Raw genomic sequence first — 72089 nt, forward strand, 5'->3', positions numbered from 1 at the left:
TCACGCTTACCACATTCGTTCTTGCCAATTTTCTTACTTCCAGTCGTCAGTAACTCAGTTGTATGCCATAAACACGTAAGCACTATAAAATGCTTTGGGAGTTAAAAAGCGTTTCAAACGAGCTGTTTAATGCCTAGAGCGTTGAGGCGTTTTTAATTGATTCTGGAAACTTGTGGACTTGTGAATATTTAACGCCCTAAAGTTGGTGTTCATAAGGCTGTTTGGTTGGCTCCCTACAAAACTAAACTGTCGGTAAGTTAGGGGTAGGTCAAGCTGTTATACCCGAGAAGCGCATTATTTGGTCAAGGACGAGGACAGTTTAGAGCAAACATGACCTACTTGACCATTCAGAAATATTCTTAGAATTGTGACAAATGGACAACATAGAGTCATCGATGCAGGTCAAGGGTAGGTGTCATAGGGGTAGGTCAAGCTGTTATACCCGAGAAGCGCATTATTTGGTCAAGGACGAGGACAGTTTAGAGCAAACATGATCTACTTGACCATTCAGAAATATTCTTAGAATTGTGACAAATGGACAACATACTAGAGTCATCGATGTAGGTGAAGCTGTTATACCAGAGAAGCGCATTATTTGGTCAAGGACGAGGACAGTTTAGAGCAAACATGATCTACTTGACCATTCAGAAATATTCTTAGAATTGTGACAAATGGACAACATAGAGTCATCGATGCAGGTCAAGGGTAGGTGTCATAGGGGTAGGTCAAGCTGTTATACCAGAGAAGCGCATTATTTGGTCAAGGACGAGGACAGTTTAGAGCAAACATGATCTACTTGACCATTCAGAAATATTCTTAGAATTGTGACAAATGGACAACATAGAGTCATCGATGCAGGTCAAGGGTAGGTGTCATAGGGGTAGGTCAAGCTGTTATACCAGAGAAGCGCATTATTTGGTCAAGGACGAGGACAGTTTAGAGCAAACATGATCTACTTGACCATTCAGAAATATTCTTAGAATTGTGACAAATGGACAACATACTAGAGTCATCGATGTAGGTGAAGCTGTTATACCAGAGAAGCGCATTATTTGGTCAAGGACGAGGACAGTTTAGAGCAAACATGATCTACTTGACCATTCAGAAATATTTTTAGAATTGTGACAAATGGACAACATAGAGTCATCGATGCAGGTCAAGGGTAGGTGTCATAGGGGTAGGTGAAGCTGTTATACCCGAGAAGCGCATTATTTGGTCAAGGACGAGGACAGTTTAGAGCAAACATGATCTACTTGACCATTCAGAAATATTCTTAGAATTGTGACAAATGGACAACATAGAGTCATCGATGTAGGTCAAGGGTAGGTGTCATAGGGGTAGGTCAAGCTGTTATACCCGAGAAGCGCATTATTTGGTCAAGGACGAGGACAGTTTAGAGCAAACATGATCTACTTGACCATTCAGAAATATTCTTAGAATTGTGAAAAATGGACAACATAGAGTCATCGATCAAGACAGCTGGTCTCCTCGTTGTAAAGCGCAAGTGAGGACGTATGATTTATAGTAAAATACTTTTATATTAATGCTGTTAATGTTATATACACAGTTGCTTTGGTCAACAAAATTTCGCTGTTCCAGAATTAATCATTAATTTCAGAACGTGTATATAGCATTTAAAAGGATATTTCTATGAAGTCCCTGTTATTGTATAGGAAGTTGCGCACAGTGCCGCGAGTAACTGAATCATAAAATTATATCGTTTTTCACCACACCCAAGTAAAATTCAAACAAAATTAAAAATACACATTTTATTCGTTAGTAGCTGATCTTATAGCACGTACAGCGTAAAGTTTTGAATTTGACAAAAATTTCGAGATTCCGGGGTGAAAGCGGAATAGAGTTTTTGCTATTGTGTCGCGTCGACGAAACATACGAGCAGAGGCCTGTGCGGTTTGAGCAGAAACATACAAGCAGAGACCTGTGCGGTTTGAGAAGAAACATACGAGCAGAGAGGCGTGTATGGTTTGAGCAGAAACAGACGTATTGCTCCCCTGTTATTGACGGAAGAAAATCGGTGTTATTGAGCCAATATTGAAATACAATCATAAATAAATGTTCGATTTGGGAACTCAACATTTCCGTTAAATTCAGTTTTTTGAAATAGCTACAGATATTAAAAATTAATATTTTCACTGAACCGGTTTTTTTCCTTTAAAAGCCCGTACTCGTGGGTCACTGTGGCGTGTGCGATGGTGAACTTCTCTAACACAATAATAGGGGGTGGGGGTTGGTTCAGAGTAAGGTCGTTGGTACTGATATACAGTGCTACAGCCAGACAGGATTTATAGCTGCGTTATCACTAACTCAGATATCAATTGTTACACGAAACATACAATACGACGGCTTTTGTTGGGCGGAAGGGAACTATGTACCGAGTATAAGCTCTTTCTGTCAACGTGTTTCGCGCAGATAGACACACAATAAAGCTATTAAGACAACTGATACAAATATGTACTTGGTACTCTTACACGAAACATACAATACGACGGCTTTTGTTGGGCGGAAGGGAACTATGTACCGAGTATAAGCTCTTTCTATCAACGTGTTTCGCGCAGATAGACACACAATAAAGCTATTAAGACAACTGATACAAATATGTACTTGGTACTCTTACACGAAACATACAATACGACGGCTTTTGTTGGGCGGAAGGGAACTATGTACCGAGTATAAGCTCTTTCTATCAACGTGTTTCGCGCAGATAGACACACAATAAAGCTATTAAGACAACTGATACAAATATGTACTTGGTACTCTTACACGAAACATACAATACGACGGCTTTTGTTGGGCGGAAGGGAACTATGTACCGAGTATAAGCTCTTTCTATCAACGTGTTTCGCGCAGATAGACACACAATAAAGCTATTAAGACAACTGATACAAATATGTACTTGGTACTCTTACACGAAACATACAATACGACGGCTTTTGTTGGGCGGAAGGGAACTATGTACCGAGTATAAGCTCTTTCTATCAACGTGTTTCGCGCAGATAGACACACAATAAAGCTATTAAGACAACTGATACAAATATGTACTTGGTACTCTTACACGAAACATACAATACGACGGCTTTTGTTGGGCGGAAGGGAACTATGTACCGAGTATAAGCTCTTTCTATCAACGTGTTTCGCGCAGATAGACACACAATAAAGCTATTAAGACAACTGATACAAATATGTACTTGGTACTCTTACACGAAACATACAATACGACGGCTTTTGTTGGGCGGAAGGGAACTATGTACCGAGTATAAGCTCTTTCTATCAACGTGTTTCGCGCAGATAGACACACAATAAAGCTATTAAGACAACTGATACAAATATGTACTTGGTACTCTTACACGAAACATACAATACGACGGCTTTTGTTGGGCGGAAGGGAACTATGTACCGAGTATAAGCTCTTTCTATCAACGTGTTTCGCGCAGATAGACACACAATAAAGCTATTAAGACAACTGATACAAATATGTACTTGGTACTCTTACACGAAACATACAATACGACGGCTTTTGTTGGGCGGAAGGGAACTATGTACCGAGTATAAGCTCTTTCTGTCAACGTGTTTCGCGCAGATAGACACACAATAAAGCTATTAAGACAACTGATACAAATATGTACTTGGTACTCTTACACGAAACATACAATACGACGGCTTTTGTTGGGCGGAAGGGAACTATGTACCGAGTATAAGCTCTTTCTATCAACGTGTTTCGCGCAGATAGACACACAATAAAGCTATTAAGACAACTGATACAAATATGTACTTGGTACTCTTACACGAAACATACAATACGACGGCTTTTGTTGGGCGGAAGGGAACTATGTACCGAGTATAAGCTCTTTCTATCAACGTGTTTCGCGCAGATAGACACACAATAAAGCTATTAAGACAACTGATACAAATATGTACTTGGTACTCTTACACGAAACATACAATACGACGGCTTTTGTTGGGCGGAAGGGAACTATGTACCGAGTATAAGCTCTTTCTATCAACGTGTTTCGCGCAGATAGACACACAATAAAGCTATTAAGACAACTGATACAAATATGTACTTGGTACTCTTACACGAAACATACAATACGACGGCTTTTGTTGGGCGGAAGGGAACTATGTACCGAGTATAAGCTCTTTCTATCAACGTGTTTCGCGCAGATAGACACACAATAAAGCTATTAAGACAACTGATACAAATATGTACTTGGTACTCTTACACGAAACATACAATACGACGGCTTTTGTTGGGCGGAAGGGAACTATGTACCGAGTATAAGCTCTTTCTATCAACGTGTTTCGCGCAGATAGACACACAATAAAGCTATTAAGACAACTGATACAAATATGTACTTGGTACTCTTACACGAAACATACAATACGACGGCTTTTGTTGGGCGGAAGGGAACTATGTACCGAGTATAAGCTCTTTCTATCAACGTGTTTCGCGCAGATAGACACACAATAAAGCTATTAAGACAACTGATACAAATATGTACTTGGTACTCTTACACGAAACATACAATACGACGGCTTTTGTTGGGCGGAAGGGAACTATGTACCGAGTATAAGCTCTTTCTATCAACGTGTTTCGCGCAGATAGACACACAATAAAGCTATTAAGACAACTGATACAAATATGTACTTGGTACTCTTACACGAAACATACAATACGACGGCTTTTGTTGGGCGGAAGGGAACTATGTACCGAGTATAAGCTCTTTCTATCAACGTGTTTCGCGCAGATAGACACACAATAAAGCTATTAAGACAACTGATACAAATATCTACTTGGTACTCTTACACGAAACATACAATACGACGGCTTTTGTTGGGCGGAAGGGAACTATGTACCGGGTATAAGCTCTTTCTGTCAACGTGTTTCGCGCAGATAGACACACAATAAAGCTATTAAGACAACTGATACAAATATCTACTTGGTACTCTTACACGAAACATACAATACGACGGCTTTTGTTGGGCGGAAGGGAACTATGTACCGAGTATAAGCTCTTTCTATCAACGTGTTTCGCGCAGATAGACACACAATAAAGCTATTAAGACAACTGATACAAATATGTACTTGGTACTCTTACACGAAACATACAATACGACGGCTTTTGTTGGGCGGAAGGGAACTATGTACCGAGTATAAGCTCTTTCTATCAACGTGTTTCGCGCAGATAGACACACAATAAAGCTATTAAGACAACTGATACAAATATGTACTTGGTACTCTTACACGAAACATACAATACGACGGCTTTTGTTGGGCGGAAGGGAACTATGTACCGAGTATAAGCTCTTTCTATCAACGTGTTTCGCGCAGATAGACACACAATAAAGCTATTAAGACAACTGATACAAATATGTACTTGGTACTCTTACACGAAACATACAATACGACGGCTTTTGTTGGGCGGAAGGGAACTATGTACCGAGTATAAGCTCTTTCTATCAACGTGTTTCGCGCAGATAGACACACAATAAAGCTATTAAGACAACTGATACAAATATGTACTTGGTACTCTTACACGAAACATACAATACGACGGCTTTTGTTGGGCGGAAGGGAACTATGTACCGAGTATAAGCTCTTTCTATCAACGTGTTTCGCGCAGATAGACACACAATAAAGCTATTAAGACAACTGATACAAATATGTACTTGGTACTCTTACACGAAACATACAATTGGAGCGCATGCGCGGCTTTGAGTGACAGCACTTGAACGTCGCTCTATCATTTATTTCAAAACAAGAAAAAATTTATTTAATTAGCTAAGCCCGTGCTCAGGTTAAAATCGTTTGTGAAGCTCTGACGGAACGAACGAGACATCAGAGGAGACGTTTGGACACTTAGATTTCAGTGAGTACAGTGAACGGTTTCGCCAGTGTGCACATAACCCTACTTGCTGACTAACCTGAACCTAGCGAGAAAGCACACTGGAACAGGTTGTTCATTGCTTACGTGAGACTGGAGAGCGATCTACAAGCTCTACTCCAATGCTTATGACTACTGTGTGGCGGTATCGGTAACGTCATGGACTGCCCAATCTGAATGACGCGGGTTCGGTTACTCCCGATGCAAATCATTTTTGCTTCTTCATTGAGATCCCTTTACTAGAAACTTATTATTTTTCTCTCTGTTTCTGTACATAGTTTTAACGTCATTATTTGTTGAAATTTTAACTTTATTGTTTTCCTCTTTGTTGTAATTTTAACTTATTGTCCTGTCTTTGTGTAGTTTTTAACTGTTTATATTGTTGATTTTCTATTTATTTAGGTTTTTTAATATTTTGTTTATATATAATGGTATTAAAACTTTAAATTATTTGTATATTTTTATATCATACATTATATTTTACTATTCTTACTGCATTTATTTTAATCAAATTATTTTTATTTATTTACAATTTTTAACTAATTTAATATATTACTCTAAATGCCTTAGAAATTAAATTCTAAAATATTTATTTTACCAAATCAAAAAGGCATTGTATATTTATTTTATTGTATACGGTTGTTGTCCTTCTTAATACTGTACAACTTTTTTAAAATTGGACAAGAGAATGTTCTCTTTGGAATTATCCAAAAGTGGCAAGCCACATATCCTATATGATAACTTTAAGTATAGAGAAAGTTATTCCCTTAAAAATGGTGAAGTGGTCTGGAGATGTCTAGGCAAAACCTGCAGTGCTACAATTAAAACGGATGAAAGTAAGAAGGAACTAATTACAGTAAACGCTAAACATTACTGGACACCATCCTGTGACTATGCGCAGCCTCTCCACTCCACAACGCAACATCTCGCCGCCTTCCGCGTCACCCGCGGCTGAGCCCGGTACGTCCACCACCCGCGCGTTTCGTCACCCGCGGCTGAGCCCGGCAAGTCCACTCCACGCGCTCCGTCACCCGCGCCGGCCGCGCCCTGTGAGGTCGACCCTTCTTCACCTGCGGCAATTCCCTTGGTCGTGTCTGAGTGGGAAATTGAAAACTCCAAACTCAAAATAGAACTTGAGTTACTGAAGGAGGACCGGAAGAAAATTTTAAACCACTCAATAGAGTCGGATACACGGTTGCTTCAATTCACTGACCGGGTGTTTTGTCGCAGGGTCAAGGCAATGCCACCTAACAAGAGATCAGGCAGTTCAGTGCGAATCAATCGGCATGTCTTGACAGTCGATGCGCTGAAAATCGGAACTTGCTGGCTAGCCTTAGAACGACCATCGAAGTTCTTGAAGCGGAAGTTGCTGCACTAAGAGCTGAAAAGAAAACCTGTGAATGCTTCAAAGAAGGCGATGGCGAATGGGGACAATCCAGAAAAACAGGAAACTGCACATAAAACTGCAAAAATCGTTATCATTTACTTCCTGAAGAAAAAAATACAATCCCTTCGCGATCAAAAAAACTATAAACAAGAAAATAGAATAAAAAAACAAGAAGTCAACAAGAATATAAAATCCAATAGTAGAAATATTAAACAAAGCAAAGAAGAAAACAACATGCAAGACAAAAAAATAGCAATAGAGTGAAAACTAGCCAATTGCAATCAGACAACATGGGGTCACGAAAAACCTTGGATTTCAGCTCGGTGGTGATCGAGGGTGACCAGCCATGCGCGTGGTCTAGCAGCTCTTCTCCAACAACGAGTGGATCTGAGGACTTCAGTGACGGGTGTCTGCAAGCCTGGGGCCAAGCTGGGTGCTGTTACATCTGCATCTCCACCGCCATCGAGGAGCTGCTGCGTCATACTTGCCGGTACCAACGACATCGCAGCCGGAGAGTCTCAGACCATCTTTAGAGACCTCGAGCAGCACATCCTCACCCGCACAGGCCCGGCCAGTGTGTTACTGGCTACTGTCCCCCATAGGACACGACCTACCTGCCCCGCCACCCAGTGAAACCAAACAAACCCGCCTGGTGAACAAACTATATGGAAGAGTTGTGTGTCAGACACAAACGTCATACATCTACTCAACTTCAACTCCATCAGTAGGCGGTGGTTCACTGGGCATGGAATGCACCTTGGGCCTGAGGGCAAGTGTCTACTGGCCGAGCTTTATTCTGGACCATCTGGCGAGTCTCTCGGCACGTGCAGGGATAGGGCTACAGCCTGGAGTGCCCACCTACTCAACCGGCTCCCAGCTCCAACACTCTTCCAGCCACCCCAGCAGAGACCCCACCACCGCCGCCTCCGCTGGTCAGCTCACCTCCGCCCCGGGTCACCACCGGTTTCCAGCTCGATAGCTACGCGGATGTGGTGAGAATGGCTCCTCTTGCTACAGTGCCTGAAGGACAATATAGACCATCAACATCACACGTTGAATCTGTTTTTTTTAGGGACCCCGCTTCAAAAACTCATAGGACCAAATTGACAAACAAAAACAAACAAAATCGGAAAATCTCAAATAATCACCCAGAAATTGAAATAAGACTGCTTCACCAAAATGCACAATCAGCAACCAAACAAATTGGAAGAAATCCAACTCATGTGCGAGGATCAAAAAACTGATCTCCTTGTGATAACTGAAAACTGGTTTAACGAGGAAAATCTCGCACATTACAAAATTCCAAATTACAAATTGGCTTGCGCGTTTTGTCGACCTCACTCCAAAGGAGGGGGCGTTGCAAATTTTTCTGAAACAAAATTTCATGTTCTCCCCCTTTCGCGATCCAAGATTTTAGCCGAAAAAGACTTTGAAGCAGTAGGAATCAATTTGCAAACACAAAATCTAAATTGTTAGTGATCGGAAATTTACAGGTCTCCCAGCGGATGTGTAAGGACACTTTCTTCTTTTCAAAAATTCGAACAATTACTTACGAACGTATCAAGTAATTGTTTCTGACAAACCAACGTCAGAAATTCGTCGTAATGGGGGATTTAACATTGACGCGTTGGACGAAAATTTCATCAGTCCACATTCGACTAGTCGATTTATTGCAGTCATTCAACCTTGATTGCTTGAGGTCACACGGAGTTGCTAACGGCTACAACTAAATCGGCTAACAACGTCATCTCAACTATCACTCAAGTGTCGCAGTGTCTGTGGTAAACACAGCGATTTCCGACCACTATGGCCAGAGGTCATAATAAGTGGAAATTATAATTAGAAAGGGAGCCCAAATAAGTACACAAACAGTAAGAAGGTAAGGCCAGAAAACATCGCTCACCTCAACACTTCCCTGTCAAAGAGACATGGAATTTTCTTTCTAAATTCTAATGATCCTGTAGAGCAGCAATTCAAAACGTTTTACGACACTTAAATTTTCATTTTAACATTCTGCTGCCACCAGAAAAAATTTAGTGTTTGCGAAAAAAAATCAAACAACACAAATTGGATCACTAAAGGCATTTTGGTTTTCTAGAGAAAAATTAAAGTTTTTCTCTGAAATTTATAAAAAATACTTATAAAAAATGATAACTTCAAATGATCAAAATTTTTTTTAGGAAATTATAAAAGCATTTACAGAAAAGTGATCCAAGCTGCAAGCATAGCATATGTGTCTCCAAATCAATTCTCTTCTTCCAAAAAACATTTCAAAAACAATTGGGCATCATTAACAATAAATCACAAGTTCACAAGCAAATCAAAATTAAAAATTGGGGACAAACTTGAGGAAGATGCAACTGAGTGATTGCTAACCAGGTTTTAACGGGTTTTTCGCAACCGTTGTGGTGGGCTGGGGCTCCTCGAGTCCTCATCTGAACCTCAAGTACGCCCCTCGCGAAGACAGAGCCCCACACACTCCATGGTGTTGGCGCCTGTTGTTGAGGATGAGCTTAAACGAATTATTCAGCAGCTCCCAGCCAAAAAATCAAACGATCTAAATCTGATGGTCAACATGGCTCATTAAAAGTGTCTTCAAGCACTTAGTGAGGCCAATTAACCCAACTGATAAATTCTTCATTCCAAAGTGGAGTTTTCCCCTCCTCTGAAAGTCGCTAAAGTTGTTCCCATATAGAAAGACGATCCGCTGTCTATCATAATTATAGGCCTGTCTCAATTTTGCCAGTATTGAGCAAAATATATTTTAAAACATTTTCTCATAAGAATGCTTTCTTTTTTGGACAAATACAATCTCTGATGAACAATTCTGTTGAACAATTTGGGCAAATCGACAATGATTATGGGTAGAATACGACAACTATGACATGTGTGGTCCAAAAATGTCTGTCGACTAGCATTGCGTTTGACCCATAACACATGCTAGACAAAACTTGAATTCCAAAGTGGCAGTTTTCGAGGCGCATCCTAGACAATGCAAGTTGTCAATATTAGAGGACAACGCTTGTCTGTCCTTACAGATTCCTAAGCATATTCCAAATTTCGGCCATGAAAACTCAAGCAGTATTGTCCATATAAGTCTCTGTTTCACAGTGAAGTTTGAACAACAGGCTTTTGTTGCTTCGGCTCTATGTCAACGCAGAGATGTCAAACTCATCAAAATCAATGTTTCAAATATATTGTGCGGGGTGCTGATGTGATGAACCCTCTGTAGTTTCGATGGGCAAGCACACTGGTGAAGTTTTGGAAAACAGGCTTTTGTTGACATCACACAATGATCAATATTGAAATCGTTGTGCCAAAACTCATCAAAATCAAATGTGTTTGAATTTTTCTTTGCGGTGGGGAACCCGTACTATTTTTCTTGGGAATACGGCTTGATGGTTTATCCCCATTCCTGGTCGTTGTGTGGGACACCTTGATGTGGTGAGGGTTGAGGTTTTGTGCTAACTATCAGGACGTCTAGGTTGAGCAAAAATCATTACAGAGATCAGGGAGGGTTTTTTCTGGTTGAGGTCTTTCCAAGAAATTTGTGCTGTTGACTAAGGCCGTGTCGATTTTCACATTTTAAAAACAATTGTATTCGTGCAATACAGAGTCTGTGCAATTTTACAGACGTTCGGGCATTTAAATATTACAGTGGTGAAACGCGTTACGGAACACCATGTTGAGTATGTTGACGTGCCGTTGACATTTCCAAGAGTTTTTCAGACTTCACATGTATCTATAAAAAGCAATTACCCCAAATCGTGCGGCCGGCAAGAAAGCAGCTGTTACGTTTGGTGTCGCATGCATTTTATAATGTCAGATGTTTTTTGAATTCGACTGGGAAACACATATGAAACACATAAAAACTAAAAAACAATGTTTGTGAAGCTTGCCTTCGCAACAGGTGTTTTTAAAGATGATTGTTATGTTTGAAGTGTGTGGATAATGCTGGATTAAACAATGGAATGACTGACTTTTTGAATATGAATGGATATTGACTGTAGTTTGAATGTAATGTTTATGTTTACAATTTTAGAATAGACTCATACAATATTGACGTTTGCTATGCAACTCATACATGTTGTCCTTGCAATAAAAGAATTTGATTTGATTTGATTTGATTTGACAATACGACGGCTTTTGTTGGGCGGAAGGGAACTATGTACCGAGTATAAGCTCTTTCTGTCAACGTGTTTCGCGCAGATAGACACACAATAAAGCTATTAAGACAACTGATACAAATATATACTTGGTACTCTTACACGAAACATACAATACGACGGCTTTTGTTGGGCGGAAGGGAACTATGTACCGAGTATAAGCTCTTTCTGTCAACGTGTTTCGCGCAGATAGACACACAATAAAGCTATTAAGACAACTGATACAAATATCTACTTGGTATAGCAATGTTTTTCTGTAGGTAATATTGATCTTGTTATATCTGAGAATTGGAAGAAGCTAATAAGTAATGATTAATTATTAGGAGTTCTAATGTGCGCTATAATCTGAGAATAATCTCTTAGTTTGTTAATGTTTACTAAATGATATATACATTTAAATTGTTATAATTTGAAAATTAGGTTACATTTCACTGTATCCTAGCCTTAATGAGAGTTCCTTGTTTTTAGTTTTTGTTTAAGAATCTTGATAATATTGGACTTCAACCTTTTTTTAGTATTTAATTCCTTAAAATTTAAATTGTCATGTAAGTTAGACCACAATTACGCCTATGCGTGTTTATGTAACCGACATGTTCGATTAGACAGAGCTATTCTTACACCGCACAGCCTTGGCACATCCGATATTGTATTAATAATTTATATCTGAGGCTTGTACGTAATCCGTGAAATTACAGTGTGGCGAGTATCATAAGTGGCCCAATTACTTGTTGCAGTTTGACCGATCCTTCTACACTCTGTAGTCGAGTACTATTTGCTTATTGGAACAATAATTACCATATACAAAGCAAAATTACGTAATCATAAAGATTATTGAAATAAAACCAACTGTTACAACATAGGCAGTGTACTGCGTTTATTTTCTCGTTAGAGACAGGCGGACCTTCATGCCACTTTTATTAACTGAACTGCAATATATTTATCTCCTAGGAAAATAAAATACCATTCATTATTACTGTTAGGGTTAGATTCTTGTTCATTTCTCATGCTTTCGTTCAAAACCACTCAACATGTAGAAACTTTGAATATATTTTACTGATAACTACGTCGAACGACATCAGGGAGTTTAAGTTACACAAGGCGTTTTGTTTACATAAAATGTTTATTTCATTGTTGACATAACATCTCATAGTAATAATAAATTTTATTTTGTATTTTATATTAAATAAGAACTACATCTGAAATCACAGATATTCGTGCCTAATTTACGCCTAAGTAGAGTTTTGTGATGTACCTTTTAATAGGCGTTTCAGGATAACATTTGATTGAGCAGGTCCGTGGATAATAATAATTCTACGTGTCAATATATATGAGAGTTCAACAGTTATAAATTGGAACGGGGGAATTTTATAAGGCAATAATGGAGCAACCTAGTTTTCTACACATAACGTGGTTGGAAGGATTATTCAATGTGAATGTTGAGTTTAACTTCAGTTCATCTTCTCTTAGTGCAGCGTCTGGAGTCTGACGCTATCACAGTCTTGGTGAACTGGAGTTAAACTCAACACTCACATCCACAACATCAACCCTTCCCACCATAACTACGTTATTTGTAGAGAACTCGGTTGCTCCACTGTGGTTAGAGATCGTGTCTAAAACATCGTCGTGCACCTCATGAGACCATGATAATACCTTTTCATCTAGATTACACCAGATGTTCTAGTCTAGGTGTCTCTGATGTAGAAACGATGTAATGAATATATTTTGAGTTTCTTCGTCGCCTATTTCTTTAGATATCTTCAAACGAACATGACTCCAGATTCTATGAGTCAAGTCAGTTTCCATACGATGCACCAAGAGGTCAATCAACATTCACAATGCAATAGTACCTATCTCAACAAATATAACAACAAATCTGTATTGAGTAAACATGCAAGTTTTAATATATGAATGTCGGGCATTGGCATTTGGAGTGAGGTCTCCTTTAAATAAACATTTCGGAATTGCAATCCACCTTGTGACTCATTTAATCTCAGATTTTGGCGTGAACCGTATTTTTTTAGATATTTGAGATCGAAGATAGAATTTAACAAATCGTTCATAACTTTTTTCATCTGTATATATATATATATATATATATATATATATATATATATATATACATTAAATTGTATAAATGGCAATAGCCTTATATATATATATATATATATATATATATATATATATATATATATATATATATTAGAACACTCTAATGAATAACTTCAGTTTACCGATCTTATCAATTGATAGATATCGACTGATGTTAATAAAAGTATTCAGTTTTCTTTTTTGGACCTAAACTGTTCGATTCGCTATCACATAGTTTAAAGAAACTTGAAAATTTAAAACCTATTAAAAAACACGTCAAAAGCTACTTGGTCGAGAGAGAGCCTTCTGGACCTTCTGGTTACTTGCTACAGCCTTCTGGAGGCCCGAGCTGATCACCTGAAGTCGGTACATCTGAGGCCCCTTTAATACAAGTTAAAGAATTTTATCAGCCAGAATAAAAAAAAAGCTTATTTAACATTATTTATTTAACTTTATTTTAAAGCCCTGTTGTAACAAATGCATAAACGTTCAAGGAGATTTCTGTTAAAAAAAAATATATATATATATATATATATATATATATTGTTGTTTTGTGAAAATAAACGATTTCTTCCCCATACCAATTTGTCTCTTTAATTATTGAATGACACTCAAAGTTAACAGTTGGTTATTTGCAGGTGGACGAGCCCAAGGAGAGTTTCGACGACACGTCGGAGGGATTCAGCCAGCGCACGGAGCCAGAAGCCGGGTTCAAAGGTAACTAACGTGTTGTGTGCCCTCACATCGATTGCGCGCCGCAAGGTGCTGGAGAGCGGCGCGGCTCGGCGCTCCGTGTAATCGCTGCGATTGCTGTTTGTTTTTGTGGCAGTCATCATCGGCCGAGCTGACGTCACGAGATTCTGTCGTTACTGCCACCTTCCGGGTTCTGGTAGCCGAACGTATCTGTGACGGAGCTTTACGTGTAATGCGAGGATAAGTGACGCCACTTTGTGAATTGGGCAGGGCAGAGTGATCGATCAATGGCTCAGCTGGAGGTGGAGGCGATAAACCGGCGATAAAGGGTCTGCACCGATGTGCGTGTATCTTCTAGAATTGTACGTGTTTGCAGAACAATATTTTATCAAATAAAACATTTTTATACCTCCCTCTTTAAACGCTTGTGTTGTGATGTTTCAAATTGAGCTCCGGATGGGGGCTTATTAGACGTATTCTGCATTGAAACGAGCAGGACCCGAGCACCGAGCTCGGTAATTTAGCAAACTCGGCCTGAGCTTTGGATAGGGGCGTATTAGACGTATTTTGCATTGAAACGAGCAGGACCCAAGCACCCAGGTCGGTAATTTAGCAACCTCGGCCTGAGCTTCGGGTAGGGGCGTATTAGACATATTCTGCATTGAAACGAGCAGGACCCGAGCACCGAGCTCGGTAATTTAGCAAACTCGGCCTGAGCTTTGGATAGGGGCGTATTAGACGTATTTTGCATTGAAACGAGCAGGACCCAAGCACCCAGGTCGGTAATTTAGCAACCTCGGCCTGAGCTTCGGGTAGGGGCGTATTAGACGTATTCTGTATTGAAACGTGCAGGCACCGAGCACCGAGGTCGGTAATTTAGCAAACTCGGCCTGAGCTTCGTGTAGGGGCGTATTAGACGTATTCTGTATTGAAACGCGCAGGCACCGAGCACTGAGGTCGGTAATTTAGCAAACTCGGCCTGAGCTTCGGGTAGGGGCGTATTAGACGTATTCTGTATTGAAACGAGCAGGCATTGAACACCGAGGTCGGTAATTTAGCAAACTCGGCCTGAGCTTCGGATAGGGGCGTATTAGACGTATTCTGTATTGAAACGAGCAGAACCCGAGCACCGAGGTCGGTAATTTAGCAAACTCGATCTGAGCTTCGGATAGGGGGTATCAGACGTATTCTTTATTGAAACGAGCAGGACCCGAGCACCGAGGTCGGTAATTTAGTAAACTCGGCCTGAGCTTCGGATAGGGGGTATCAGACGTATTCTTTATTGAAACGAGCAGGACCCGAGCACCGAGGTCGGTAATTTAGCAAACTCGGCCTGAGCTTCGGATAGGGGGTATCAGACGTATTCTTTATTGAAACGAGCAGGACCCGAGCACCGAGGTCGGTAATTTAGTAAACTCGGTCTGAGCTTCGGGTAGGGGCGTATTAGACGTATTCTATATTGAAACGAGCAGGACCCGAGCACCGAGGTCGGTAATTTAGCAAACTCGGCCTGAGCTTCGGGTAGGGACGTATTAGACGTATTCTGTATTAAAACGAGCAGGCACCGAGCACCGAGGTCGGTAAATTAGAAAACTCGGCCTGAGCTTCGAATAGGGGCGTATTAGACGTACTCTGTATTAAAACGAGCAGGCAGCGAGCACCGAGGTCGGTAATTTAGCAAACTCAGCTCTAAGCTTCGGATAGGGGCGTATTAGACGTATTCTGTATTGAAACGAGCAGAACCCGAGCACCGAGGTCGGTAATTTAGCAAACTCGATCTGAGCTTCGGATAGGGGGTATCAGACGTATTCTTTATTGAAACGAGCAGGACCCGAGCACCGAGGTCGGTAATTTAGTAAACTCGGCCTGAGCTTCGGATAGGGGGTATCAGACGTATTCTTTATTGAAACGAGCAGGACCCGAGCACCGAGGTCGGTAATTTAGCAAACTCGGCCTGAGCTTCGGATAGGGGGTATCAGACGTATTCTTTATTGAAACGAGCAGGACCCGAGCACCGAGGTCGGTAATTTAGTAAACTCGGTCTGAGCTTCGGGTAGGGGCGTATTAGACGTATTCTATATTGAAACGAGCAGGACCCGAGCACCGAGGTCGGTAATTTAGCAAACTCGGCCTGAGCTTCGGGTAGGGACGTATTAGACGTATTCTGTATTAAAACGAGCAGGCACCGAGCACCGAGGTCGGTAAATTAGAAAACTCGGCCTGAGCTTCGAATAGGGGCGTATTAGACGTACTCTGTATTAAAACGAGCAGGCAGCGAGCACCGAGGTCGGTAATTTAGCAAACTCAGCTCTAAGCTTCGGATAGGGGCGTATTAGACGTATTCTGCATTGAAACGAGCAGGCACCCAGGAGTTTAGCCGTGGTCACCGGGATCCCGGTGACCATGTGTTGTAAATGAGGCACACCGCACGGTATGGACGATGTGTTGAGCAGAGCGCCCAGGAGTGTAGCGGCGCACGACTGGACGCGGTGTTTAGCCGTGGTCACCGGGATCCCGGTGTCCATGTGTTATAAGTCAGGCACACCGCACGGTATGGACGATGTGCTGAGCGGAGCGCCCAGCAGTGTAGCGGCGCACGACTGGACGCGGTGTTTAGCCGTGGTCACCGGGATCCCGGTGTCCATGTGTTGTAAGTCAGGCACACCGCACGGTATGGACGATGTACTGAGCGGAGCGCCCAGGAGTGTAGCGGCGCACGACTGGACGCGGTGTTTAGCCGTGGTCACCGGGATCCCGGTGTCCATGTGTTGTAAGTCAGGCACACCGCACGGTATGGACGATGTACTGAGCGGAGCGCCCAGGAGTGTAGCGGCGCACGACTGGACGCGGTGTTTAGCCGTGGTCACCGGGATCCCGGTGTCCATGTGTTGTAAGTCAGGCACACCGCACGGTATGGACGATGTACTGAGCGGAGCGCCCAGCAGTGTAGCGGCGCACGACTGGACGCGGTGTTTAGCCGTGGTCACCGGGATCCCGGTGTCCATGTGTTGTAAGTCAGGCACACCGCACGGTATGGACGATGTACTGAGCGGAGCGCCCAGGAGTGTAGCGGCGCACGACTGGACGCGGTGTTTAGCCGTGGTCACCGGGATCCCGGTGTCCATGTGTTGTAAGTCAGGCACACCGCACGGTATGGACGATGTACTGAGCGGAGCGCCCAGGAGTGTAGCGGCGCACGACTGGACGCGGTGTTTAGCCGTGGTCACCGGGATCCCGGTGTCCATGTGTTGTAAGTCAGGCACACCGCACGGTATGGACGATGTACTGAGCGGAGCGCCCAGGAGTGTAGCGGCGCACGACTGGACGCGGTGTTTAGCCGTGGTCACCGGGATCCCGGTGTCCATGTGTTGTAAGTCAGGCACACCGCACGGTATGGACGATGTACTGAGCGGAGCGCCCAAGAGTGTAGCGGCGCACGACTGGACGCGGTGTTTAGCCGTGGTCACCGGGATCCCGGTGTCCATGTGTTGTAAGTCAGGCACACCGCAATGTATGGACGATGTGTTGAGCAGAGCGCCCAGGAGTGTAGCGGCGCACGACTGGACGCGGTGTTTAGCCGTGGTCACCGGGATCCCGGTGTCCATGTGTTGTAAGTCAGGCACACCGCACGGTATGGACGATGTACTGAGCGGAGCGCCCAGGAGTGTAGCGGCGCACGACTGGACGCGGTGTTTAGCCGTGGTCACCGGGATCCCGGTGTCCATGTGTTGTAAGTCAGGCACACCGCACGGTATGGACGATGTACTGAGCGGAGCGCCCAGGAGTGTAGCGGCGCACGACTGGACGCGGTGTTTAGTCGTGGTCACCGGGAGCCCGCAGGCGTCCTGCCACGTAATTGGCGGACTCACCGGAAGTTACAACTACATCCGGCAACCGCAACCGCCCAACTACGTGTCAACACGCCCACTTATCCACCATGGCTACCCCGGCCGGTGTCGGTTGGGTGGCGATGTGAAATTGCTTTTTGGAATGCATTTTCCTGATCCAATTTTTGGGAGAAATATAAGATTACCAGAACGATTACCATATTGTATTGATATATTGAATGACCTTTGTGAAGAAACCAATCTAAACCGGTTTGATGGTGAAATTCGTATTATCTCATTGTGTGTCAAAATAACAAATAGTGATTTTTAAGATGTGTTCTTAGGCAGTGATATTTCATTTTAATATATCATAATTTATTTAATGTTCCATCATTTAATAATGTAAGTTAATGACCAAAACCCATCGAGTATGTATTATTAGATTCTTAACATTTTCCAGATATGTCCGTCCGCACTTTAGAATTACTTACTACAGTAATCATTCAGAAATGCAGTTGTGGGTTTATTCCTCAAAATGGTGGCTCTTTCTGCCTGCGACATTGTTCTCTGCTATTGTGTGTTTCAGAACTTTGCAAGATTAATAAAGGCTTTTCATCGAGTAGATCATACAATTCTACTTGATAAGCTGTATAATTATGTAATTAAACGAATCCATCTAAGTTGGCTGCAGTCCTATCTCTCTGGTCGCAGTCAGCAAGTACAGGTTTCGGGCGAATTGTCCCGGTTAGCCAAGTTAAAGTATGGGGTTCCACAAGGTTCAATTCTTGGACCTATTTTATTATATGCTATACGTAAATGACGTTAAAGATGTTGTACATACCGGTAATCTTGTGCAGTATGCCGTTGATACATGCCTCACCTTCAAGGCTAAATCAAAAGCCCTAGTAGAATTATCAGCCTACACGGAATTAAATAGTTGTATTCAGTATCTTTAAGAAATGAATTTAGTAACGAACGAATCCAAATCAACGTACATGGTATTTAATAGCCAGATAATTTTAAATAAATCCTCACCATCGATAATGATATGTGAAAAATCATTGATCTAAACATATACAACTAAATTCCTTGGTATTAACATATATTGCTGTCTGTCCTGGAGTAGGCAAATTAAAAATATTTGTAAATATATATAATAAATATATTTCGTCTAATATATATTTGCTAAGACATATTATCACATCATTGTCCTAAGCCCTTATTGAGAATTGCCTACTATGGACTAATTTTTCCACACATATCTTATCGAATTACACTGCGGGGTACTTGTCCAAATTCGTATTTTCAAAGATTATTTATATTTTAAAAAATCTGTTCGCATAATCAATAACTTAACTTCCCGAGAGTCGTATAGAGAATTCTTTACGGAGCCTTAAAATATGACATTGCCTGCGCTGTACGTGCTTGAGACGAGCGTGTCTGTCGTCTCAGGCGAACTTTGGTGCAAGGTAGGGATGTCCATGGTTATAATACAAGAGCTGGAGAAAACTATAAAGTTGCTCAACACAGGCTACAGCTTCAAGGGAATCGCCCATCTCAGATGGATAATAATAATAATAATAATAGAAAACACATTTTATTCCGTGGGCGAGTTCCTGGAACTCAGCAACCAACGTTGTCAGAGCTAAAAGATGTGGGAGCTGAAGGGTGTGCGACTGAGTTAATATGACAGATTTTATAATATGTGTATATGTGTAGTTATTTATTGGATGCATTTTTATTATTATTACTATTACATTGCTTATTTGAAGTGTTTATTTAATTTTAAATTTTTTATGCATGACGAAACTTATTGGCTGAAAATAGGATTAGTTACGCATGTCATACAATTTTGTATAATTGTTAAATAATGACAATAAAGAATTATTGAAAAGATGGCATATTTTTGCAAGACACTGCAATTTATTGCGGTTCATTGATTTCAGATCGATCTTTAATAGTACAGTTTCAAAATTAATATTTCCGGAGAGTCAGAATTTACGTCAAACGACGCGTGTGCGACTGTACGAGCCGAAAGTCGGTGGCAGGTGAGCTCGGTTATCAGGACCTACGTTACCTTGCGGTGCTTACTATTCCCCGCTTACAGATGGGTTACGGAGAGGCGGAATTTACGTCAAACGACGCGTGTGCGACTGTACGAGCCGAAAGTCAGTGGCAGGTGAGCTCGGTTATCAGGACCTACGTTACCTTGCGGTGCTTACTATTCCCCGCTTACAGATGGGTTACGGAGAGGCGGAATTTACGTCAAACGACGCGTGTGCGACTGTACGAGCCGAAAGTCGGTGGCAGGTGAGCTCGGTTATCAGGACCTACGTTACCTTGCGGTGCTTACTATTCCCCGCTTACAGATGGGTTACGGAGAGGCGGAATTTACGTCAAACGACGCGTGTGCGACTGTACGAGTCGAAAGTCGGTGGCAGGTGAGCTCGGTTATCAGGATCTACGTTACCTTGCGGTGCTTACTATTCCCCGCTTACAGATGGGTTACGGAGAGGCGGAATTTACGTCAAACGACGCGTGTGCGACTGTACGAGCCGAAAGTCGGTGGCAGGTGAGCTCGGTTATCAGGACCTACGTTACCTTGCGGTGCTTACTATTCCCCGCTTACAGATGGGTTACGGAGAGGCGGAATTTACGTCAAACGACGCGTGTGCGACTGTACGAGCCGAAAGTCGGTGGCAGGTGAGCTCGGTTATCAGGACCTACGTTACCTTGCGGTGCTTACTATTCCCCGCTTACAGATGGGTTACGGAGAGGCGGAATTTACGTCAAACGACGCGTGTGCGACTGTACGAGCCGAAAGTCGGTGGCAGGTGAGCTCGGTTATCAGGACCTACGTTACCTTGCGGTGCTTACTATTCCCCGCTTACAGATGGGTTACGGAGAGGCGGAATTTACGTCAAACGACGCGTGTGCGACTGTACGAGCCGAAAGTCGGTGGCAGGTGAGCTCGGTTATCAGGACCTACGTTACCTTGCGGTGCTTACTATTCCCCGCTTACAGATGGGTTACGGAGAGGCGGAATTTACGTCAAACGACGCGTGTGCGACTGTACGAGCCGAAAGTCGGTGGCAGATAAGCTCGGTTATCAGGACCTACGTTACCTTGCGGTGCTTACTATTTCCCGCTTACAGATGGGTTACGGAGAGGCGGAATTTACGTCAAACGACGCGTGTGCGACTGTACGAGCCGAAAGTCGGTGGCAGATAAGCTCGGTTATCAGGACCTACGTTACCTTGCGGTGCTTACTATTTCCCGCTTACAGATGGGTTACGGAGAGGCGGAATTTACGTCAAACGACGCGTGTGCGACTGTACGAGCCGAAAGTCGGTGGCAGGTGAGCTCGGTTATCAGGACCTACGTTACCTTGCGGTGCTTACTATTCCCCGCTTACAGATGGGTTACGGAGAGGCGGAATTTACGTCAAATGACGCGTGTGCGACTGTACGAGCCGAAAGTCGGTGGCAGGTGAGCTCGGTTATCAGGACCTACGTTACCTTGCGGTGCTTACTATTCCCCGCTTACAGATGGGTTACGGAGAGGCGGAATTTACGTCAAACGACGCGTGTGCGACTGTACGAGCCGAAAGTCGGTGGCAGATAAGCTCGGTTATCAGGACCTACGTTACCTTGCGGTGCTTACTATTTCCCGCTTACAGATGGGTTACGGAGAGGCGGAATTTACGTCAAACGACGCGTGTGCGACTGTACGAGCCGAACGTGCGTCGGCCAGTAACGGCTGCACCCCTGGCGGTTTTGAATTGAACCACGAGTCAAAACATAACAGATGGAAGGTTATTGTTGTTTTACCTTGTTTATTCGTAACTATGTCGGATACAGAGGACAGTTTATTGCGGAAGTGGGATCAAGTACATCGCAGTAAGATGTGAGCTGTAAGGAACATAATCGGCCATCACATCACACACATCATGCAGACAACTCAACACCCTCGTCCATTGTTGTACAAGATGGATGTCCCCGCATAGTTTGACTCGCCGACATTTGGCACAGATTAACAGCAGAACAAAATCGGAAACATGTTTTCGGTCCGGATAGTATTGCCTTACAAGTTTTGGTGTATCACTGGATCCAGTACGGAGAGAGTTCTTCATAGCTAGGGCGTACATACCTGGCAGTCGTCTATCGGTCCATTCGCTTCCAGTACTTTGCGTGGTGGAGCGTTGACACTTGACGGGGCTGAGTGGAGGTGCATGCTATACGCTATTAATGTATTAATGTAACATAACATAAATACGTGTACCGCATTAACTTACATAGAAATATGTTACGTGTTCAATTGTGGTAATAGAAGTTAATTTGATTTTACTTAAAAAACACTTTCTGGTTCAAAAGTTGTATAGTATTACTTTTTTGACTTTTGATGTCAGATTTTTGTAATTATATTTTCATTTTGATATTTCCCACCGATAAACGTGTTTTTTAACGAGCAATTAGATTCAGTTTTTGGGAGAAGGGGAGGGTGTTAGAAAATAACTGTGTAAGAACGTCATAGTTGTTTAGTGTTATTCCATTTTCAAAAACGCCATTAGAATGTATGTTGTACGTGCATTCTTACTGTTTCTGATGTTGAAGGTTCGGACGGATCGGAATACAGTATTGTTTGTGTCATCTGACCTGAGACAGTGAGACAGTGAGACAGTGAGACGCAGAGCTAGACCGGGACTGAGGAAACAAAAGCGATCAGGACGCGCCGGATCCGGTTGACAGGGAATGATGGGGCGGGGGGAGCGGAAGTGTATTCAGCAGAATTTGGCAGAGAGGCGGATTCGGAGAGGCCAATATAACAAATGAATGTAGGGGAAGACAAACTAGCAAACTGTGGCTGCGACATGACGACAGATTTTGTTCCTTGCGACAACGGCATTAGGACAGGGAGGAGAGACTGCGATTGTGGCGATTTGTGCGGACATGCGCTTATTGCTTTTTTTGTCTCCTCTCTCAGTGCAACGTTGAGACAAATCTATAATACAGTACATGACTCGTGTAATCTACTCGTACAATACTTACATTTCTAGCTCTTCATATCCAAAATAATCTCAACTGGGATTGGCATATAGGTAATGTGAAGTTGTTCAACTCGTGCACCGAGGCTCTGAATCTTGCGTGTTCCGGTATTTGTCCGTTCTTGATGTTGTGTGGAATTATACCTAGAGTTTAACCACCCAGTCGAACATGGGGGCTGGTACCTAGAGATAATTGTAGGCGGAACTTTCGAACACATTCACTTTAATAATAATTTATCGCACATTGAATTTAATTTTCAAAATTTATAAATATATAATACCATTAATTACCCTTAATAAAACAGAAATAAAGATCTTATAATTCTATAAAATCCCTTTTTGCTCTTATTCCTATCTTATTTAGCAATTTACCACCTGATATTACAAAAATTCCCAAAGCCCAAGAGAGGACTAAGACTTGAGAGTGCCTACTACAGTCTTGATGAAGCGATATGATTTCAATTTGTCTCTCCGATAATTAATAAAGAATATGAAAATTATCACTAAAATTATAATACTTATTTAATAGATAGTATTATTTTAATAATATGCCTTGCAAAATATTAAAATTCTCAATGGTTTCAATAAATGTAATTTGATTTGATCTAAAGAAAATTGCGCTTCTAGTTCGCCTTTTATATCCCTAGCGCAAAGTTAGCACCGAACAGAAGGCTGATGGCACTTGTAGGATATAATTTATAATGTTTATTATTGTACATTCTCATAAGGGAGAACAGTTATGTGGAGTTTACATCCTTAATAGCATTTTTGGAGTTTCACTGAGACATATTTGATTCCTTATAACTGTTATACGTAATTGTATAAACACACATTTGTGATTGATTTATATATTGATTGAGTTATAATATTAGAGGAACGCTTCTTAAGCCAATATTTGCAATCGACCTCGAGTTTACCCCATACAGGGTTACACTTTCACGCCTTTTTTATTGTACAATATTATGAACAATGTCTCATTTTAAATATATGATTAAAACGATAAATTACAGAAAAGTTAGATATTATTTTGTGATTTACCCATAACAATATTGGAAATAGCTTTAAAACATTTGAAAGCGTACTGATCCTATCTTGTAATTGAGACATCAACCATAATACAATGATATGAAAATATAGACATGCAAGTGTTTGAAGTGTAACATTGATATTGTAAGGCTAAAATAAATATAACCGCCGGGATAGGTGGGATAAATTAATTTAAAACCAACAAGTATGAATGTATTCGCTGAGCTACGCTTGTCACTGGATGGGTGGAACAAATTATATCATTTATACCTGTATGTCTGTCTGTCCGCTTTTCCGCAAGATATAATAGTCCATATGGACTTGGAATTTGACATTTCTATGTAAGTAATATTAAATTCGATACTAGTGCCAGTCGCTCCATGGTATTTGGTGGGGTCTTTACGTTGGTTTTATGGGTAACAGTGATGACAACGTGGAGATAAAATTGTATACAAACTTTGTATAATCAGTGGAGTATAATCACATCTGAAATCTTTATGCATAAAGTGATAGGGTGGGAAATCAGTGTTAAAAGTCGGTGACTACCCCATATCGTCTTTTAGTGACAACTTGTTGCTATGAAATCCAACTAGAAAAACACTCTGCATGAAACCTCATATCTTGATAGATAAGAATTAGTTCCGTGAGGCACCATTTTTCTGTGTGATTATCTACCTGACTGAACATCACGGCAATGAGCTATGAACCTCAACAGAGCTTGTTACAAGAACCATGGTGTGACCTTCCTACCTCGTTATGTACGCATTTTTCTGTGTGATTATCTACCTGACTGAACATCACGGCAATGAGCTATGAACCTCAACAGAGCTTGTTACAAGAACCATGGTGTGACCTTCCTACCTCGTTATGTACGCATTTTTCTGTGTGATTATCTACCTGACTGAACATCACGGCAATGAGCTATGAACCTCAACAGAGCTTGTTACAAGAACCATAGTGTGACCTTCCTACCTCGTTATGTACGCATTTTTCTGTGTGATTATCTACCTGACTGAACATCACGGCAATGAGCTACGAACCTCAACAGAGCTTGTTACAAGAACCATGGTGTGACCTTCCTACCTCGTTATGTACGCATTTTTCTGTGTGATTATCTACCTGACTGAACATCACGGCAATGAGCTATGAACCTCAACAGAGCTTGTTACAAGAACCATGGTGTGACCTTCCTACCTCGTTATGTACGCATTTTTCTGTGTGATTATCTACCTGACTGAACATCACGGCAATGAGCTATGAACCTCAACAGAGCTTGTTACAAGAACCATGGTGTGACCTATTCCTACCTCGTTTTGTACGCATTTTTCTGCGTGATTATCTACCTGACTGAACATCACGGCAATGAGCTATGAACCTCAACAGAGCTTGTTACAAGAACCATGGTGTGACCTTCCTACCTCGTTATGTACGCATTTTTCTGTGTGATTATCTACCTGACTGAACATCACGGCAATGAGCTATGAACCTCAACAGAGCTTGTTACAAGAACCATAGTGTGACCTTCCTACCTCGTTATGTACGCATTTTTCTGTGTGATTATCTACCTGACTGAACATCACGGCAATGAGCTACGAACCTCAACAGAGCTTGTTACAAGAACCATGGTGTGACCTTCCTACCTCGTTATGTACGCATTTTTCTGTGTGATTATCTACCTGACTGAACATCACGGCAATGAGCTATGAACCTCAACAGAGCTTGTTACAAGAACCATGGTGTGACCTTCCTACCTCGTTATGTACGCATTTTTCTAGTTTTCTTAAGCGCTCATGTTAACTGCATTCAACACGGATTATATATTCAAATAAAATTGATTTTGTTTTCTAAATTTGTTAGACTCTCATAGGATAGTTGCTGTACAAAGATTTAAAGATGAAATAATACCAAAAATATAAATAACATAAAATTAATAAAACAGAATACTCTCAATCCAATCCTTAATTTCAAACAATTGTACATGATAATGGCCATGTATGTTATTATAATATTATATACTTGGCCGTATATAATATTATATAACTGGCCGGCAACCAAATATTATATACTCCAAGTATATAATACTCCAATTAAAAAGTACAAAGCATATCCACATTACTAACACAATTTCTATCAATAATTATCAACTAAACCAAATTCACATGTTTAGAAAGTACATATGTCCTTATAACAATTCAAGGTTTTAAAATTGCTTTTATTTATGCCAGCCATTATAGAGTGATATACCCTCAGTATTGTACAAATCAAAGTACAAAGCGTATAATTTGTCTTCGATGTGATATTTCAAAATTACAATCTCACATGGAATCTACCTTTCTCGTGTCGCATTTAATCATTTTAGTTTTAGTTGCAACATCTTGTAGAATGGTGCATACATATTTCGGTTAATCGTAATTTTTTTTATATATCAACAATTTAAATTGTATAATTTATAATCTAAATTATGTAACATGGAGGAAACGTCAAGGTAAACTATCCAAGTGGACAGTAACGTTGTGAAAGTGTGCGTTTAATGTTCTATCAATGTTAAATTATAGGTTACACTTTTGAATTTTAATTTTCAATTACAAAACTCGTTTTGAACATATGCTAATAAATGCCGATTAATAATGTATTGAACAGGAATAAAGATCAGGCAAGAATTACAGCTGTTGCTTATTAGACAAAGCTACTTATAACATTGTCATAAGTTCTCTTAAAATATGCTTGTAAAAAGTGAATACAAATTTGTATAAAAAATATCAAGAGTGTAAGCAGTTGTGTATTAAAACGTGTAAACAAACGTGTAGGTAGGTAAACAAATAATGCCTCTTTAAACCCGAGAAACCCCCAATATCAAGAGTGTAAGCAGTTGTGTATTAAAACGTGTAAACAAACGTGTAGGTAAACAAATAATGCCTCTTTAAACCCGAGAAACCCCCAATATCAAGAGTGTAAGCAGTTGTGTATTAAAACGTGTAAACAAACGTGTAGGTAAACAAATAATGCCTCTTTAAACCCGAGAAACCCCCAATATCAAGAGTGTAAGCAGTTGTGTATTAAAACGTGTAAACAAACGTGTAGGTAAACAAATAATGCCTCTTTAAACCCGAGAAACCCCCAATATCAAGAGTGTAAGCAGTTGTGTATTAAAACGTGTAAACAAACGTGTAGGTAAACAAATAATGCCTCTTTAAACCCGAGAAACCCCCAATATCAAGAGTGTAAGCAGTTGTGTATTAAAACGTGTAAACAAACGTGTAGGTAAACAAATAATGCCTCTTTAAACCCGAGAATAATAATAATAATAATAATAATATTTTTATTGCGGTAACAATTATAAAATTGCATACAAACGTCATAAATAAATATTTAAATAGTAAAAAGGTAGGCCTAAACTTCATTCACTCACGCACACAGTCACATGGTTCTCTCATTCACTCTCATCTTCATTCTCACCAGACAATCCTGCCACTGCCACACCAGAACCAGAGGATTGATGGTGTTAGTTTTGAATTTCGTCCCAGCGGCTCTCCATAAACTCGTCAACCGAGTAAAACACCCCCGAGAGAAACCCCCAATATCAAGAGTGTAAGCAGTTGTGTATTAAAACGTGTAAACAAACGTGTAGGTAAACAAATAATGCCTCTTTAAACCCGAGAAACCCCCAATATCAAGAGTGTAAGCAGTTGTGTATTAAAACGTGTAAACAAACGTGTAGGTAAACAAATATAACCCGAGAAACCCCCAATCACACCTAAACAGATTAAACATGAAAACTCAAAACAAAGGAAGCATATTATATTCTACTAACAATTAAGTAATAAACGATGTACTATTAAAAATTGTATTGTAATTTAAAGGAATGGAATTTAGGACGCTTGAGAGTCATCATATACAGGTTATTTCGTGAAAAGTTGACACAAATTCACATAACACTATAGTAGACATAAAAACAAGGAAAGGTCAAATGATCACTTGCTTGATTTAGTGTCTGTCTTTACATATGTGTTTTCTATATAAAAATTAACATTTAATATGTGTTCATACGAATAACCCGAATGTTGGCATTCACGTGAAGTTAATTGAAGTTTTCAAAATTAGGTGACTAATCGTGCATCAAATTTGTAAGAATAAAGTTTTGACGGAAACAAATTCAACATATATATGAAATTGTAGTGCACCAGGTCTTTAAATGTAAAATAGTAGCATCCTTACAACAAAGTTGATATTCTTTCGTCTAATCTCGGATGTGCATTAAAATAAAGAAATCTTAAATCTATGGCACGATCAACATTTTAGTCATAGGAGATACTACAAACATGCTGTACAGCATATTTAATTTCTGAATTATTATTCCCATAAACATAGCCCTTTTCATTTGTTGTATAATGTTCTGGTCCAACAAACCATATGATGAGAAATTAACTTTTTAACCCTCCTATCTCTCAGTTTTCAATGTTTATCTGTATAATTCCATGGGCATTTGGAATTTTAGGGTACACTTCTTTGATTACTATCACAACTTTGTGCTTTACCTAATAAAAATCTGATATGTTGCAATTAACCTAAACTTTGACCTTCATATACTTCCAAATACTTTTTAATTGTAGATTTGTAAGATGTGACAGGTGTTTTTAAATTTTAAAGAGACAGTATTTCACTTCCAAAAAACTAATTATGGTAGCCCAAAGAAATATCACGCGTATACCAACATGTATTATTGTTTGCCATTCAAAAAATGTTTAAATTTCTTTTCCTCTTTTGGGGTTTTAGGGCATTTTTGAGTTTTTGACTATTTACAAAATTATGCTATTGCAAATGAAAGCAAAGTGTTTACCAACTCTTCTTACTTTAAAATTAGGAAATTTTGTTTCTCTTTTGGTTTATAGTAATTTTAAAATTAATTATTAACTTCACCATTTGTCCATTTATCGAATTTGTGACGTAAATATCATATGTTCTACTTTATGGACGTATGTGTAGGCCTACTTTTCTGTCAAGAGATTTGTTTATTTGTAGAATATTTGTATGTACGAGTATATTTATTGCCACGTCAAGTTTAATTCTTATCTTCAAGACCAACTAATCTCTGTAGGAGATGGAACAAGCAGTGCCTGTAGTTCAAGAATTATTTTCATAAAGTAAATTGCTGTTATACCGCTCAAATGTTAGAACGTAAAAAGCAGAAAAGGAGATGCTTCTCTACGGCAATTTTAGCGATACATGAATTCGGTGTGTCATTGACTAACCACATATATTTTTATGGCCTTTATATTGATATTACAACCGAATAATTGAAATCGTAAAAACAGCGGGAATCGAACTTGTGAACGTTAATAGCACAGTATGAAATGTTTATATGAATGGTTTAATTGTGTTGAAGTAAACACGGAAACAGTTATAGTTAAGTGATAGGACCACATACTCGTATGTAAGTATTTAGATATATTTCATAGTTCTATAAGTTTGGGTGGCACTAACTAGTAAATCTTCTGTGCAATTCAGATTGCCAATATACGAGTAGTATCCGTGTGTAGAGTAAAATATTGTATACTACTGGTGCTAAACAAAAATATATGTTGTCCTTGTATCTGCTGGGACTGTATACATTTCATAGTTCTATAAATGTGGGTGGCACTAACTTGTAAATCATCTGTGCACTACTTTAAATTACTGTTGTTTATTCTGAGGCCGGGCGCCAGGACTGCGCCACGTCTGTGAGTCTCTACTCCACACAGGCCAGTCGGACCTCTCACTGTTTCCCTCTTAGCCTCATTTAGCCTCTAGCATCGGATAAGGTATCTCTTTCGTAACTAATACAATCAAGGGTTTTATTTTCAAATATTCATTTTATTTTAAATGTTCAGATTTCATCCAAGGTCGGTTTCTCTGTTTCAGGGACGGGCTTGCTGCACGCCTACTAGCTACTGTATGGACCACCGGATTATACAATATATATATATATATATACATTATACTTTTATGTATATCCCTAGTACAATATTTTGACAGACCGATAAAAATTGTGTTTTATTGAGAGTATTTAAATATTGAGTCTGTACTAACGTTACAAAATGAGGGCTTGACAAATTTATTTTGGATTTCTACACATGTATCACTATGGGAAATCAAAAGTTATTGTTATATAATATTAGTTGCTAAGGGTAAAAGCAAATATTTTTGTTATATTAAAGTTTTATTTTTACCTTTTAATTGTTGGGCCATAGTTACAAATACATAGAATACCTTGAGGTGTGGATTAATATTTTTCGTACAGTTCAAATGGTTTTATTAATTTCCATATACTTCAGTTTTTCCTTTTTTGCGTTACAAATCTCCCCCAAAAACATTATTGTCCATAAATTGCTAACAGTCGATCAGCAATATTGATTATCTGGATGTAACAGGGATTAGGAAGCAATGTGTTCACGCTTGGACGTCGTTAACTGGCGCAATATTGTTTCTCCGAATTTCGTTTGTCGGGAATCTCAATTGTCCGTCTGCATTGAGGGATTAGGAAGCAATGTGTTCACGCTTGGACGTCGTTAACTGGCGCAATATTGTTTCTCCGAATTTCGTTTGTCGGGAATCTCAATTGTCCGTCTGCATTGAGGGATTAGGAAGCAATGTGTTCACGCTTGGACGTCGTTAACTGGCGCAATATTGTTTCTCCGAATTTCGTTTGTCGGGAATCTCAATTGTCCGTCTGCATTGAGGGATTAGGAAGCAATGTGTTCACGCTTGGACGTCGTTAACTGGCGCAATATTGTTTCTCCGAATTTCGTTTGTCGGGAATCTCAATTGTCCGTCTGCATTGAGGGATTAGGAAGCAATGTGTTCACGCTTGGACGTCGTTAACTGGCGCAATATTGTTTCTCCGAATTTCGTTTGTCGGGAATCTCAATTGTCCGTCTGCATTGAGGGATTAGGAAGCAATGTGTTCACGCTTGGACGTCGTTAACTGGCGCAATATTGTTTCTCCGAATTTCGTTTGTCGGGAATCTCAATTGTCCGTCTGCATTGAGGGATTAGGAAGCAATGTGTTCACGCTTGGACGTCGTTAACTGGCGCAATATTGTTTCTCCGAATTTCGTTTGTCGGGAATCTCAATTGTCCGTCTGCATTGAGGGATTAGGAAGCAATGTGTTCACGCTTGGACGTCGTTAACTGGCGCAATATTGTTTCTCCGAATTTCGTTTGTCGGGAATCTCAATTGTCCGTCTGCATTGAGGGATTAGGAAGCAATGTGTTCACGCTTGGACGTCGTTAACTGGCGCAATATTGTTTCTCCGAATTTCGTTTGTCGGGAATCTCAATTGTCCGTCTGGATTGAGGGATTAGGAAGCAATGTGTTCACGCTTGGACGTCGTTAACTGGCGCAATATTGTTTCTCCGAATTTCGTTTGTCGGGAATCTCAATTGTCCGTCTGGATTGAGGGATTAGGAAACAATGTGTTCACGCTTCGACGTCGTTGCCTGGCAACGAGTTCTTCACCTGCGACACTCACACAAAAAAGTAAGTAGTCACATTACCTTATAGCTCTTTTAAACTTTTTACATTTAAATTTTTTACGAATTTCCAAAAAAAGTCATGCAAAATAAATCGGAAATAATCTCGAAAATGTGTTTAGTTTATATACATTTAAAGATTGCTTAACAAATATATGTAGTTACTCACATTGGATTTATAATAAGTAAAATATCAAGGAGAACACAACATGTATTAATGTATGTACATCTACATAGATCAGGTATACTGTAGCTACCTGCTGGTAGGTCGCCCAATAGCATAGCTAGACAGACAAAGTATAAGTTGAGATTTCTTTGACAGATTGCAATCCTCATAGAAGACCAGTCCATCTAACTTTCTTTAGGTTATGTGAGTGTGTTTTGGGGAAATATTCTTGTCCAGGGCTAATAATAGAAAGAGCCACTTCAGAATCAGGTCACGTGAATAGTCAATGAGACTTCTCCCATAATTGTTTGGTTAAAACTAAGAGCCTTAAAACTGTGTGTAGCTTAACTTTGTTCCTATGGGGAAAACAAGGTGTTTTAACCACCGCCTGCTCCTAAATACATATTGCACTAATCACTATTAAAACCTTATTACTTTATAACAGTATAACGTTGGGGGGGGGGGATTTCAACTGTATATTAAACTTATTGATTTTACGAGTAAAGTTTTACTAATTACTGAATACTTGGACAGCATATGTGTGAAATAAATTGCTTGTTTACATATCTAAGATTAATGGGTTAAATCAATTTAAAATATGAAACATCTGATATTATTGTTATATTTTGTGTTTAGGATTAAAAAGTGAATTAATTTCATAAATTAATATGGCAATGCAAATTATATTCTATAATTATAACATTGTGAAGTTTATGTTACCAATTGTATAACACTGTGTTGTGTAGAGTTTATAACATGCATTATGTTGTAAAACAGATAGCACGGTTTTTCCATTTTAGAAGTATCGGCATGGTAATTTTAAAATTTTGTGTGAATAAATCTTTAAACCTCAAACTTGGCTCCCATAAGTTTACGTTGGCTTCTTTCACCAGAAATTCTCTATATTGAAAAAATTAAGACTATCCGCAATTTTATTAATTTATAACGTTAAATAATTAATAAGAAAAAACAAGTTTTATGTACTTTCAAAATAGTTATTGAAGACTCCATAACAGAATAATATCAATAAGTAACAGACCTCTGCAAAATTTCTTAGATTAATCTTATTACATTTATAAATACTTTATAATGTGTACAACGTTCAAAAAACAGGGAGGCATCTGTCCTCTCCCAAAAAAGTTAGCAGATACAGTAATAGTCACAATTTTTTAATTTTGTTAAAGAATTGTATTAAATTTATCGTATCCAGTTTGATAAGTTTTCAAGCATTCTAGTTTTTTCAGTTTGGCGCTTAGGCTAGGTTGACACCCTCTCCCATGTATTTAGATGAGAAAAGACAGACAATTAAACATCACAACTTTATGTAGTGTTCCTATTTCTTATTTTATTAATCCAGATGAAATATTATTTATTTTAATATATTGATAGTGGTGATGATATGTGGATACAATGACATCCAACTGATACTGTTATCTAGGAATGTATTTAGCATTGCACTATTTATGTTAGTACAATAACTTTGTATTACTGTACAAACTGCGTTGTGGAAAACTTAGGGATATGACAGGTATTTGATTTTGACATCCGTGAAAATTATTTTTATATGAAAAAGCTACGAATTAAACAGTGTTTGTTTATATGTGTTTTATTTCTACACACCCTTTGTTATTTACTGTGTTTGAAGTTTACAAATTTTCAATAGGCAAGCGATTTGGGGAAACAGTCATAAAAGTGACTCAATCAAATAGATAGGTATTCATAAATTTAGTTTATCTGTAAAACGAATTTTTATTTTTTTTAAAGATATATGCAACCTAAGTTGTATGTTTATTGTTTTTAGTAAATATTTTTGTATACAATAAGGATCGTTATATAAATTGTTTATAGAGTTTTCCCTAAATAAGCTCCTAATGGAACTAAAGGTACCAAAGTTTTTAGTAACTAGTCTATCTGAAGTTTTTAGTTTCAGTTGTCTAATCCTACAAAGACAAGACACGATTTTTATTTTTATATTAGCGTGTATGTTATTGCATTAATTATTCAATTGTGTGATTACTTTTATAAATTCCAATCAAAATTCCTTTTTTTAAACTACATGTAAAATTGTAATAACTCAACCCATTATGGTAGGTTTATTGATTAAACCTAATGATCTTGAAATTTCATAAATTTAGATTTATAACATTCAAGTTAGATTATGAATTATTCAAACAAATAAAACAACTACATGTTTTTAAACAACTTTGTTAATTTTATCCATGTTGATTAAACGTAATTAAATGAAAATATAACAATTGTAATGTGTTGGTAACGATCTCTTCACTTTATTCATTGAATCAGCACAGTGTGAGTTTTTGGATACTGAAGTGAGTGAGGTGAACTTGGCAGCGTGAATCAATCAGGTAAGAATTGATAATGCTGCTCAGATTATTTTACTAGTTAACTCAATTGTAATTGATTGAATTGATACCAATAAACAATTTGATCATGACACGCTTTTCATTTAAAAGATTGCTGACTGAAACAATAAAAGCCAACAATTGTCATATGTGAACAAATATTAGATTGTAACTTAACAACTAGTGTATGTTCTAATACAAAAGCCTAATTGTTTACTTAAATTCATAAACTATGACATTGTTGACCGTTTCAACCCTAACTTCATTGTTTACAAGTGATTACTCCGCTTCCATAAGTCGGGGAGTGGATACAATCCAGGAGTACTTCGGCAACTCTGTGGTCACGAAATTAACTTTTAACAGCTGGAATTTAGAACTCGGCAGAGCAAGAGACATGTGCTAATCTGCTCGCATTATAATCTGCCTCATCCAGAGTACATTAATTAGCGGATTGGCCACCGTACGAGACAGAAGGCAACCGCGAATTAACAAAATGGCCTAATCACTTTCCCATTACAAGCCCTTCTGCTAGCAATTGGAACTGACGTGACGTCTGCGGGCAGCGGCGATGAGCGGTTACAGTTGTACCCATTAGTGTATTACCTCCTTCGTCAACACACCTTAACACTGTAGAGTAACAAAGATTCGAAAAAAGTCCAAATTAAAATTGGGGACCGAATTGTGGATGATGAGATTGAGGTGGCAAATGAATTTAACAAATTTTTTGCAAATGTAGCCTGTGAGCAGGGCCCTCGTCCGTCATCACATCAAGTAAAACCCATTCAAAGACAAAGTCCAGTAACCTTAATGGTCTTGACACCTGTCGTTGAGGAAGAGGTGGATAGAATCATTCAGTAGCTTCCATCGAAAAAGTCCAATGATACTAATTTAATGTCAATGTGGCTCATCAAGCAATGCTCTAAGCATATTGTGAGGCCTTTGACTGTATTAGTTAATCTGTCATTTCGCACAGGAGTTTTCCCCTCGCTCCTAAAAATCTCAAAAGTAATCCCTATTTTCAAAAAAGACGATCCCACACTCATCAATAGTTATCGGCCTGTCTCGATTTTGCCTGTAATAAGCAAAATATTCGAAAAGCTCTTTTTATTACGAATGCTTCAGTTTCTTAACAAATACAATCAGCTCTCAAATGAACAATTTGGATTCAGAAAGGGCAAATCAACTATAGACGCAATTGTGAGTCTTGTTGAGACGATTGTAGAGGGGCTAGAGAGTCGAAATCACAAGTGTGTTTCTCGATCTATCTAAAGCATTCGATTGTGTTGACCATCTTACGCTGCTTGACAAATTGGGGTCCCATGGCATTCGAGGCGTGCCGCTCTTGTGGCTTCGTTCATTTTTAAGCCACAGATCTCAAGTTGTCCAAATTTCAAACCATGTTTCTAATTCAATGAAAATTATTTATAGAGTCCCTCAAGGATCAATTCTCAGCCCTATTCTGTTCCTGCTCTATGTCAATGACATAGAATCATCACTACCACACGGAAGAATCGTGCAGTATGCGGATGATACGACACTATGTTTTAATGAAACAACAAAATCAGTTTTAGAACAAAACACCTTTGTTGCAGTAAACAGTTATGTGCAACATTTTCATAGCCTCAATCTAAAAACAAATTCTTCTAAATCCAATGTTATAAATTTTTCTTTGCGCTCGATAGACTGCAAATATGGCCCGGCCATCGTGTTGGATGAGGCCATATTAGAAGAGGTCTGTTCCTCGAAATTCCTTGGAATTTACCTTGATCAAAGTTTGACATGGAATTTTCATATCGATTACGTTTGCTCCAAATTAGCCTCAGGAATTTATGTGCTGAGGTCTCTAGCTAAATACTGCCCTATTCAGGTTATGATGACGGCTTATTATGGCTTGATCTACCCACATCTCACCTATGGACTAGAGCTGTGGGGTGCATGTGCAAGTAACCAATTTGTAAGAGCGTTCAAGCTTCAAAAACGAACGATACGTATCATTGCAAAATTAAAATTAAGAGAGTCGTGCAGGCCAGTTTTCAAAAGATTGCAACTGTTGACTCTGCCAAGTCTCTACATTTTAGAAACAACGTCATATTGTATGCTTAAATGCACCTTGACCAACGGACGGGGTGTTCACTCGTACGAGACAAGAGGCAGAGAAAACTACCGAACCAGGAGACACAGGACGGTAGTTCATGAACGTTTGCCCTCACAGGCAGGAGTTCATCTCATCAACAGCTTGCCAGATGAAATTAAAAATTCGCCTACGCATAAAAAATTTAAAACTCGTTTGAAACGCTGTTTAGTGTCCAACGCTTTTTATAGCGTGAACGAGTTTATGGCATATAACTGGAAGACCGCACAATCAGAAGACTTGCTCTCGAATTGAGGTGGGTAAAAAATTGGCGATGAACGGAGCAGAGTGAGTTTCAAAATGTATGTATGAATGAGAGTTCGATGTAGCATGTGTGTCAAAATTATTAGATACTTGACGTTTGCTATACAAATGTACTATTTGCCTCCGCAATAAATACTTGACTATTGACTATTGAATATAACAAATATTGATCTTTGTCTGTACCCTCAGTACTGACGTGACGTCTGCGGGCAGCGGCGATGAGCGGTGACAGCTGTGCCCATTAGTGTATTACCTCCTTCGTCAACACACCTTAACACTGTAGAGTAACAAATATTGATCTTTATCTGTACCCTCAGTACTGACGTGACGTCTGCGGGCAGCGGCGTTGAGTAGTGACAGTTGTGCCCATTAGTGTATTACCTCGTACGTCAACACACTTTCTCTACAGGGGTACCGAGAAAGGTAAAGCCCAGCATTCTCACAAATCGGACTTGCACCTTCTCAAATATTTCGACATGTCCAAGGTGGTAAGGATTCCAGATGACGGAATTATATTCAAGCTTTGGACGAACGAGGGATGTATAAAAAATTACCAGGGACTGAGGAGAATTAAAGTCTCTTGACGACCTCATGACGAACCTCAGGAGGGAATTAGCTCTTGCAGAAATGGAGAGTAAATGTTCCAGAGGGCTAAGGGACGGTGTCATTATCACTCCAAGGTCATTGACTCTAACCACCCTTTTAAAACTAACACCATCAATTTGGTAGTCAAAAACATTATCTGAGTTTCCGTGTTTACGTGACTACTTGACAGTTGTACCCATTAGTGTATTACCTCCTTCGTCAATACATCTTAACACTGTAGAATAGAATAGAAACTTTTTTTATTTCCAAAAACATATACACATAGATATTAGGTTTATTTAAATTTGATAAATAGTAAATTACCCTTTTACTATACTTACTGTGGCGACAAAATATAACAATTTAATTTTAAGTATAGTAGTTGGATAATATTATTTATATAATTTAAGTAAACTATTTATTACATATTAACATATATTCTAAAATGGAAATTAGCCTACATGGGCAAGCAGCCTGTGCGTAGGCTAGAGTCGTACTAAAAAGTGTATGTTATCTAGATGTCGAAAAATTGTTACTGTTACGTATCGGTGTGTTTTAAGGCATAAAATGTAGAAATGTAGTTGTGTGATTAAGGAGATAAGATATAATATTGTCGTATTAGACAAAACCATCGGTAGAATTAAGACCACATACGATATGACGAGCGCCGGGGGATGAGGGGGGTCAAGGTCAGGTTGGTCCCCAGTCTGAGTGAATGAAAGTCTCGGATCCTTGGACTCCAATTTGTAACACTAGTTCTGTGACATTATATTTAAATTTTGTAATACTACCTGATTCAAATAAATTTAAATGCTGAAATGTGTTACATATGTTTCTAAATCGAATATGTGAAATATAGTAAGAATTGGTTTTTGAAAAGGATTTATCTAATCTAATTACATTAATACCAACATGTTCTGAATAAAGTAGAGTAACAAATATCGACTTTATTGATTAACACTGTAGAGTAACAAATATTGATCTTTGTCTGTACCCTCAGTACAGACGTGACGTTGACCAGAGGGCACTAGCCAATTGCAATCGTCATGGCAGTCAAAAACAGGATGGCGGAAATAAAAAGGAAGAGGGACAGGAATGTGCCCTTTTGTTATTATTGGTTCATGTTAGATGAACTTCATAAAACCATATTGTGACTCCGCATTGGTTTATTACAAATATCTGGTTCGTTTGATAGTTTTGGTTTTCTTTTTAGTTCATTTTTTAGAATTGGCAACCAAAGCGGCCTAATCTCGACTGATGGTTGACTGATTGGTCGGTCTGCCAATTTAATGTGTGTTGCCTCAATTAATTTCCTTTTGAAGAGATGTATTATATTAGCTTGATCCCAAATCATATGATGGTCTTCGGACCAACAATGGTGTGCAATGTTTGACTTTTCTGTGAGACCCTCTCTTTTGTTTTAAGGGTTTGTAAGGGATTGACGTCTCTGAGGAACAGGGTGACCGGGTCTTTTACTCAGGAAAATTCCTCTCAAAAAACCCAATTTGACAATGGAGGTGAAAAAGGCCATGTCGATCCTTGGGAAAGACGACACGGTCAAAATCTTATCAACCGATAAAAGCAACGCTACTGTTGTAGGTACTTGACTCAGTAGAATAAAACATTTTTTTCAGGTAAATTTAGATCTAAGCTAAGTCCTCACCATTCCAAAACCCCTTATATGTATGGCCTTCCCAAAATCCACAAACCTACCATCCCTCTCCGGCCCATCATTAGTTCTCGTGATTCACCTTGCAGGGAATTGTCTAAAGTCCTCTTTGGACATCTTAACGCCACTGGTAGGAAAAACTGACACTTTCATCAAAAATTCCAGGGATTTTGTAGAGAAGTCAAAATCCCTAAAGTTGACTGAAACTGACAAACTGGTAAGTTTTGATGTTGAAAGTCTATTTACAAATGTACCAGTTCCAGAAAGTCTCGGAATTATTAAATCACGTCTCAAAGAAGACCAAATATTAAAGGATATAACTAAACTTTCCGTGCCAGTAATTATGGAACTGTTAGAACTATGCACTCAATAAAATTATTTTGAGTTAGAAGGTAAAATTTACCCTCAATATGAGGGGATGGCAATGGGTTCTCCACTGTCTCCTATTTTCGCCAATATCTTTAAGTAGGAATTTGAGCGGAAAGCTTTGGCTTCAGCTCAGTTCAAACCGAAGATTTGGTGGAGGTATGTGGGTGATACCTTTATTATTTTTTCTCATGGAGACATTGAATTAAATACGTTTTTGAATCACATTAATAGTATTTCTCCTTCCATGCGCCTCACAATGGAAGTGAAAGCCCAAAACAAGCTACCCTTTTTGGATGTGTGTGTATTAAAAGATAGGGATGACCTTAAGGCAACTGTTTTTCGAAAGAAAACACACACGGGAAAATATTTAAATTATCAATCCAACTATCAAAAATCTGTCAAAGAAGGAGTAGCGCATAGAGGCAATGTTGTAATCAGACCAAATTTTATATTCATTGTGACTTAAAGAAATTTCTTATTTAAGTATTTTAATTTATTTTATTAGTTTCTATACAATTCTAAACGGAATCCGATGCACCAACTGATTCATACTCATTTCTTTAATCTGTGTTATAGTGAGGTAAGTAAACTCATAAATAACGAAATTTTTAAAACACACGTATTAATTATAGTCTAGCATCGAATTGATTTTAATAATAAAAGTTTTGAATGAAAATGTAAAATGACGTGTAGTTGACCGTGCGATTCTTGTGTAGTTGACCAATGAAAGGTGAAAGCTTAATAAAGATGCACGTGCAGACAAAAGTTCAGACTTCACTGGACTTGATTGTGATTGGTGTTTGAACAGCTGATTATTTAACTGAATTGCTAAAGGAACGCTAAAAGGAATTACTTCTTTATTGACACTGCGACAATTCATTTTCAATATTTCATATTGAAATCTGCAGCGCTTTTTTCCTTTTTCATAAAGAAGAAGTCATATATTGACAGAATTATTTTAATATTGTGTTTGACGAAGTGTAATTAAGTGAGGCCAAGGGTGAAAGGGGGAGGGGGACTCCCAATTGAGCTCCCTCCTACAATTAATTCTGCAACTGGCGCTCTGTCACATCGCTGTCTCGGTGGCAATTGTAGCTATTAACGGTTGTGTAATCAAAGCTAGAACTTAATTTTACGTTGGACCGTTTTAGTCATCTAGATTCCTGTACTACAGGACTCGTGTTAACAGATCAATGTTTAAGAGCCAGAACAAACAGAAAGAGAAAGTGTTGCCGTAAATTTGTAATTGCTGAACGCTAACGCTAACGGAACGTATCACGCTTTTGCAAAATTTTCATTTCTTCATTATGTCTGTCTGTTTTGAGTTATAGACTTTAAATTTTGCTTGGAGCTTCATATGTAAATATACAACATCGAGTCCGATGAAGATGACGCATGTTCCTCTAAGGGATTTATCTGAAGCCAAACTTTCCGCAGAGTATCTCGATAACGTATCGAGCTATAAACATAGAATTTTACACGTTTAGCTATCACTCAGTGAGCTAGCATTATTCGCCTGCTCTGTGTCTATAGCAAGATCGAAGTCGATGATGGTCCATACTTTCCATGGAATTTGACTGAGCGTTATCAAATCCTCGAGGAGTAACTCAATAACTATAATCGTGAGTTGTTCTGTAAAACGGATTAAAACTCGTAACGAAATTTGAAATAGTGTTTTATATCATATGTAATAATGTGAATATGAATAATATATGTAGAATTACAGAGACCCGCATCCTCCTGTACCCCGTGTTGTAGGTAGCAGCATACCTTCTCTCTCCCGAGAGTGGCGGAAGACACGTTTGACTCGGTCGTAGAGAAACAAAAACAGCGCAGAATCCATCAAGCCTGGGCTTACGGCGGTAAACACATAGAAATGCAATCTGCTGATGTAAAGAGAGAGAGAGAGACTGATGGTCTGGAAGTTCATTTGTTAGGTTGGCAGTAAGATCTGCGAGAGCTCCGAGCAGTCAGTGGCGGTAGGTTGGCAGTATGGGCACGTCTCACTCAATCGACTCTCACTGACAGTATATCCCTGGTAATGACCCACCCAGACATTTTACAATTTAATCATTAATCTCTTCATGTAACCCACATCTCTCTCTGTTATCAGATGCGTTTCTAGACATTACTCAGGCCGCGATCCTCGTCTCCACTCTTCACACGGTAAATCCTTCCCCAGTCCCGAGTAAATCCTTCAGCGCTCCTGAGTGTGCCGGTCCGGTGTATGTTCTCTTTATCCAGCAAAACTGGATCCAGGCGAATCAAATCAAACTCGTTAATTCATTTTGTACGACTATTATTTCGTGATGACCCTGAGATTAGGCATACAAATTTACCTTGGTTGACAAAACTTGTGTTTTTATTTTAATTCTTTAGTCTAACGTTCATCACTTCGACTTACTCATAGCTAACGCTGCTCTTCATAGCAATTACGATTTCGAAGTTGATCATAAAGCTCGATTTTGATTTTCAAAAATAAGTACTTAAATACGGTAGAGGCTTTATCGTGTGCTTATTATATATGACCAACCAAATTTATTTTGGTTGTAAACTTTGTTTTCCTAAAAACCAATGTTATTTAAATTATTTTTTGTAGCCGGGAATGAAAGTTCCGCTGTTGATATTTCCGGGCACGTCTTTCATTTTCTACCCATCTGAGTTAAATTACTGAAAAGTGCGCTAAGTGATCGTAGCAAAATAATTAGTCGATATAAATAATACCGTAAACATGTAAATCATGAAAATGATGATGTGCATTATAACAGTTGTCTTACATCGGTGTTATTTTCTGGCCGATATTTATGTCATAAGCGTTAGAGTTCTGGATGGCGTCTGGAAACGTGATATGGTAATCTAATATTGTGCTCATGAGTTGAGACTTGAAAATTAATGATTGAGCGAATGTTAATGTTTATCTTTACTGGTTTTTGAAATAAAATTTTAATAAACTGTAGACGTTAAAAAGTGAATATTTGCGAACATGAAAATATTTGTAAGTAAATTACTGCAATGAGGCGTATTTTACCGCAAACAGTCAAACCAATATGGGAAATGTGTTATATTGCCAGTCCTGATAGATGTAACGATGTTGGGGCTAGAAAAACGAGGTAAAATGATGAATTATCCGATAGTGACGGACTGACAGTCAGGACTGATAAAGGGGTGTTCGCTAGCCATTGTAACTATTACTGTACAGCATACAACTAGCAATCACGCTGGCTGCCTGGGTGGCCTAGGTAGGGCCTGTTATTTGGGTAGCGGCACGCGCCAGTAGGGCACCTCATCCACCTGCCCACTGGCCCACATATCCCCGGGCCTGATTGATACATTCCCCTAGTATTTGGGTATAGTCTATAGTTTCCTATGTTGATCTAAGTAAATACTGTGCTATTGTGTCCGGTAAATATTTATATTCTAATCATAGTTGCGAGGCAGCCATCTAGATTGATGATTAAATCGGGCAGGTGCAAAATTCTTATAAGCAGAATTTGCCTAAACCGCAGTTTTATGATTTGGTGAAGATTTAGTAGATACTGTAAAGTACTCATAGCACAGTTGTGTTTTTGGGGTAACTAGGACTATAATAACCTGAGGATATTGTTTTTAGTTTGTACATAAAGTATAAGCCATTTCCTTCATTAGCCTCATTCTGCTCTATGATTTAGTAGATACTGTAAAGTACTCATAGCACAGTTGTGTTTCTGGGGCAACTAGGACTATAATAACCTGAGGATATTGTTTTTAGTTTGTACATAAAGTATAAGCCATTTCCTTCATTAGCCTCATTCTGCTCTATGATTTAGTAGATACTGTAAAGTACTCATAGCACAGTTGTGTTTCTGGGGCAACTAGGACTATAATAACCTGAGGATATTGTTTTTAGTTTGTACATAAAGTATAAGCCATTTCCTTCATTAGCCTCATTCTGCTCTATGATTTAGTAGATACTGTAAAGTACTCATAGCACAGTTGTGTTTCTGGGGCAACTAGGACTATAATAACCTGAGGATATTGTTTTTAGTTTGTACATAAAGTATAAGCCATTTCCTTCATTAGCCTCGTTCTGCTCTATGATTTAGTAGATACTGTAAAGTACTCATAGCACAGTTGTGTTTCTGGGGTAACTAGGACTATAATAACCTGAGGATATTGTTTTTAGTTTGTACATAAAGTATAAGCCATTTCCTTCATTAGCCTCATTCTGCTCTATGATTTAGTAGATACTGTAAAGTACTCATAGCACAGTTGTGTTTCTGGGGCAACTAGGACTATAATAACCTGAGGATATTGTTTTTTAGTTTGTACATAAAGTATAAGCCATTTCCTTCATTAGCCTCATTCTGCTCTATGATTTAGTGTAGATACTGTAAAGTACTCATAGCACAATTGTGTTTCTGGGGTAACTAGGACTATAATAACCTGAGGATATTGTTTTTAGTTTGTACATAAAGTATAAGCCATTTCCTTCATTAGCCTCATTCTGCTCTATGATTTAGTGTAGATACTGTAAAGTACTCATAGCACAATTGTGTTTCTGGGGTAACTAGGACTATAATAACCTGAGGATATTGTTTTTAGTTTGTACATAAAGTATAAGCCATTTCCTTCATTAGCCTCATTCTGCTCTATGATTTAGTAGATACTGTAAAGTACTCATAGCACAGTTGTGTTTCTGGGGTAACTAGGACTATAATAACCTGAGGATATTGTTTTTAGTTTGTACATAAAGTATAAGCCATTTCCTTCATTAGCGTCATTCTGCTCTATGATTTAGTAGATACTGTAAAGTACTCATAGCACAGTTGTGTTTCTGGGGCAACTAGGACTATAATAACCTGAGGATATTGTTTTTAGTTTGTACATAAGGTATAAGCCATTTCCTTCATTAGCGTCATTCTGCTCTATGATTTAGTAGATACTGTAAAGTACTCATAGCACAGTTGTGTTTCTGGGGCAACTAGGACTATAATAACCTGAGGATATTGTTTTTAGTTTGTACATAAAGTATAAGCCATTTCCTTCATTAGCCTCATTCTGCTCTATGATTTAGTAGATACTGTAAAGTACTCATAGCACAGTTGTGTTTCTGGGGTAACTAGGACTATAATAACCTGAGGATATTGTTTTTAGTTTGTACATAAAGTATAAGGCCATTTCCTTCATTAGCCTCATTCTGCTCTATGATTTCATTTCCAGAAAAAAATTATAGTACAGCACCAGCAACCAGAAAGAAAACAGAGGTAAATGATGTTTTATTTCACGAGGAGATGTCAGGGTGAAGAAGCCTGGAGAACAAAGGCTTAAAGGTGACTTCCGAACCGTCCACCTCCGATGGCAGGACAAGCGGCTGCTTGTAGAGGCACCCACGCTAAACGTTGCGTGACTCAGTTATCTTGCGATAAACGCCGTAGCCTACCCGCTACACTGCGCCATCGGTAAGTAGTGTAAAGATGTGTGAAAATACTGATAGTTGCTCATACATCAGTAAATGTACTCGTATACATAGTTGCGCTATCTCTAATACTAACTCTAGGCTATATTGACCGGCTATCCGAATCTTGGTGCTACAGAGGTACTGTCTTCCAACAGCTGTGGTCAGAATGGTAATTATAGCTGACTTTGGGCTGTACGTTGTACAACATTGCACTGTTACTGCAAATACAGATATTCTGTCAAAGCTATCAACCAGATCCATAAATGAAACCGGTTATATCGCTTTGGTTTACAATTTGATAAAAACGAATTGATATAATGTATTACATGGTATTAAAAAAGTGTTCTATTCACTTTTTAAAATAATGTAGAGGTTAATATTAATGTCTGTATGTCACTGTTTATGTCTATGGGTGGCTGTGAAAACGGACTTAGGTTTTTCAAATTAAATAATTAAAAACAGCGAAAATAATCTTTATCATTATTCTAAACTACAGTATTATACTGGCACCTGCCAGGCTCCCCTTTACTGGTAAAACCCGTTACAATATTCAGGGCGAACACAAAGTCAGGACCCCTCCCTATCTATTTTGTCAATCTCTGATACTTCATTACAATTTACAGGCATATACAGTCTGCAGCAGTGCCGCTAACGTTAGTTCTGCAGCAGCTCTGGCTGATCCAACAACTGCTGATCATTCAGCACAAGCAGTCAGCAGTAGACCTCACCTGCCCGGTTGCCCACCTACGTTTCATTATCATATTCAAATCAGACGTCAGTCCCAGGGAAAGCATTACTCTTGCCATTGTCTCTACTTGATGTCATAATACTGTACGATTTAGTCTTAACAATGGCCTGTCAGTGTGTATCGAGTGAGTAGTATATAATATATTATTTAAAACTTATATCCGTATTATTTACTAACTTATTTATATACCTAGCTATCAAAATGTTTGCAATTAAACTGGAATAGGTTTTACTATCATTTAATGATTTCATAAGCTTATTAGTACTTAGGCTATTGAGCTGTAAACAGTCTGGCATTTTGAATCGTAATATTATATATATATATATATATATATATATATATATATATATATATATATAATATTACGATTTTTTTTATGTAATTTTTATAAATTTTACATTTAAGAATTTTGTTATTTTCGTTACATTGAGTCCGTAATCTATGTAATATGTAATATCTTTCCTTGTAATACTACAAGTATACATCAGAATAGACACTACAGTACAGGTTTGTAAAATCCGTCAAATATATACTACAAGTATGTATAATGCAGCTATCTACAAGTATATACAGAAGACGTAAGCTACTGTAAGTATGTAGAAACTCTACAACTCAGCAACACAGACTAAATGTATTTAGGAACCTTCCATCACGAGCAGGTTTCAGATTTTGTAACAAACTAACTGAATGTATTTAGGAACCTTCCATCACGAGCAGGTTTCAGATTTTGTAACAAACTAACTGAATGTATTTAGGAACCTTCCATCACGAGCAGGTTTCAGATTTTGTAACAAACTGACTAAATGTATTTAGGAACCTTCCATCACGAGCAGGTTTCAGATTTTGTAACAAACTGACTAAATGTATTTAGGAACCTTCCATCACGAGCAGGTTTCAGATTTTGTAACAAACTGACTGAATGTATTTAGGAACCTTCCATCACGAGCAGGTTTCAGATTTTGTAACACACTGACTGAATGTATTTAGGAACCTTCCATCACGAGCAGGTTTCAGATTTTGTAACAAACTGACTAAATGTATTTAGGAACCTTCCATCACGAGCAGGTTTCAGATTTTGTAACACACTGACTGAATGTATTTAGGAACCTTCCATCACGAGCAGGTTTCAGATTTTGTAACAAACTGACTAAATGTATTTAGGAACCTTCCATCACGAGCAGGTTTCAGATTTTGTAACACACTGACTGAATGTATTTAGGAACCTTCCATCACGAGCAGGTTTCAGATTTTGTAACAAACTGACTAAATGTATTTAGGAACCTTCCATCACGAGCAGGTTTCAGATTTTGTAACACACTGACTGAATGTATTTAGGAACCTTCCATCACGAGCAGGTTTCAGATTTTGTAACAAACTGACTGAATGTATTTAGGAACCTTCCATCACGAGCAGGTTTCAGATTTTGTAACAAACTGACTAAATGTATTTAGGAACCTTCCATCACGAGCAGGTTTCAGATTTTGTAACAAACTGACTAAATGTATTTAGGAACCTTCCATCACGAGCAGGTTTCAGATTTTGTAACACACTGACTGAATGTATTTAGGAACCTTCCATCACGAGCAGGTTTCAGATTTTGTAACAAACTGACTAAATGTATTTAGGAACCTTCCATCACGAGCAGGTTTCAGATTTTGTAACAAACTAACTGAATGTATTTAGGAACCTTCCATCACGAGCAGGTTTCAGATTTTGTAACAAACTAACTGAATGTATTTAGGAACCTTCCATCACGAGCAGGTTTCAGATTTTGTAACAAACTGACTAAATGTATTTAGGAACCTTCCATCACGAGCAGGTTTCAGATTTTGTAACAAACTGACTAAATGTATTTAGGAACCTTCCATCACGAGCAGGTTTCAGATTTTGTAACAAACTGACTGAATGTATTTAGGAACCTTCCATCACGAGCAGGTTTCAGATTTTGTAACACACTGACTGAATGTATTTAGGAACCTTCCATCACGAGCAGGTTTCAGATTTTGTAACAAACTGACTAAATGTATTTAGGAACCTTCCATCACGAGCAGGTTTCAGATTTTGTAACACACTGACTGAATGTATTTAGGAACCTTCCATCACGAGCAGGTTTCAGATTTTGTAACAAACTGACTAAATGTATTTAGGAACCTTCCATCACGAGCAGGTTTCAGATTTTGTAACACACTGACTGAATGTATTTAGGAACCTTCCATCACGAGCAGGTTTCAGATTTTGTAACAAACTGACTAAATGTATTTAGGAACCTTCCATCACGAGCAGGTTTCAGATTTTGTAACACACTGACTGAATGTATTTAGGAACCTTCCATCACGAGCAGGTTTCAGATTTTGTAACAAACTGACTGAATGTATTTAGGAACCTTCCATCACGAGCAGGTTTCTGATTGTGTAACAAAACTGACTGAATGTATTAAGTTAGAAATCGAAAACTAGTGGTTTAATAGTAAACTAATTTTTGTTGTCTAGAACACTCTATACAGTGGTCAATCATAGAACATAACTTTGTATAAATAACTGTATTCAAAAATTAAGAATAGCGTTTAATAATTTTAAACATTCTTGTATGTTATTATTTGGATATCTACAAGGTTATACTTAATTTTGTTTTTTCAGTATTACGATATAAATTTAACAAAACTTTTATTTCAGTATTGACATTTTTGACACAACTTAATGGTCTCATATCAATAAAATGGTTGTTATTGTTAATAAAATACAATTATACAAAATTGATATTCTACAAGTATATATTATAATCAATATAGGCTATTACAGAAGTATGAATAATTGGTCTATTACAAGCATATACAAGAGTAATAACCAACTACAGGTATGCTACTCGATCTATTACAAGCATATTTATAAGGGATATAGTTCACTTACTACAATAACAAGTTGAATCCTAATTTTTAAACATTAAATGTTTCCACAGAGTACGCCGCATGAAATGTTGGACAAGCGAGTTATCATGTGTGTGTGTGTGTGTGTGTGTGTGTGTGTGTGTGTGTGTGTGTGTGTGTGTGTGTGTGTGTGTGTGTGTGTGTGTGTGTGTGTCTGGGGGGGGGGAGAGCTGTCAGGGGACGGTCGACAAGGGGCGGATGGTAATACGGCGTCACCCACACTCTCCTAAGACAAATGACTCGTTCACAATAAGCAACCGCGCTCAACTTTCTACTTCAATATTAGTTTATAAGCCAGTGGAGTCGCCAACTTGCCTGTTCTTGCCGCAACCATCGACAACAACGCTGCTAGCAGTGGCGAGGGGCTAGTAATACTGGTATATATCTCTGTTTATTATCACTGTCTATTGATATTAATTATTGGTTCTATGTTTCGGTAATCTGAACATTTTAACACCCCAACAATAATTCGTTTTAGTCATTCTTTGAGATCAAGAATCCCTTAGCAAAATGAAGGTGCTTAAATTGTAACGTAAGACAAATAAAATTTGGTTTTTGGTTTTATGTATTTCTAGAGTAACAAAAAAACAAAATTGTTATGCAGCATTATTTGACAGAGCAACGTTACAGAATTACTTGAACTTAACGAAACATTCAGTTGTGAGCGTAATTTTACTAGTGCACAATACAGAATGGGCCCAAACAATTTTACTAGTGCACAATACAGAGTGAGCCCAAACAATTTTACTAGTGCACAATACAGAATGGGCCCAAACAATTTACTAGTGCACAATACAGAATGGGCCCAAACAATTTACTAGTGCACAATACAGAATGGGCCCAAACAGTTTTACTAGTGCACAATACAGAATGGGCCCAAACAATTTTACTAGTGCACAATACAGAGTGAGCCCAAACAATTTTACTAGTGCACAATACAGAATGGGCCCAAACAATTTACTAGTGCACAATACAGAATGGGCCCAAACAATTTTTATGAATAATTTCAGAAAGGACTGCACACTGAGAGTGATACATTCTAGGTTGGGCCAAAGATATAATTGTTAAACTTATCGCTGTTCGCACAAAATTTGGAAAACTAATTGGGGTGCAGGCTTGAAATTTTGCTTCAAGCTCTTTTATGTATGTAACATCAAGTTTTATGATGGTGCATGGCACTACATTGAGGCGACAAGATAAGACGGAGCCCGACTAACGTAGGACATCTCCAGAACTTATTGAGCTATATGTGTAGAATTTTCGCATTTTGCTACCACTCAGTGGGCTGACAAGGTTCGTCGTCTGTCTGTCTATCTGTCTATCTCCCTACCTGTCTTCTGCAGGATATCTCGAGAACTTATTGAGCTATATATGTAGAATTTTCGCATTTTGCTACCACTCAGTGGGCTGACAAGATTCGTCTTCTGTCTGTCTGTCTGTCTCCCTACCTGTCTTCTGCTGGATATCTCAAGAACTTATTAAGCTATATATGTAGAATTTTCCCATTTTGCTACCACTCAGTGGGCTGGCAAGTTTCGTCTTCAGTCTGTCTGTCTATCTCCCTACCTGTCTTCTGCTGGATATCTCAAGAACTTATTAAGCTTCGTCTTCTATCTGTCTGTCTATCTCCCTACCTGTCTTCTGCAGGATATCTCGAGAACTTATTGAGCTATATATGTAGAATTTTCCAATTTTACTACCACTCAGTTGGCTGGCAAGATTCGTCTTCTGTCTGTCTGTCTATCTCCCTACCTATCTTCTGCTGGATATCTCGAGAACTTATTGAGCTATATATGTAGAATTTTCTCATTTTGCTACCACTCAGTGGGCTGGCAAGATTCGTCTTCTGTCTGTCTGTCTATCTCCCTACCTCTCTTCTGCTGAATATCTCAAGAACTTGTTGAGCTATATATGTAGAATTTTCCCATTTTGCTACCACTCAGTGGGCTGGCAAGATTCGTCTTCTGTCAGTCTGTCTATCTCCCTACCTGTCTTCTGCTGGATATCTCAAGAACTTATTGAGCTATATATGTAGAATTTTCCCATTTTGCTACCACTCAGTGGGCTGGTAAGATTCGTCTTCTGTCAGTCTGTCTATCTCCCTACCTGTCTTCTGCTGGATAACTCAGGAACTTATTGAGCTTCGTCTTCTATCTGTCTGTCTATCTCCATACCTGTCTTCTGCACGATATCTCTTGAACTTATTGAGCTATATATGTAGAATTTTCCAATTTTACTACCACTCAGTTGGCTGGCAAGATTCGTCTTCTGTCTGTCTGTCTATCTCCCTACCTATCTTCTGCTGGATATCTCGAGAACTTATTGAGCTATATATGTAGAATTTTCCCATTTTGCTACCACTCAGTGGGCTGGTAAGATTCGTCTTCTGTCAGTCTGTCTATCTCCCTACCTGTCTTCTGCTGAATATCTCAAAAACTTATTGAGCTTCGTCTTCTATCTGTCTGTCTATCTCCCTAACTATCTTCTGCTGGATATCTCAAGAACTTATTGAGCTATATATGTAGAATTTTCCCATTTTACTACCACTCAGTGGGCTGGCAAAATTCGTCTTCTTTCTGTCTGTCTATCTCCCTACCTGTCTTCTGCTGGATATCTCAAGAACTTATTGAGCTATATATGTAGAATTTTCCCATTTTGCTACCACTCAGTGGGCTGGCAAGATTCGTCTTCTGTCTGTCTGTCTGTCTCCCTACCTGTCTTCTGCAGGATATCTCAAGAACTTATTGAGCTATATATGTAGAATTTTCCCATTTTGCTACCACTCAGTGGGCTGGCAAGATTCGTCTTCTGTCTGTCTGTCTATCTCCCTACCTGTCTTCTGCTGGTTATCTCAAGAACTTATTGAGCTATATGTGTAGAATTTTCCCATTTTGCTACCACTCAGTGGGCTGGTAAGATTCGTCTTCTGTCAGTCTGTCTATCTCCCTACCTCTCTTCTGCTGGATATCTCAAGAACTTATTGAGCTTCGTCTCCTATCTGTCTGTCTATCTCCCTACCTGTCTTCTACAGGATATCTCGAGAACTTATTAGGCTATATATGTAGAATTTTCGCATTTTGCTCTCACTCATTGGGCTGGCAAGATTTGTCTTCTGCCTGTCTGTCTATCACCCTACCTGTCTTCTGCTGGATATCTCAAGAACTTATTGAGCTATATGTGTAGAATTTTTGCATTTTACTACCACTCAGTGGGCTGGCAAGATTCGTCTTCTTTCTGTATGTCTATCTCCCTCCCTGTCTTCTACAGGATATCTCGAGAACTTATTGAGCTATATGTGTAGAATTTTCCCATTTTGCTACCACTCAGTGGGCTGGCAAGATTCGTCTTCAGTCTGTCTGTCTATCTCCCTACCTCTCTTCTGCTGGATATCTCAAGAACTTATTGAGCTATATATGTAGAATTTTCCCATTTTGCTACCACTCAGTGGGCTGGCAAGATTCGTCTTCTGTGTCTGTCTCCCTACCTATCTTTTGCAGGATATCTCGAGAACTTATTGAGCTATATATGTAGAATTTTCCCATTTTACTACCACTCAGTGGGCTAGCAAAATTCGTCTTCTTTCTGTCTTTCTGTCTCTCTACCTGTCTTCTGCTGGATATCTCAAGAACTTATTTAGCTATATATGTAGAATTTTCCCATTTTACTACCACTCAGTGGGCTGGCAAGATTCGTCTTCTGCCTGTCTGTCTTGCTTCCTACCTGTCTTCTGCAGGATAACTCAAAAACTTATTGAGCTATATGTGTAGAATTTTCCCATTTTGTTACCACTCAGTGGGCTGGCAAGATTCGTCTTCTGTCTGTCTGTCTATCTCCCTACCTGTCTTCTGCAGGATATATTAAGAACTTATTGAGCTATATATGTAGAATTTTCCCATTTTGCTACCACTCAGTGGGCTGGCAAGATTCGTCTTCTGTCTGTCTGTCTATCTCCCTACCTGTCTTCTGCTGGTTATCTCAAGAACTTATTGAGCTATATATGTAGAATTTTCCCATTTTGCTACCACTCAGTGGGCTGGCAAGATTCGTCTTCTGTCTGTCTCCCTACCTATCTTTTGCAGGATATCTCGAGAACTTATTGAGCTATATATGTAGAATTTTCCCATTTTACTACCACTCAGTGGGCTAGCAAAATTCGTCTTCTTTCTGTCTTTCTGTCTCTCTACCTGTCTTCTGCTGGATATCTCAAGAACTTATTTAGCTATATATGTAGAATTTTCCCATTTTACTACCACTCAGTGGGCTGGCAAGATTCGTCTTCTGCCTGTCTGTCTTGCTTCCTACCTGTCTTCTGCAGGATAACTCAAAAACTTATTGAGCTATATGTGTAGAATTTTCCCATTTTGTTACCACTCAGTGGGCTGGCAAGATTCGTCTTCTGTCTGTCTGTCTATCTCCCTACCTGTCTTCTGCAGGATATATTAAGAACTTATTGAGCTATATATGTAGAATTTTCCCATTTTGCTACCACTCAGTGGGCTGGCAAGATTCGTCTTCTGTCTGTCTGTCTATCTCCCTACCTGTCTTCTGCTGGTTATCTCAAGAACTTATTGAGCTATATATGTAGAATTTTCCCATTTTGCTACCACTCAGTGGGCTGGCAAGATTCGTCTTCTGTCAGTCTGTCTATCTCCCTACCTCTCTTCTGCTGGATATCTCAAGAACTTATTGAGCTATATATGTAGAATTTTCCCATTTTGCTACCACTCAGTGGGCTGGCAAGATTCGTCTTCTGTCTGTCTGTCTATCTCCCTACCTGTCTTCTACAGGATATCTCGAGAACTTATTAGGCTATATATGTAGAATTTTCGCATTTTGCTCTCACTCATTGGGCTGGCAAGATTTGTCTTCTGCCTGTCTGTCTATCACCCTACCTGTCTTCTGCTGGATATCTCAAGAACTTATTGAGCTATATGTGTAGAATTTTTGCATTTTACTACCACTCAGTGGGCTGGCAAGATTCGTCTTCTGTCTGTCTGTCTATCTCCCTCCCTGTCTTCTACAGGATATCTCAAGAACTAATTGAGCTATATGTGTAGAATTTTCCCATTTTGCTACCACTCAGTGGGCTGGCAAGATTCGTCTTCTGTCTGTCTGTCTATCTCCCTACTTATCTTCTGCTGGATATCTCAAGAACTTATTGAGCTATATATGTAGAATTTTCCCATTTTGCTACCACTCAGTGGGCTGGTAAGATTCGTCTTCTGTCCGTCTGTCTATCTCCCTACCTCTCTTCTGCTGGATATCTCAAGAACTTATTGAGCTATATATGTAGAATTTTCCCATTTTGCTACCACTCAGTGGGCTGGCAAGATTCGTCTTCTGTCTGTCTCCCTACCTGTCTTCTGCAGGATATCTCGAGAACTTATTGAGCTATATATGTAGAATTTTCCCATTTTACTACCACTCAGTGGGCTAGCAAAATTCGTCTTCTTTCTGTCTTTCTGTCTCTCTACCTGTCTTCTGCTGGATATCTCAAGAACTTATTTAGCTATATATGTAGAATTTTCCCATTTTACTACCACTCAGTGGGCTGGCAAGATTCGTCTTCTGCCTGTCTGTCTTGCTTCCTACCTGTCTTCTGCAGGATAACTCAAAAACTTATTGAGCTATATGTGTAGAATTTTCCCATTTTGTTACCACTCAGTGGGCTGGCAAGATTCGTCTTCGCTGTCTGTCTGTCTATCTCCCTACCTGTCTTCTGCAGGATATATTAAGAACTTATTGAGCTATATATGTAGAATTTTCCCATTTTGCTACCACTCAGTGGGCTGGCAAGATTCGTCTTCTGTCTGTCTGTCTATCTCCCTACCTGTCTTCTGCTGGTTATCTCAAGAACTTATTGAGCTATATATGTGTAGAATTTTCCCATTTTGCTACCACTCAGTGGGCTGGTAAGATTCGTCTTCTGTCAGTCTGTCTATCTCCCTACCTCTCTTCTGCTGGATATCTCAAGAACTTATTGAGCTTCGTCTCCTATCTGTCTGTCTATCTCCCTACCTGTCTTCTACAGGATATCTCGAGAACTTATTAGGCTATATATGTAGAATTTTCGCATTTTGCTCTCACTCATTGGGCTGGCAAGATTTGTCTTCTGCCTGTCTGTCTATCACCCTACCTGTCTTCTGCTGGATATCTCAAGAACTTATTGAGCTATATGTGTAGAATTTTTGCATTTTACTACCACTCAGTGGGCTGGCAAGATTCGTCTTCTGTCTGTCTGTCTATCTCCCTCCCTGTCTTCTACAGGATATCTCAAGAACTAATTGAGCTATATATGTAGAATTTTCCCATTTTGCTACCACTCAGTGGGCTGGCAAGTTTCGTCTTCTGTCTGTCTGTCTATCTCCCTACCTGTCTTCTGCTGGATATCTCAAGAACTTATTGAGCTATATATGTAGAATTTTCCCATTTTGCTACCACTCAGTGGGCTGGCAAGATTCGTCTTCTGTCAGTCTGTCTATCTCCCTACCTCTCTTCTGCTGGATATCTCAAGAACTTATTGAGCTATATATGTAGAATTTTCCCATTTTGCTACCACTCAGTGGGCTGGCAAGATTCGTCTTCTGTCTGTCTGTCTGTCTCCCTACCTGTCTTCTGCAGGATATCTCGAGAACTTATTGAGCTATATATGTAGAATTTTCCCATTTTGCTACCACTCAGTGGGCTGGCAAGATTCGTCTTCTGTCTGTCTGTCTGTCTCCCTACCTGTCTTCTGCTGGATATCTCAAGAACTTATTGAGCTATATATGTAGAATTTTCCCATTTTGCTACCACTCAGTGGGCTGGCAAGATTCGTCTTCTGTCTGTCTGTCTATCTCCCTACCTGTCTTCTGCTGGATATCTCAAGAACTTATTGAGCTATATATGTAGAATTTTCCCATTTTGCTACCACTCAGTGGGCTGGCAAGATTCGTCTTCTGTCTGTCTGTCTATCTCCCTACCTGTCTTCTGCAGGATATCTTAAGAACTTATTGAGCTATGTATGCAGAATTTTCCCATTTTGCTACCACTCAGTGGGCTGGCAAGATTCGTCTTCTGTCAGTCTGTCTATCTCCCTACCTGTCTTCTGCTGGATATCTCAAGAACGAAATGTGCTGTAGACTTGGAATTGTGTTAGTAGTTCCATTTCTACCCGGTTAAGATACATTTTGAATATTACCCACGTTTTGGCTGAGTGTTAATGAAGTTTATTTCTCACCGAAATATCTTGATATTTATAATGAATTAATTAGAACAAATCTTAATTCAAATAAATAAATTTATATATATAGCTATTGTTCCATAGCAATTCTACAGAATATTCAGAAGGCAATATATAAAACCAATCTGTCATCCTATTGAGAAAAATCCTATGGGAATACCGAATAGATTCTTAATAAACTTCGTAAATATATACCTTGTAGTTTTATTCTTGATAACTAGCTGAGCCTTCCCCGCGAGCCATTTTTTCTGCAAACCACGTGCCAGTTTCCTACACTATTAATAATAGTAATCCTAAAATATATATTCTAACACAGTTACGCTGACTTCAGATCCAGCACTTTCAAATATCCCGGTGAATTCATCAATAGAGTAAAACGCATTGGACATCAACAGGCGTTTTGGACAAGTTTAAGTTGATATTAGTTGTCATAATGTTGTATACTTTCAGGTATTTAATCGATTAGTCTGACACAAGGTGAATTCATCAATAGAGTAAAACGCATTGGACATCAACAGGCGTTTTGGACGAGTTTAAGTTGATATTAGTTGTCATAATGTTGTATACTTTCAGGTATTTAATCGATTAGTCTGACACAAGGTGAATTCATCAATAGAGTAAAACGCATTGGACATCAACAGGCGTTTTGGACAAGTTTAAGTTGATATTAGTTGTCATAATGTTGTATACTTTCAGGTATTTAATCGATTAGTCTGACACAAGGTGAATTCATCAATAGAGTAAAACGCATTGGACATCAACAGGCGTTTTGGACAAGTTTAAGTTGATATTAGTTGTCATAATGTTGTATACTTTCAGGTATTTAATCGATTAGTCTGACACAAGGTGAATTCATCAATAGAGTAAAACGCATTGGACATCAACAGGCGTTTTGGACAAGTTTAAGTTGATATTAGTTGTCATAATGTTGTATACTTTCAGGTATTTAATCGATTAGTCTGACACAAGGTGAATTCATCAATAGAGTAAAACGCATTGGACATCAACAGGCGTTTTGGACGAGTTTAAGTTGATATTAGTTGTCATAATGTTGTATACTTTCAGGTATTTAATCGATTAGTCTGACACAAGGTGAACTCATCAATAGAGTAAAACGCATTAGACATCAACACTCCATGTCTATGACTAACTAACTTACACCAGGCTGAACATCATTATATCGCGTTCCACTATCGAAAGTGGTGAGGGGAAATTTCAAATGTGCACATCGGATCTCAGCTCACTGCTCCATGGAACCTCGAGACCTTCCATCAAGGTACTTCAGGATACATCAGGAGACATTCATTACATAAAAAAATTAAATAGAGAGAAATTTGGTTTGTAGATATGAATGAAATTAGTTCATGCTAATACCTTATTTCCAATAAAATATTCTATACGCCACAACTCAGTGTAAATATAAAAGCACAATTACCACATTTATAAGTAATATACCTTCAAGTTATGGACAGAAAAATTGCATGAGTCGTGATATCGAGTACACACTCAATGGTGACTCTCAATTGATTTTATTTGGCGTTTCGTATGAGATAAAATAGTATGTGGCGATTATCGCGGGCCGGAAGCAGGTCTTCAGACCACGACTGTTGCGGGATTGGAATGTTTGACACCGGGTATGACAGAGTGTCAGGCGGGTGACAGATGTGGGCCAAGTCACTGCGGAGTGGCGGCCGGCGAACAAGATCTGACTGACCTCTGTTTCTAATCAGCTAGCAGTTGGGACACCGCCCGGTCACTCTTGCACAAATGTTTGGAATTGTCTACATCGTCAGAACCGAGCGCGTGTGTCCGAAAGGTCACTCATTTTTTTCAATTTAAGATTCATCACGCATCTGCATACAAATCCCGTTGAGTCTCCGATCAGTGCATGTATTGATAGAGAAGCTCTTGCAGAATAAACTGTCGGAATGAAGTAACGGAACTGTATGAAAGTTGTGTGTGGCGTTTGATCGGGTCGGCCGACCTCTGACTGAGGATCAAGACCGGTCGCGATCAGTCCGGTTGACAGTGGACGCATGTTTACCAGAACGGACAATCTGTGAGTCTTAATAACTGTTTAAATTTATTATCTTAGGCAGTAGAATATTATTGCACATCAGTTAGTAATTAATTATGATGGGTTTAGACGGGGGATACGGGCTTTCTGGGCAACGGGAATACGGGCAGCATGTGTCGGGCATTGGGTATAGTTTTTAGCCTATTAGTTAAGTGAATGTACCAAAGCTGGCTAGAGGAGTGTCCCAAAATAAATTCCGATCATGGTCTCTAGCGGAATGTAATAATTATTTTTATCGTGATCTCTAAGTGAGGGTCACCAGTGCTTTATCGCCAACGGAAATCAGTTTCACAACTAATATTAACAATATTCTACACATCACGGTCACAAAGTTTCCTGCCCATGTAAATTTATGAACAAGAAGGCTGTTTTGCCATCAAGACCACAATCCTGAATCGTTACTTCACATACCCTTCGTTTCTTAGATGTCTGAGCAAAATCGCATGAAGGAACTACTCAGTCAGGAAGGGAGAACAGACCCACCAACCAAAATCCCATGAAGGAACTACTCAGTCAGGAAGGGAGAACAGACCCACCAACCAAAATCCCATGAAGGAACTACTCAGTCAGGAAGGGAGAACAGACCCACCAACCAAAATCCCATGAAGGAACTACTCAGTCAGGAAGGGAGAACAGACCCACCAACCAAAATCGCATGAAGGAACTACTCAGTCAGGAAGGGAGAACAGACCCACCAACCAAAATCGCATGAAGGAACTACTCAGTCAGGAAGGGAGAACAGACCCACCAACCAAAATCCCATGAAGGAACTACTCAGTCAGGAAGGGAGAACAGACCCACCAACCAAAATCCCATGAAGGAACTACTCAGTCAGGAAGGGAGAACAGACCCACCAACCAAAATCGCATGAAGGAACTACTCAGTCAGGAAGGGAGAACAGACCCACCAACCAAAATCGCATGAAGGAACTACTCAGTCAGGAAGGGAGAACAGACCCACCAACCAAAATCCCATGAAGGAACTACTCAGTCAGGAAGGGAGAACAGACCCACCAACCAAAATTCCGAAATAACCTGTATGTAGTTTTTAAATCTCTCTAAAGTCTTCAATAAGTTAGATATTATATTTTGTCTCTTGTGCTTCTTCCGATGAGGACTTCTTTGGAACGGTCTCTTAAAGAATGTTCATTGATAGAAGAATTGTACTTTTGTAGTTCTTTAGTGAGAACACAGTCGTCATGTGTGGTTCTATAAAATATCTGTTTAAGGACTGGAGTTTGAGGATTCGGCTAAGATATATTGAGATCTGAATGCCAGTACTTACCCCTTCTATGACATAAAGACTTTTAAAGGCGTCCATATCTACTTTTGGTGATAAAAACTTAGAACTTAGTTATTAAATTTGGATCTAAAAAACTTACCTATATGTAATGATTCACCATAAACCAATTTTATGAATGATTAAATATAGAAAAACAAAAGCAAGCATTTTTTTATGACGGTAGGCTACATCCTAAAGTGTTTAGTTTTATTCAATCTCTATACGAGTATTTCGTTTCAAGAAGCAACCTAAGCTACGAAGCTCAAGTTTGGGATGATTACATATGTATCTAGTATAGAATAGAAAAAATTATTAAATTTAAACACTAATTTTAAAAACGGCAGCCATTAAAATTCTTTGATGCTAAAGTCTATAAGAAGTAAGATTTAAGAGAGAAAACGAATAATTCCATTTTTGAAGCAGAATACAATTGTATATGAATGATATAAATTGGACTATAGATAATAGAGTTTGTTATATGTATAAGCGGTTAGGTATAGAATTCCTTGTAGTTACTCTCCAGATGCAAGACGTTCAGGTATTAATAATTGTTAATTGCATAAGGGGTATAAGAAAAAGAGATTTTATACAGTTTCTGAACGTTTGACAGCTTCTAGAAAACATTTTGCCTTTGCTACAAAGATGTTTTCTAAATGTAAACGGCTGCCATGTTACAAAATTATAAAACCGTCTCTAAACTTTTAGACAACCATACAAATATTCGTCGTGTCGTTTGATCTGTGAATCATGATCAGCGGAAATGTGAAAAATTCCTAAAATAAACTAAGACTAATTATTAACTTGCAACATTTAAGTTTGACATTTTAGTTAATTTAGACAAAAAACCAATTATTGCCTAGGAATCCAGGACGGCTGCGTGTGGCCTAACAACCGCTCTAAGCCTGTATTTCAACAGCCTGTAAATTAGAAGAAAGCTCCTCAACCCCGAGACAATACAATGATAGAGCTAAACCCCAATTCAGAAGCAACCCCCAATCTAACAAACGATGTCTTGTTCCCCGTGCAGATGGAGATTGAGGCTGTCTATTAAGTAATTCGGGCATTTTCTGTAGTAGTAGCCTGACCTAAAAGGCCAAACGAGCAAGTTGATGTTGATTATAGTGGGCAACGAAGATGAGGGGAGTTGTGCCTGACTGTAATTGAATGATAAGACCCCAGGTAAACTACCCCTTTCTCAACAATTTTATCCTGTGAGGATCATCAGGCAATTGAGACATTTCAAATGTAAAAAGGCTGATTTTGATTAAAGACTTACAACTGACATATTTTCCTGTAACTCTGGAAAGATATTAATTGAAATTGATAATTTTTAATGACCACTGTATTTTTAATTAATACTGTATAATTTGAAAAAACAAAACGTTTTATACTTTAGAACTGAATTCTACATGAGATATGGAATATCCGAAATATAATAAATATGGATGTGTGCAGAATCTTTGGGGACACATATCTTTTTTTCTTTTTGTGGAAAAGGAAAATGTCACAACTGGTTAAGGTGGTGCAATCTGTTCTCGGTTTGTATAATGTTTTTATAATTAAATAAAATTTTGGTTACAGTCGTTTATTATAAGATTTGTGTAAGCACGAGTAATAAAACACTTCCTTATCACTCTGCGAATATTTATAGGGACATCTTATTTCAAGAACAATTGTTGAAGATAAAGATGTGATTTAATTAAGGAATGTATATAGAGAGGTAACAGGAGGGAATGAATATGTGTTTTATCTAATAAAAAATAATCGTCTTGTGAAAACTTATTAAAACCATTTCAATTTTTAATATATATATTTAATTAATTATTAAATTTTCTTAAGTCAAAACGAATAATAAACATTTAGCAGTTTTTACTTGGGTCTAAATACAGATTTCTCCATTTTCCCACTTTAAATGCTTTTACTTACTCTTTGTGGAGTAATACAAATATATTGACTCCTTTTTGTATCTTAAGGGAAGTTATATTAATAGGATATGAGTTTAAAATTAAAAATTTGTCCAACCAAAGTTCTATTAAAATACTTTAAACAAAAAAAAAACTTTCAGATACTATAGGAGAATTATGCATTATAAAATATTAATACTGTATATTTACAAGAGAGTACCTGAGCTGATAATAGAATTCTGGACGTGTATCGGACAGTCAAGAATATCACAGAGCAGATACCACGGAGCGTATCATGACGCTCTCAAGAATTCCTGCAATGACGTACATCAATTTGACGATTGGTATTGTGCAACTTTTCCACGCGACTTTTTGTGTACAGATACCGAAGTTGCGTCAGAAGCTCCCTTTTGTCCGTTCCAAGTCTTGAAAAGAAGGGCCGCCAAAATTCCTTATAACCGAGTTGAAGCGATGAAGTGACTGGAGATTATGGTGGACGTGACGACTTGCAGTGCTGTCACCTCCCACAGGCAGAACTTGTGTTCGTGAAACACGAGTGAATGTGTTAGTGAACCCGTTAAAGCCAAGTTGAGGCGATGAAGTGACCGGAGATTATGGTGGACGTGACGACTGCGATACTGTCACCTCCCACAGGTAGAACTTGTGTTCGTGAAACACGAGTGAATGTGTTAGCGAACCTGTTAATGCCAAGTTGATGCGATGAAGTGACTGGAGATTATGGTGGACGTGACGACTGCGATACTGTCACCTCCCACAGGTAGAACTTGTGTTCGTGAAACACGAGTGAATGTGTTAGCGAACCTGTTAATGCCAAGTTGATGCGATGAAGTGACTGGAGATTATGGTGGACGTACCGACTGCGATACTGTCACCTCCCACAGGTAGAACTTGTGTTCGTGAAAAACGAGTGAATGTGTTAGCGAACCTGTTAATGCCAAGTTGATGCGATGAAGTGACTGGAGATTATGGTGGACGTGACGACTGCGATACTGTCACCTCCCACAGGTAGAACTTGTGTTCGTGAAACACGAGTGAATGTGTTAGCGAACCTGTTAATGCCAAGTTGATGCGATGAAGTGACTGGAGATTATGGTGGACGTGACGACTGCGATACTGTCACCTCCCACAGGTAGAACTTGTGTTCGTGAAAACACGAGTGAATGTGTTAGCGAACCTGTTAATGCCAAGTTGATGCGATGAAGTGACTGGAGATTATGGTGGACGTGACGACTGCGATACTGTCACCTCCCACAGGTAGAACTTGTGTTCGTGAAACACGAGTGAATGTGTTAGCGAACCTGTTAATGCCAAGTTGATGCGATGAAGTGACTGGAGATTATGGTGGACGTGACGACTGCGATACTGTCACCTCCCACAGGTAGAACTTGTGTTCGTGAAACACGAGTGAATGTGTTAGCGAACCTGTTAATGCCAAGTTGATGCGATGAAGTGACTGGAGATTATGGTGGACGTGACGACTGCGATACTGTCACCTCCCACAGGTAGAACTTGTGTTCGTGAAACACGAGTGAATGTGTTAGCGAACCTGTTAATGCCAAGTTGATGCGATGAAGTGACTGGAGATTATGGTGGACGTGACGACTTGCGGTGCTGTCACCTCCCACAGGTAGAACTTGTGTTCGTGAAACACGAGTGAATGTGTTAGCGAACCTGTTAATGCCAAGTTGATGCGATGAAGTGACTGGAGATTATGGTGGACGTGACGACTGCGATACTGTCACCTCCCACAGGTAGAACTTGTGTTCGTGAAACACGAGTGAATGTGTTAGCGAACCTGTTAATGCCAAGTTGATGCGATGAAGTGACTGGAGATTATGGTGGACGTGACGACTGCGATACTGTCACCTCCCACAGGTAGAACTTGTGTTCGTGAAACACGAGTGAATGTGTTAGCGAACCTGTTAATGCCAAGTTGATGCGATGAAGTGACTGGAGATTATGGTGGACGTGACGACTTGCGGATACTGTCACCTCCCACAGGTAGAACTTGTGTTCGTGAAACACGAGTGAATGTGTTAGCGAACCTGTTAATGCCAAGTTGATGCGATGAAGTGACTGGAGATTATGGTGGACGTGACGACTTGCGGTGCTGTTACCTCCTACAGGTAGAACTTGTATTCCTGAAACACGAGTGAATGTGTTAGCGAACCTGTTAATGCCAAGTTGATGCGATGAAGTGACTGGAGATTATGGTGGACGTGACGACTGCGATACTGTCACCTCCCACAGGTAGAACTTGTGTTCGTGAAACACGAGTGAATGTGTTAGCGAACCTGTTAATGCCAAGTTGATGCGATGAAGTGACTGGAGATTATGGTGGACGTGACGACTGCGATACTGTCACCTCCCACAGGTAGAACTTGTGTTCGTGAAACACGAGTGAATGTGTTAGCGAACCTGTTAATGCCAAGTTGATGCGATGAAGTGACTGGAGATTATGGTGGACGTGACGACTGCGATACTGTCACCTCCCACAGGTAGAACTTGTGTTCGTGAAACACGAGTGAATGTGTTAGCGAACCTGTTAATGCCAAGTTGATGCGATGAAGTGACTGGAGATTATGGTGGACGTGACGACTGCGATACTGTCACCTCCCACAGGTAGAACTTGTGTTCGTGAAACACGAGTGAATGTGTTAGCGAACCTGTTAATGCCAAGTTGATGCGATGAAGTGACTGGAGATTATGGTGGACGTGACGACTGCGATACTGTCACCTCCCACAGGTAGAACTTGTGTTCGTGAAACACGAGTGAATGTGTTAGCGAACCTGTTAATGCCAAGTTGATGCGATGAAGTGACTGGAGATTATGGTGGACGTGACGACTTGCGGTGCTGTCACCTCTCACAGGTAGAACTTGTGTTCGTGAAACACGAGTGAATGTGTTAGCGAACCTGTTAATGCCAAGTTGATGCGATGAAGTGACTGGAGATTATGGTGGACGTGACGACTTGCGGTGCTGTCACCTCCCACAGGTAGAACTTGTGTTCGTGAAACACGAGTGAATGTGTTAGCGAACCTGTTAATGCCAAGTTGATGCGATGAAGTGACTGGAGATTATGGTGGACGTGACGACTTGCGGTGCTGTTACCTCCTATAGGTAGAACTTGTATTCGTGAAACACGAGTGAATGTGTTAGCGAACCTGTTAATGCCAAGTTGATGCGTTAAAAGTGACTGGAGATTATGGTGGACGTGACGACTTGCGGTGCTGTTACCTCCCACAGGTAGAACTTGTATTCCTGAAACACGAGTGAATGTGTTAGCGAACCTGTTAATGCCAAGTTGATGCGATGAAGTGACTGGAGATTATGGTGGACGTGACGACTGCGATACTGTCACCTCCCACAGGTAGAACTTGTGTTCGTGAAACACGAGTGAATGTGTTAGCGAACCTGTTAATGCCAAGTTGATGCGATGAAGTGACTGGAGATTATGGTGGACGTGACGACTGCGATACTGTCACCTCCCACAGGTAGAACTTGTGTTCGTGAAACACGAGTGAATGTGTTAGCGAACCTGTTAATGCCAAGTTGATGCGATGAAGTGACTGGAGATTATGGTGGACGTGACGACTTGCGGTGCTGTCACCTCCCACAGGTAGAACTTGTGTTCGTGAAACACGAGTGAATGTGTTAGCGAACCTGTTAATGCCAAGTTGATGCGATGAAGTGACTGGAGATTATGGTGGACGTACCGACTGCGATACTGTCACCTCCCACAGGTAGAACTTGTGTTCGTGAAAAACGAGTGAATGTGTTAGCGAACCTGTTAATGCCAAGTTGATGCGATGAAGTAACTGGAGATTATGGTGGACGTGACGACTTGTGGTGCTGTTACCTCCCACAGGTAGAACTTGTGTTCGTGAAACACGAGTGAATGTGTTAGTGAACCCGTTAAAGCCAAGTTGATGCGTTAAAGTGACTGGAGATTATGGTGGACGTGACGACTTGCGGTGCTGTCACCTCCCACAGGTAGAACTTGTGTTCGTGAAACACGAGTGAATGTGTTAGCGAACCCGTTAATGCCAAGTTGATGCGATGAAGTGACTGGAGATTATGGTGGACGTGACGACTGCGATACTGTCACCTCCCACAGGTAGAACTTGTGTTCGTGAAACACGAGTGTATGTGTTAGCGAACCTGTTAATGCCAAGTTGATGCGATGAAGTGACTGGAGATTATGGTGGACGTGACGACTGCGATACTGTCACCTCCCACAGGTAGAACTTGTGTTCGTGAAACACGAGTGAATGTGTTAGCGAACCTGTTAATGCCAAGTTGATGCGATGAAGTGACTGGAGATTATGGTGGACGTGACGACTTGCGGTGCTGTCACCTCCCACAGGTAGAACTTGTGTTCGTGAAACACGAGTGAATGTGTTAGCGAACCTGTTAATGCCAAGTTGATGCGATGAAGTGACTGGAGATTATGGTGGACGTGACGACTTGCGGTGCTGTCACTTGCAACAGGTAGAACTTGTGTTCGTGAAACACAAGTGAATGTTTCGAAGTTTTTTTTTCTTAATAACGTAGGCTAATTAAAATTGTATATACATTTTTTTTATTTCCTTTGGTAATTTTTTACATACATGGTATACAAAATCGTATTCTTATCTTCTGTGTGCCTGATTAAAAGATCATTCCATAGCAATATTTTGAATTCCTATAATCTCTTTTAGAGTAATAACATTATTTTCTTTTTCATGGTCCCTACATTAACGTGTTGTAACTAAAGATATTAAAAAAAAACGTCGAAAACCTATTGCCGACTAAATATATTTGTGGGTAGTGACCGCCTCCTGTGGTGATCTCGTGTACATCCACCATGAATAGTGATAATGAGGTTCTACCACAGTTATTTCACGTCGAACGCCGATTGCCGACTAAATGTAGTTGTGTGTAGTGGCCGACTCATGTGGTGATCTCGTGTACATCCACCATGAGAAGTGATTATGAGGCTCTAACACAGTTATTCCACATTGGTAGAGGCTAGCTCTGACCTGGCTTTTCCCATTCAAAGCGGGCAGGGTACGGTATACACTCACTGTAGACTCGGAAAACCCCACGACACTAACACCGATCCTCTGCAATAAATTGATCTTTCGATTAACCCTTTTTCACCAAAATCTTGAGATTTGCGATTTGTGATTAGTGATGTGCCAGTTTTGGACATCCATCAAGTTGCCCGGACGCAAGCGGCTAATCTGTTTTTGACGCATAAAAATTGTAACGTCTTAAAACCGGCATCTCAATCTCTACCGCATGTCAGATATAAAGTAAATTAAGATGATGACTTATTTTACCACGCGAAGTTATGGATATGAAGCCCTCTCTAACGCTTAATCTGGGGGCCAACGGCTTAAAGGTGACCTCCAAATCACCACGAACGGCCGGGCAGGTGGGCTGCTCGCGAGGACAGGATCGCTCAGCGTTCACCCATCCGAGCAGCAGCCACGCGATAACCGCCGTACCGGTTACTCTCCGCCGTCGGTATCGGAGGTCCGATACGAGCCGGAATAGAGATTCATACTCGACGAGAAGAAGATGACAAGAGAGACGGCGCAGTGAGGCGAGATTCTGTCGGTCAGTATGACTAAACATCCGAGCCCGTGTCCGATTGAAACGTGAATCGTGGAAAATCGGCGGCGAGAAAAAGAGGAGAGCGGGAAATCGCGGGGGAGGGCGTCACATTGTCTCTAGGTGTCGGTTGATCGGGCAAACGGGTGTTAATCGGTGCATCACATTCGTGGGTCCGTTCCCGGGTAACGGGGAAACGGCGCGGACTGGCGGGTAATTGTTGGACCGTTCATTAGGAAAAAGGAAGGCGGGGGACTGTGGTGAGAGGTGACTGATGAAGTTCTGGGTCGCCGTACGTCGAGGAAGTTATGTGGAAGTTTTCGGCAAGAACTAACATGATGAAAACTCTAGTATGCCATTCTGTATACAAAATATACCGAGACTGTTGAGTTTAATTTTATAGTTTCATAGATTAAAAAAAAATTTACCGTATGGACGAAACACATGGGATTGGATATCGCTGAGGTCGTAGTAATGAATACTCGATTTTTCAAAGTTTACTTATATATGTTTAGTTGTGGCAAATAAACATAAAAGCACAACTTATAGATGTTAAACATAAAATAATGTATTGCCACGTCGCTGCGAAACAGAGTGATAATGAACTAAATGATATTATGGGTGTGGGCACAATGGTTCCAATGCTCTGTGGGAACTTTGCATACGAACTTAATAATTATTTAAAACATTAAAATTGACTTCCCTTCCCGTAGATGTCGACTCACAAGCGCGGGCGTCAGCATCTTGGCTCGACGTTGCAGCTGTAGTCGAAAAAAGTGAAGATTAGTAAACTAGAAGTCTAAAAGCACTCGAAATTGAAATCAGAGACTCGAAGTTAAAATCAGAGACTCGGTTGAAGTTGAACTCGCCTAAAACAAAATCACGACGGTATTAGCCATTTATCGAGACAACTTAAGATTCGTGACAACGTGGTCTCGTCAGAAGGACATCACCAAACTATTTATCCATATTAATCTGCCAAATAAAACATCGACCAAGGTAAGGTACTTGCTACTATTTACAACTTTAATTTATGTTACTTACAATATTAGATGTCTCGCATGAAAGTGCTAATTTATAATACGAAAATATAAATTTTACTTACGGACAAGGCGCGCGAGATGTTACTCGGCAGCAGGAACGGCAGCTACAAAGTTTTCAAGAGAAACATTAATACGCGTGCCAATTAGGTTATTAATCCGCCAAGAATTTAGTTCCAATAACATCGGATGTAACTTATATTAACCAGTAACGAGTAACAGGGCTGCGAAATGTATTATATAAAATACAACGGATCAAAGAACAGGAAAATTTGAGATGATTTTTTAACTGTATCTTGAGCCAGATACTACTAATTTTAAAGTAGACAATATCTTGATTCGTTGTATCTATAATCATTTGAATATTATCAGTATCAGGCTCATCTATATTCCATTTATGCGTAACGTCAACCCAAATAAGAACAGGTCTTTCGTATTGTTTGGAAATATAAAATGTCTATGGTCAAAAAATTGTTATTTCAATGGAGTTCCTTTTATTGTTTCTTTTACTTGTTTATTTCTACTTATACGCGCCTGTACATGACATTCGTTCTCTTCTAAACCGTTTGCTTTTTTTCTATGAATCCGAACTTAGGCCGTATTACAAATTTTCTGCTTATTACTTCGACATGTCCTGTCTTGGAGTGTGTTCCTCTCCGCGTGTCTTAATTTTTGTTTGTTTCAATACACAAGGAACAAGTACACTTCTCCAAGCACGTGTGTTATTAGGTTTGCGCCCAGAAACAGTATTTGTGCAGCGGTTTACTGCATACAAGCACAGAAAATAAATGTATAGATTTTTGTGGAAGTAGAATTTACAAAAGCCACAACTGCGAAAATGTAACAATGATCCGCAATTATTAACAAGAGATTAACATCATTTGTGTAAACGATATAGAGTACAAAACAGCGTTACAAATTTGTTACAGAATCTGTGAAAAAGGTATTATTTTGTTATTTTCTTCAATAAAACATTATTTTTTAAATCCATATTTCTTTTTCATTAGGAATGTTAATTAACAATTACACATAAAACAAATTAGGCGTCATAATATATGGACTATAATTTTCAAGTAATTTAGAAATAGATCTGAAATGACATGTGGGAGAGTCTGGCCCATTAAGCCACCAGATGGGGTTCATTAACATCGGTAGAATTGTACAGCAGCAGTAGTCCGAGATTGAAGGTCTAGTAGCAGTCGTGTCGCGACTACTGTAGGCCGACTGTCTCATGCCGAATAATGCATGTATAAGTAGCCAGCCAGTCAGATGGCAGTCGAGGCGGGCTCAATTACTATCAACAATTTGTATATGTCGCGTTAGCTTGACCGAAATTACGGAATAATGGCGCCTTCCGGGAGCAAATGGTGCGCGTCGACCACGACAATGGCGCCAAAAAACCGCTCATTAGGCAATCGTACCTGTCTCTCCGGCGACACCGTGGTCAGGTCGTGCTCACTCGTCCTCTCGGACACTGATCAGCTAATACGTGTCGTGGCGTGTCACCACAACACGGTTTATCTTAAAACTCTAAGTTAAAAGTAAAGTAAAATAAATATGTCTTACATTAGCAGGCACAATTAGGGCTAAGAAGGTCTCTCTAACACTGAACCCGGGGACCAACGGGTTAAATGTGACTTCCGAAACACCGGCAATGGCCGGGCAGGCGGACTACGTGCATGGACAGGATCGACAAGCGATTTTTTTATAGACTTTTTAAAACACTCTCCGAATAAGGTGACTCCCATATTCCATCATCTACTAATCCACTAAATATTATCAGATATAAAGCGAGAAGGGAGTGTTTTGGGCAAGACTTTTTTTAAAGCAATCAAAATGTCTAATTTTACAAGATATGATACTTATACAGTAAAACGGCGTACGGATGTTAATTGAAATGAACTCCTTTAATCTTGTAAGAAAGATGACGCAGATGACAATAATTTAACACCGAACATAATCCATAATATGATAATTTTACGGTAAACAAGGTATACGGGTATTAATTGAAATGAACACATTTTATGTAAAAAGAAAGTACAGAGATAACAATAATTTAATACCAAACATAAGCCATAATATTTTAGCCATAAAGTAAACACGACGTATGAATGTAAATTGAAATGAACACCTCTTATCTGGCAAGAAAGTATAGAGATAACAATAATTTAATACCAAACATAATCCATAATATGATAGCGATAAAGTAATCGCGACGTATGAAAGTAAATTGAAATGAACACCTTTTATCTGGCAAGAAAGTACAGAGATAACAATAATTTAATACCAAACATAATCCATAATATGATAGCGATAAAGTAAACGCGACGTATGAAAGTAAATTGAAATGAACACCTTTTATCTGGCAAGAAAGTACAGAGATAACAATAATTTAATACCAAACATAATCCATAATATGATAGCGATAAAGTAAACGCGACGTATGAAAGTAAATTGAAATGAACACCTCTTATCTGGCAAGAAAGTACAGAGATAACAATAATTTAATACCAAACATAATCCATAATATTTTAGCCATAAAGTAAACACGACTTATGAAAGTAAATTGAAATGAACACCTTTTAGCTGGCAAGAAAGTACAGAGATAACAATAATTTAATACCAAACATAATCCATAATATTTTAGCCATAAAGTAAACACGACGTGTGAAAGTAAATTGAAATGAACACCTCTTATCTGGCAAGAAAGTACAGAGATAACAATAATTTAATACCAAACATAATCCATAATATGATAGCGATAAAGTAAACACGACGTATGAAAGTAAATTGAAATGACCACCTCTTATCTGGCAAGAAAGTACAGAGATAACAATAATGTAATACCAAACATAATCCATAATATTTTAGCCATAAAGTAAACACGACTTATGAAAGTAAATTGAAATGAACACCTCTTATCTGGCAAGAAAGTATAGAGATAACAATAATTTAATTCCAAACATAATCCATAATATGATAGCGATAAAGTAATCGCGACGTATGAAAGTAAATTGAAATGAACACCTCCTATCTGGCAAGAAAGTACAGAGATAACAATAATTTAATACCAAACATAATCCATAATATGATAGCGATAAAGTAAACGCGACGTATGAAAGTAAATTGAAATGAACACCTTTTATCTGGCAAGAAAGTACAGAGATAACAATAATTTAATACCAAACATAATCCATAATATGATAGCGATAAAGTAAACGCGACGTATGAAAGTAAATTGAAATGAACACCTCTTATCTGGCAAGAAAGTACAGAGATAACAATAATTTAATACCAAACATAATCCATAATACGTTGGCCATAAAGTAAACACGACGTATGAAAGTAAATTGAAATGAAGACCTTTTATGTAAAAAGAAAGTACAGAGATAATAATAATTTAATACCAAACATAATCCATAATATTTTAGCCATAAAGTAAACACGACGTATGAAATTAAATTGAAATGAACACCTTTTATCTTGCAAGAAAGTACAGAGATGAAAATAAGTTAACACCGAACGTAATCCATAATGATAGTTGATCTACATCAAGAATTACGTATTGTATTTATACTGCAATAAAGTATGTTAACAATATGAGATGTTAAACAGGTACGGGAACAATCGGCGACGACGGCCGTCACTCTGGCAGTTGTTGCACACTCCCACGGCGACTCTATGGGTAGTATGAAACAAAAGGTTTATAATAATTAACAGACATTTAGTTTTACATATTGAATTTAATATTAAATATTTACATTTATAATGGACACAATAACATAATGTTGCCATTCACATTTAAATAAAAAGCTTGACATCAACAAAATAAAGTCAGTGGTTTATTTTCACAATAAGCATATCTATGATATCTCTGGTTGATGATTAAGTCGTGAATTAATTTAATGGTAAGAACTAAGATAATAAGAATTACTGCATTAAAAACTCACCGAGAGAGAAATAATGTTTTAAGCATGTTAGTTTTAAATCCTAATCAATACTATTTGTGAAAGTGCCTCTGCTCGTTTGTTTAGCTTCTACGCGTAAACTGTTCGACAGATTTTTTACAATTTTACATGGACATTGCTATGGTCCCTGGGATGAATTAGGCCTAATCTTATTTAGAAAATCCCTACGGGCTACACCCCACTCGTCTTTAAGTAGAGAAAAATTCCATCTTGGTCTCTAAAGTTGTGAAATATTAATTAAAAGAACATGTCTAATGTAATCAATTGTTCTGTATAAACATTGTTTATTATTTTCAATTTTTTTTACATTTATAGTGAGTACATTCTGTAAGGAATAACTATCATTTTTGACGCAGTTTTAGATTACAGCGATTAGACAAGTACTCATTTAACTTCGAAATTGTCCTAAAACATAAGATGTCAGAATTTGACCACGAAGACTCCCTTTGAAGTAGTCTGCCAGGACTATACTAGATGAAAGTTCAATGGACTATGTTTTTGAACTAATGTACCAATTCCAGCTCTAAATGTTCTAAAATAATAGCAATATCTTTTAGTTTGTTAAGAATCGAAGATGTAGTGTCATTGTAAATGTATATTTAACTGTACATTTATATCAGATATTAAATATTAAATTTTAAAGACATGTTACTATCTAACTTTTACTATAAATTTAAATACC

The sequence above is a fragment of the Homalodisca vitripennis genome, chromosome 5 (genome assembly GCF_021130785.1).
Source record: "Homalodisca vitripennis isolate AUS2020 chromosome 5, UT_GWSS_2.1, whole genome shotgun sequence".
Lineage (NCBI taxonomy): Eukaryota > Metazoa > Arthropoda > Insecta > Hemiptera > Cicadellidae > Homalodisca > Homalodisca vitripennis.